Raw genomic sequence first — 70,987 nt, 5'->3', positions numbered from 1 at the left:
GTCTTGAGTTAGCATGCAGAAGGACTGTCCTTTCTGTTTCAGACCACTTTGGAAAAACGGTTCAACAACAGAATAACATTTCTCAACATAAAACTAAATCAAGTACACGTATTACAACAGCATGGATCCACTGTAAAAGACTAATTTTGTGCATTGTTATTATTTACATTTTGAACCATATTCCAGCCTTTTTGGAAGTAGAGCTATATTCAGTGTCATTAATCTCACTGGTGGATGCTATGCAGTGTATTCGTATTCCAGTTTCCTGTCCTGTGTATTGGCTTTTGTTGAGCAAGCCAGATGCTCACAACCTTTTCCTTACTCCGGCCATAATTTGTCATAATGAAAAAGAAACATAGAATTTAAAGCTTAGAGGTGACATTTAAAACCTTTCCCTCAGTGTGAAACAATGTACATTTCATGGCTTCATGGTTTGAGTTCACGGTACTCTCTTCGACTTGTGGGGTGATGCCTACCAAACAACCAAAAGCTGGTGGGGAGCGCTGAGCGAACCACAGCGGAAGAGCTGGCAGAGACACCGGCTTCAGTTTGGTTTGGCACATCAGACCGCTGTTTAAAATCACAACTCACCATATCGTAAGCCACGGAAGAATACATCAAGGTGCCCGAGTCTGTAATGTTCAGTACTTTGAAAATAGAACCGAATTTTTCTCCAAAGCATACAATTATGGATCGCTGGATGCAAATCAGAAAGTACGCTTAATTTTGAGTCTGTCTTGACATCAATCTACATATCCAGAGATGATGATGGGATTCTATCAAATTCAGCAATGAAAAATAGGCAGGAGCTGATTTACAGTTTTAGTGCACAGCTACTTTGGAAGAGCTTAATGTACTGTTGTGTTCTCCTCTCTTACAGAGAGCTCACAGCTGAGATCAAGCCAGGATGCGGTGTATGGGCCCTGTGATGCTGTGCCAGAGGATGAACCATGTGTGCAGTGCAGACCAGTGAGGGGGGTGCCAGAGCCAGGAGCTGACCCCCCGACGCACAGGAAGCTCTTCCTCAGGAATACTGATGATGGCTGGCCAGGAGTCCTTGCGACAGAGGAAGCTCTCTCAAGCCACCAGCTGCGACAGACTAGCCAGAATCTCTTTCATGGCCTGGACGGGCCCCCAGATTTGAAACCACAGCATTATGAGGCTGCACACGGAAAGGCCTTTCTTGCTATCCTCTCTCTCCCCTCCTCTTACCCAGGATGAAATGAAATAGAAAACACATTATGTGCTGTGCGTGATCTCAAGCTGAGGGGAGTGAGCCAAGCCCAGAATGGCAGCAGCATGCCCTGACCCCATCTCTAGAGCAATCAGACTTCTGTAGCATACATGGCTACTATGTAAAGGAAAAATAAATCAAGCATCTAAATGTGCCTCAGCATCCAAGGCAAATTAATGATACACCCCATTACGTGTGAGTGGGAAGGTTGTATTTCCTTGATTTAAGAACAAAGATAAATGAATGATTCACTTCTAAGTCTTTAGAGTACTTTTATGGTACTAAATCAACTTAAGTTGTAGACCTGTGGACATAGAGCATAGTGTCTGTCTATGTCTGTGTCCTTGGAGGGGCAAAAGTACCGTATGGGGCATCCAGCAGATGCATTTATACCATGGCTCTTTCATAAATCCACTATGGAACTGCTAACTCAAACCACATGGAGTTTTTATCTAAATAACAAATGCACCAAAGCAGCAGTATCAGGTTTCCCATGTCAATGGGTAAAGAGCGCTATTTAGCTCTTCTCATTGCTCCTGTCCCAGGAAAATCACCCAAAAAGCATGTTCATGAATTTCCCTAAAAACTGGCACACTGACATCCAGACAAACATTGTCAAACTTTGTTAGCACTCAACGGTGGGTCTGCAGTTCCCCCTCACCCTCCACATGGCTGCCATGCGTACACTTCTAGGCCAGAAAAATTCCCACTAGAAAAAGATTCCCCCCCCCCCCCCCCCCCCCCCCCCCCCCACCTGCCTGGGTCCAGTATGTTTAAACTTAACCAGACAGTTCTACTGACATGCTGTTTACTTTTAATCACTGCTATAATCTAATAAAACAACTTTAGGTGTGGCTGGAAACAATACAGCTGCTCAGGAGATCAAAGACCAGATGATATGTAACCCAAATTAAGGTTGATTGACGACACTGATTTGTAATAGTAAGCTAAAGACCTCAAACAACAGCATAAAGATGCTCATTATAACTTAAAAAAACCTAGATTGAATTGGATGGCAGCAACACATCTCAGAAAACCTGGTAAACGGAGCAATGTTTACCGCTGTGTAGCATCCTCTCTTTTTTTTTCTTACGGGGGGGCACCCATTACTGACCTTTTCCCATGTCCCATTCTTGTACAATACAGCAGCTCAACAGCCCTGGGTCTTCTTTGTGACACTAATGCACCAAATATTTTCAGTTCGTGAAAGCTCTGGAGAGCCCTGGAGAAGCTATGCTATTGTAATAGGTGCATCACGCAGTGGCTACAGCTGTATATTCTATAAGAAACATGTCCTGTTTAAAAACTATTATGTATTCCTATTCTGTGCATGGTTCTATCTAAACATATATGAACAACATTCAAAACCATGTAGTGGATTGTGTGCCTCTGGAGCTAGTAGCATGTTAAGGGAAGATTTTCAGCTGGGAAATCAGAAGCCATGCCACAGGATATTACTCAGTCTTTCTCCCCGCCTGCTTCCTAATTCACCAATCCCTTTGTGCCAAGGAAGCTTCTCTGCTTCATATTAGTCCAAGGTTCATGTAAGCCTCTTCTGACACAGCTCTGCCCCTGCTAACCTCCCAGCAGCAGCAGGTTGAAGGAAGGGCTTAAGAGACAAGCTTGATGATATAAGATGGCTTCTGTTTTGTGAGAAGGATAACCCTTCTGAAATGACACGAACACTGCAGAACTCTTTGATTTACAGGATAAATATGTGCTGGTGATGTGCCTCACTTCGCAGGAACAGGACAGAGGCAGAAGGCCAATTAACTTTAAGTCACGGATAACTATAAGAAATATGCACTTCACTGTATTTCTGCATTCTCAACGCACAAAGAGCCCAAGCAGCACTAGACTGAACATCTGCACTGGGTTTTTTTTAGCAGCGACCACACCAGACGGATTCCATCAAGCTGGTCAATGATTCTGAAGAAAGAGAAAGACATGAAAGTGTTGTGATGTGAGAGGGAATGAAAGAAAAGAATGAACAAGCAAATATAGAAAATCTTAAAAAGTGTTACATTGTGATTTCATTTAGATCTTTCACTAAAGCTAATTCTCTGCTTGAAAGATATATGATAATATCTTTTTAATCATGTTTATTTCTCAGAGCCCCTGCTGTATCAGCCCAGCCAGCACCAGGCTCAATCCAAATACAACCAAACAGGATCAAAGCGTCAATCGATTTCAGCAGTGGCTTTTCATCGCAACTTGCCTTCAGTTTATCTAGGTTTCTTTCCAGGGTCTGAAACCCTTCTACTGTGTGCTCACTCAAATCATTCTCCATGGAAAAAGATCAGTGATGCTAGGGCCAGAGGTTAACTCACATACATCTATGTGTAGTGTTTCATACATGGATTTATAAATAGAACCCGAGACAAATTTACACTTTACATTGGTGGCTTGTTTTTAAACCAGAACCAAAAAGAGGAGCACTTTCCAAATCAAACAGAGCCAGAGACAGGTCGTTCTATATTTCATTCAGTCTGAGTGAAGTTTACTTAAGCGTGAGCTGTATTTCATGTAGTATACATGCCTGTTTTCAAAACTGCAGTCAAGGTCTGAGAACTCAAAGAATTACGCCACAGTGCACCCGTTGTCTGGTATAAATAACATGTAACGTGTTCCCCATGTGTGCTTCCACCAACAAGGCCGACATTGAATGTTGTCATAATTACTTAAACACTCCCTAATCACAGTATCTCCGTGACTGGCAACGAGTGAACACTCATCAGGGACGTCCCTTGCGCCATCTGTCTTCCGTTTGCACATAAATCAGTCTAGAGGGATCATAACATCAGATTCGAGTCTGCTGGGCCTCTTAAATCCGGCCCCAAAACAAAAGTGAAGCGTCATATCGACCGCCAAAACTGCTCCGTCTTCCCATGAAGCAGGTATGAAATAGATTAGCAATGAAGTTGCAGCCGACAGTGATGGATTAGAGGAGAAGACCACAAACCTTGGAGGCATTAAAACAACGTGTGTTCGCTCTTGTAGCTACACAAGATTCAGGAAGTGTTATGTCATTAACCACACATTGCCTACTGGTTGAGAATGAAAACAAACATGTGAGTATTTCATGGAAAACTTGAAAGTAATCAATGTTTGTTCTGGGTCTTCTGTAGTTATGGATGACCTAAACGACAATGATGATGAGAAAATGATTGTGATGATCAACCAAAGGGGGGTTTAGAGAAAAAGTTTCTTTAGTTATAATGAATTCATGTTAACTGACAGGATTGTTGTAGCTAACTGTGTGGTATCATTCATATATCATCGTAAGTGTTAGCTAGCCAAACACTGTTTATCATTGGTAATCTGAAAAACAGTGCTAGCTGTGTTGGGTTGAAGCAAGAAATGGCCAAATGTGAGTTATGTTAATTGCTCAGCAAACTGCCGTACACATTCACACATGTCTCAAAATAAACTATAGCTGCAGAACATAAAAAGGTGGCTGCTGAAATAAAGAAATGTCTGTTTACAGCTAAGTGTGAAGGCAGAAAGGTTCCACACTTTGGCCTAAATATGATCATCGTGAGAAAACATGGAGAGCGTGATGAACAAATGTAACACATTTTTCCCCATTGTGTGAGACTTACCACAGTAACTGGCTATATTTTATCGTGCTGACAATTTTTTTATTGAGCTCCTTGGTTTTTGACTCCAAACAAATGTAATAGGTTCACACAACAGCATTAACAGCCAACTAACAATGGGAATTCTGACATTAGGCTGCATTTGTGTCCACTGCTAATTAAGACGGGTATTGTAGTCCTTAACAGCCTCGTAAAAGCAATGAGGCACAGATGGAAGCTCCGCAAAGCTCGGCGGTATTGAGGGTGAGGTTAAATGAGCAGAGAATAAAGAGTGCTCTGGCCTCTGCTTCACTGTGTTTTCTCACTCATGTAGTCTTGGACAGGGCAGGGTTTAGGTATGTTAGTCTGACCAGCTCAGCTCCTAACAGTGACCGCAGGCCTATAGTAAAACACTAGGAATTAAACCGCAACCATATTTAACACAGCAGGTACAATAAACAAAGCTTTTAAAATCTGTCATTAAGCCGGGGATAAAAGGGTAACCTACCTGCATAATTACAAATTTTAAAAACAGGAGATTTCTTGAAGCATCAATGCATGACCAGTTAATGATACCGTGTTTAGATCCTTGACTTGATGTCATTCTTTTGTAAAACCGTATGACATCAATGCAAGGTTGGGAATATGTATGTTTGGACCTAATTTAGTAATAACAGTGAGTCAGACATATCACATTTTAAGAGACACCTCATATGAGGCTGTTTGTCTTGTCTGTAAATTATACTGCAAACTTTAAAGATCATGTTAGCTAATTGGATGTACAGAGAGAGACATAGCCTTACAACATATTATCCTAACCAATCACAGTGGCTGGTGAGATTGCCTAAAGTGGATGCATAAATCAGTATGTCATGTTTAAAACATGGCATCACCCTTAAGATAAAAAGGAAGACCAGTTCATGTGATGTTATCGAAGTCACGTATTGGGGACCTTGTTTTCTCTGCCAAGAGCCATGTCTTTTTCTCTTTTTCTCCTTTGTGGTTGACAAGCAGCAGCTGTGGTGAAACAGGTCTGAGTTGGAGCAGCAATGAGCAGATGGTCAGCTGCAGTGACAAAGAGAAACTGTGGTTCTGCAGTGACAGAGCAGCGCTTGACTGTAGGAGGACGTAAATCAGAGTTGCAGTATTGGGTAATGCCAGCAGCCAAGATTTGATGAAATGTAATCATGCAAAAAAGCAAACTTAAATATCTTTTAATAAGGGTTGCAGGCTTCCTTCGGACCCAATGAGTATTTCTAAAGCTGGGTACTCCTTCCTCAGACATCTCAAGAGTAAAATTTTAATCTGTGCTGGTGCATGATCCAATTGTGCTTAAGCTTCGGGAATGAAATCATGGCCAGACATTCTCCTTAACGATTTTCTGATAGGGAGCAGAATTCATGGTTTCACTGAGTATAGCAAGTCGCCCAGGTGCTGACGGAGCAAAGCAGGCCCTGACATTACACTATCATCTTCTCTGTTCTGTTGGTTGTTATGAGTTTCTTTGGATGGTGGCATGATGTGTTGTTGTTGGGTTTTTTTTAGATTTTTTAGACTACTTCACTTTATTTGACAGGCTTGATTCTTCAATCACCTTCTAATACGTTTAATAGTTGCTGAGAAATTTCTAGACCACAGTGTGAAGTGGTTTAACCAACGGGGTGGCTGTAGCTCAGGTGGCAGAGCAGCTCAGCCACTAATCAGAAGATCGGTAGTTCGATCCCACGCTGCCTCCTGGCTGCATGCCAAATATCCTTGGGCAAGATACTAACCCCATGTTTGCCTACTGGTGGTGGTCAGAGGGCCTGGTGGCGCCAGTGCCCGGCAGCCTCGCCTCTGTCAGTGCGCCCCAGGGCAGCTGTGGCTACAACGTAGCTTGCCATTGCCAGTGCGTGAATGGGTGAATGACTGAATATAGTGTAAAGTGCTTTGGGGTCCTTAAGGACTGAGTAAAGTGTTACCCCACACAAGGCATGCATGCCTAGGCTTAATTGCATCTGCAAACCACATTGCAACCCACCTCATCTTTGCTCCTTTGTAACTGCTGTTTTTGACTAAATCAACATAAAGAGCTCTCAGCCACACTACGTCCTATATCTTACTGTAACTCAGCAGTACAGACAGCTTTCCCATGGTTCCTCACAGTTGTCCCTTGTACATTATTTGCATAACCAAAGCTTTGCTGCGGCTTGGAAACACTTCCTCCCTCTTTTGCTGTGATTTTTCCTGTTTGCCACTGCTATAGAGTGGTAAACTATAGTAAACATTTAAAAGGGATATAATGCGGTTGCAAAAACCTCAACAAACCTCTGATGTACAGTTAAGTTCTACGACTGTTTTTATTCACAGTTACGGTTGCTGGCATCGTGGCCTGTAAGCTATTGTAGATGGCCAAGGTCATTTGGTTTTGGTCAGGGTCCACTGACAGACAGCCTATTCCTGCAAGTGAAAACACAGCTAATGAACAGAAGAGCTGCCAAAGATAACTTCAGTGAAATTCACCATAACAAAAAACAATGGTTTTCCTGTGCCATTGCTGAAGTGTCTTCTGCACTTGACTACAGTAGAATTGTCTTGTAATCACAGACATAGCTTTTGATAAATGAACAGTAGGCTGTGTCTGTTTCTGTTAACCCAATCCCAGCTGAAGTAATCACGTGATGGCAAGAGCAACATTACACAAAACTGCCCGAAGCGGCTTTTACTGCAAGGACTGGAAGTTTATCTGAAGACGCAGGAATCACAGTGGAGCTTCTGTGGAGCAGATTTTCTTTTTTTTATGATTGATTGTTTGCCTTTTCCTGTTTTCATTCATTTGTTCTAGTCATAACCAAGTGACCAAGTCTAACCAAGTGGAGAAAGATGAAATTGTGCTTTATAGATGTTTTATAGAGTTTTTAGGCAGGCTGAAGTGAAAGTAAGATATTACAGGAATGATGAACTTAGAAAGAGAAAGTTATCTGCTGAGATTGAAATTAACAGATAAATCAATCTATTTTAAAAAAAAAATGTTGTAGAGCATTGAATGACTTAGGTGAGCATAGAGTGTCTGTGAGGTAAGGAGAAGAATCATTTAGCCAGGCAATTATGGTCTGCTCATCACAGGGCTGGAACAGAGGTAAGATGGAGGGGTAGTCAGTAATTGGAAGCGAACCCCACAATCTTGACCCCGAGCATTACTGCTCTGGCAAACACAGTCCGCAACTTGGCAGTTGTGACTTTCCATTGCAAAGTTATTCCCTCACCCTTTTGTTGAGGCTTTTTACAGGATTTTTGTGTGTCCATAACACCTCAGCATACAGACTCAAGGAGCCACATCTGGATGCATCCATAAATCTGCACAAAATAATGTGGCAGTGTTTCCAAGCAGGCTTTCTACTAAGGTTTTCCTCATACATATAGCTTTGACCCAGGCATCGTGGTACTCCTATGAATAACATGAGGTTATGGCAATGTGGCTTTTTTCCAAACGCACTTACATTATGAATTTAATTATATTTCAGGACATCAATCATCTTTCATTTTGATCCATCATTAATCAAGAAAATGGCTAATAAGTGCTGCTCCTTGTCTTGATTGCAAGTCCTCCCTGCCTCATTCTCTACTGTCCAGAGCATGCAAAGCATCAGTCACAGTGTTGTATCCAGGTGTGTGGCAGACGGCGTGAGAACCCCATCTCAAGACTCTGGAGACAGACGTGCACTGGAGTGTAGCTTTATTGCTGAGTTACATATGCTTAGAATCCTACACAAACTGGGGCATTACTACGAACAGAACACAGAGAGTGACAGGAAGACCAACAACAATGTGACAAAGAACTAAGTAAACTGAGGGCTTAAATAAACACAATGGGCAATCAGGGAGACACAAGGTAACACAGGTGAACCAAATCAGACTAACGAGAAAGGGAAATAGAACTGAACATAATGCACACAGTACAAGAGACTGTCACAATAAAACAGGAAGCTTATGGCTCAGGCACAGGAAGATGGGGAAAGAAACACTGAGACGAGACTGACTAAATATCGAGAGCAAGGGACGCAGAGAGCAGAGAGAGAGACAGAGGGTGACATAACACAGACGAGACCAAGACAACCAGGAGGCAAAAGGGAGCTGACTTAATGAAAAAGTAGCTAAGAGTGCTGTTGTTTGCAGTGGGCCACAGGCTCTGTTTCCTCTGACTATGAACTTAATGAAAGAAAAGAGAAGAAAACAGACTCTGCCTCTCATTATTGCTGTAACAAAACATATTCCAAAATGATTTTCATTTCAGTACGCCACTCAGCCTCTGATTGATTCTGAAATGAGCAAATGCCCCTAAAACCCTGTTACCATTAACAGCCTTTCCTTTTTGACAGTAATGGCTCTGTCGCTTCATTCCAAGCTTTTGCCTGACCTAGACATTTTAAGTGATTCAAATAAGCCTGAGAGAGTACGAAAAAACAGATCCACTTACAGATTCAAGTGGGCATTAAAAACATTTGCTGTGCATCACGCTGGTTTCCTCCCGAAGAGGTGGCCAATTTCACCTTCATTCATATCCAACTGTGCATGTCATCCAAAAAACAAAATATAACACAACACACACGGGAACCAAACCACAAAATGAGAGAACTCTATTCATATTACGGCCTGTTGATACTCTTACTAAGATACCTTTGTGACATGTTAAATTTAGAGTGAGGGCAACCAAAGTGTTTTTTAGTGTTTGTAAATGAAGTGTCACTAAATGTGCTTTACATAAGATTAATGGCATCATTATAATTACTTCTATTATTGTTATTATCAGTAGCGGGATAACTGTTTTACATAGTAACAGTGTGACAAGTCATTAAGTATGGCAGAGAGCCTGTACTGGCAGCAAGTGTATTAAGCTGCCACATTACTCATGGCAGTTAGGATGTTTTATCACCATGCCAAGCTGCAGTTAGCTTGGTTCCCAATTTTAGTTGTTTTTTTAAAGCCTTATTTGTTTAGAAATGACTAAGACGTCCGCTGAAAGCCTTATTTTGTTCCATGAAGAGGGAACTTCTCTCTTTAGCAGTTATGCTTCTATCATTAAGTATAAAGTGTGTGTTAAGGAGATACTGATTTGTCCATCTTGTTCTAAAAGGATAATATTCTCGTAGTTTTGCTTCAAGTGAAGGTATTCATGCTAACTCAGTGTGGCAGCAGACACTCCAGTTTCAGTTGGGAGGACTTAACCTAGACTTTAAATGCAGGATATCATTGTGTCAGTTATGATATATGAAGTGCAGAAAGCCTTGTGAGTGCTACTGAACCCTTTTTCTTGTTATTTTTAGAATTCCACTGAAATCGGAACTACACATAAGAAAAAAGGGATTTTCACATAATCTTACCTCTGGAAAAAGACTTCAACTTCGTATAGTACTTTTTTTTTTATCATAGCAATTATTAAAACAGACTAGTTTATCAGCTCCTTTGCTAAACTGAAAGGACTTGATTCTGAATTGATTAATGTGGTAGCAAGGTGTTAAGTCACTGCTTGCTGTATATTATAGTCCCACACTCACAGTGACTAAGAGAATAAATAAAACTAAATTGTTCTTTTAAGAGAGTACTAGTGGAAATGTGTTGAGCTGCCAGGGCATGCTCTGAGGACATTGTTTATTTAAGAGGGAAAATTACTGATTTAAAAATCATCTGACACTAAAGTGCAAGTCCAAAACCATCGCACAAATGTCATTACTATAGGAACCAGGCTAGATGACAATTAAACAAACCCCTGCCTATCAAGACAAATGATTAAAGGCCCTGTCAGCCTGCATCTACTGACATTAGAAAATCAGAGAAAGTCAGTCTGCAGCTGATTCTTTCAGTATGCCCATTTTTGGTTCATTTCTAAAAGGCCCTAACCAACACATCACTTATGTCTATAAAATCAGCACGCACGCTTGATCCTTTGTTAGCAGCGGAAAAGACTGAAATCTAAACGCAAAGACTTACATAAAAGATCAGAGCGGATAGAATCCATACAAAAACTTTACATTTTATACAAATAATGACTTCAAGGAGAGACAATAGTAAAGGAGAGATATGACAACAGCATGCGAGTGGAAAAAGTGACACAGCTAGTCGTGAATGAGTGAAAGCCCCCATAAAAATAACATGTGGTGATGGTATAACATCCTTGATGCACGCAAGTTGGTGCTCTATATCCATCGCTGCTATTGATGTATTCACAGACTGCTGTTAATAACATCTTCCTGGCAAACATATGATCCAAAAGTAATGGGCACATGTGGATAATGCAATGGTTTACTGCTATCAACCAGCTTTTCCACTGAGGGTCATCAAGTGATTTGTCAAAGTCATACTAATTGTTGTCACTGCTTAGGTTTCCTTGATCATGCCTAAAGTCTGAATGTCAGTCCTGTAGCTCTCCTGTAGTTAGACAAAAATAAACAGATCACATAACCATGAATGATACCACCGGTCTTAAGTTTTGAACTTAATCTTGACTTTTATTATCATTATCGCAACTCAGCTTATATATATTTGTTAATCTTATATCACTGGTTGTTTTAGTTTCACTGTCTAGACTGTTAGATGTGTAGCATTTAATAGAAGAAAAGTGTACAAGCATAATGAAATCACAATAGTTTAAACTTTTAAGGTGCCAAAAGGCACCTTATCTGATTGTAATGTGAAAACTTGAAACATCCACCACACACTGGGAGCACTTTTCAATTAACTTTACATATAAGCAGAATTAATGAAATAAAAAACAAAACGGGGATTTCTTGTGAAATAACCTGTCAGACAGGAGTTATTATTTAAAGCCGAGTATTTTAATATGTCTCAAAAATGTGTTTAGATGGGGATCAATAAAACTTCATGGAAAGACCGTATCCAACAATCATGGAATCATCGTCTCTTAATACTGCCTGCACTTACTAATTCAAGCAAAGACAGAAATGGAAGATTCCAGATCTGTGCTCTCCTTCCGGGAGTCAGAGCTATTATACACAAGCTGCTGACTCATGCTTCTGATGTACTTGATGTCAGAAGCATGTCCGTCTGACAGACAATTTCACCACTTAATACATACTTAATCTGAACATTGAGTGTGTTTGTATCTTTATCTTTTTCTTTTCTTTCTTATAAAGTGTCTTATTGTGTGCTCTGTTCAATCATCTCAAAGAAAGTCAATGAACAAAACAGCAAACGCAATGTCAGATGAAATTCTGTCAAACTACCACTGGAGAACAGAATTTACAGGAGATGCACCAAGTTTTGTTTTCAGAGTCGCGCTTGTTGCTGCACCTGCTGCACTACCCCCAAATCAGCTAATACCAGAGTGATGGCCTAGTCTCTACAGCAAGCCAGGACTATGAAGATTCTCAGCATGTCATCATCCAAGTTAGCTGACTGATGCTATAGTAGTGTTTGCTGATGGTAGGTTCAAACAATGCCATGCTCCATACAAGTTAATGATAGGCAGGCAAAGAAGCAAAAGTATTGCTTTTGATGTGGAACTGCTACTGACTGCAAGAGAAAAACAACCTCTTCTAGAGTAGGTCATGATTACACCTGCACTTTGGTCCAAAGTGAAATTCAGACAGATTTACTTGGGGCACATTGGTTCACATCTAAATTATTGAGCACTTGAGTCGTACAGAGATTCTGTTAAATGTTAAAGTCACACATGCAGCTTAGGTCTTTACATTATTTTTTGATGACACTGCAACTCCGGAGTATAAAGGGATTAGGAACATTAAGTTCTGGGCATAGAATCCATGTCAGTAGGATCAGCTCATTGTTGGTTCTGGACTTTCAATAAATGTATGTGCAATAAAAAAATCAAGGGAAATGGTTAGCCTTCTCATTTCCTTTGCAGTATATGTTTTAACACTTTTAATAGATGGTTAATTCAATATAGAATCACACTATTGTGCAGAGTATGACTTGACAAATTGTTATCAATCATAGGCCCCTCTCACCTCTGATGCATATTCCTGTAGGTTGCCAGTCACTGGAATAAGCATTTTCTGAAGTGGAGACTTGAGCTGGGGTCCCAGCAGAGGGATACCCCCAGCCTTACAAATGGTTCATAATGCTAAAGCCCCACAACAGGCCACCTCTATATCGTCCTCCTGGTTGGGAATCAGGCTGGCTAAATTAGGAAGGCAGTCCACCTGATTGGAGATATAGACGCCCCTAAACTTACATGTAGATAGACAGTTAAAGCCGAGTAAAATCTCTACATGGAAACTCAGTGAGACTGATATAAATTCAGGAACTAAACTGAAAAGTTTGTCTGCAAGATTTGGGTAATAATTGATGGTTCCAGATGGAAATAGCAAGTTTTTGGCCCTGATTACAGGTGTAATTAAAGTTCTATTACCACTGGGTCTGAGAGGATGAAAACACCAGAGATGCTAGGAGTGGAAAACTGTCAGGATAGATGTTGATGTTAGGTCTGAAAAGCCCAGTGTGACCATTTATGGCCATCATTCTGTGTTCTAATCCATAGTTCCTGGCCAGCAAGACAGACCAGGCAAAGCTATTACGGACTGCACAGTTCAAAGGTGGTCTTGTAGCATAGCGTGAAATTAATCTGCCTCCGTGAGCAACTTGCACATGAGAACATCCGATTTGGGGCTGAGGAAAATATACAAGGCATGGTGGCTTTAATCAAAGGTCCCTCCATCAACAAACATAAATGCAGGTTAGAGGATGTAGGAGACATTCTATCTGGTACCCAGCACCCACTTTCTAATTTAAAAAAACTGGATGACCACTATCGGGCATTTACTGTGTGAAAAGGGAACATAATTCTTTGATTCAAGGAAGCTAAAACAACAACAAAATTTTTTTACCCTTTGAACTATGTTAATATATAGATTTCATCAGAATAAAACACATATTTTCACAAAAGTGTCCAAGTTTTCTGAAGTTAGTACAAAAAAGTACTACATCATAAATAAGCTGACCTGTGTTTTCAAGGAAAATCTGCCACTGTTGGACATTTTTCGTTATTACCAGTACAGAAAGATCAGGCTCAAATCTGCAGTGTTTTTTCCTGCTGCATTGTAGAGCTTGAGCCATGTCACACTCTGAACTTACATTTTACTCTGCTTACACTCACCAGTTTATTGATACCACCATATAACCTGACATTTCTTCTTGCTCTGCGGAACTTGGCCACGTTAGCGATGGTCTCGGCAGCTAAGGCCTTCAGTTCCTTGACTGGTGAGTCCAGGATCTTCACTATGCTCTGCACGCCTCTCATGTCAACAATAACCCGATGGATTAGAGATCCAATCTAATCACAAGAACACACATTAATATTAAATATGACTAGTTAAAAGTTAGGCAGCACGGTGGCACAGTGGTTAGCACTGTTGCCGCACAGCAAGAAGGTCCTGAGTTCAATTCCACCATCAGGCCGGGGTCTTTCTGTGTGGAGTTTGCATGTTCTCCCCGTGTTTGCGTGGGTTCCCTCCGGGTACTCCGGCTTCTTCCCACCGTCCAAAGACATGCAGTTTGTGGGGATAGGTTAATTGGATAATCCAAATTGTCACTAGGTGTGAATGGTTGTCTGTCCCTGTGTGTTGGCCCTGCGACAGACTGGCGACCTGTCCAGGGTGTACCCCGCCTCTCGCCCTATGACAGCTGGGATAGGCTCCAGCGAAAAGGATAAGCGAATGGATGGATAGTTAAAAATTAAATTTGTTTTATGACAGAGAAACTTTTTAAGCAGCCAAATATTCATTTCCACTAAAAGTAGATAAAATGTTGCAGTACAACCCAGTTGAAAAGCACCAACCCACACATCTCATTAGGAATGCTATAGAATAATTGCTACCCCATTTTTTAAACAGCATGCTTTCTACCTTGCACTCATGTTTCTGAAACTAAAACACAGGCTGTCACACATGGCCAGCTCTGTTCATGCCAGCAGGCCATGCAGGTCCAACTTTGCCATGGCAACTCACTTTGCATTTGTGTTCATCTGTATCCAGCAAGTTAAGGAGGACTTTAAGGCCACCTGTGTCCTGGATAGCCATTTGGCATGACTCCTGCATCAAATTAGTCCATCATGGCACAAAGAGTGTCAACAGTCTGGTCCCCATCCTGAAACAATAATTTCAAACACAAATGAATTAAAAAGTAGGAGAGGAGGAAATAACTGAACATTAAGAAAAGCCTCCCTCCATTCCTTCGGACTTCTCCTTCCTCTTACACTCATTGTGTTGTTTCTCTTTATAATGCTACTCCTGCTGTTTTGTTTATGCCATGGTCTTGTTCTGTATGTGTTTAGCGTTGTCGTGGTTAACACTGATGGAATGAAATAATTTGCTAACAAAGAGCACGGTGCTCTGGTTTCATGCAAAAAAGGACAGTATTAACACTGAAACCCTGACACTAATTTTAAGTTAGAATTCAAAAGTTGTGTGTTTTGTCAGTTGCTATATACACACAAATCAATTTAGACCAGTGATTAGCAACTTAGTAACTACAACACTACTCAGTCAACAAGTGGTTTGAGGGAGGAAAGTCTGGTCTTTGATTTAAATTCAAGCCCCTCGACAAATATGGGAGAGGAAATGGAACTGATTAGATTTTATTGCCACTTAACTTCAATGTGTTCACAAAAAACAGAAAAAAAGAAAAAAGAAGAAAGAAACAATACGGACTTAAAATAGTGCATGTGTGGTCAAATGCTGTCATGCGCCGCAGTTGCAGAACCTTAATTTTATTTTATTGTTTTTTCCTTAAATTTAGAGTCCAAATACTAGTTTTTGTTGGTTTTTTCATATACTCTTTACATAAATCCACATAATGTCCTAGCTGTGGATGGATGATGACAGCATTACAGCACTTGAAATACCAGCGTTACAGTTCTTGCTTTGTGATGGTTAAATGCAGGCAGTGGTGGTGTTTTTGCTTGTTTATGACTGTGTTTAGTCTGAATCACATGCAGTTATGTAACAAACTTGGTTCACATACAATGTTTTCCATCATGACATTGAGTGTTCACAGCAAAAAATGCAAAAGTTTTATTCAGCTTTGACATTCATTTCAATTCAGCTTTATTTATATATCATCAAATCACATCAACAGTTGCCTCAAGGCGCTTTATATTGTAAGGTAAAGACCCTACAACAATGCAGAGAAAACCCCAGCAGCCAGATGAGCCCGAGTGGGAATAAACAATCCCTTTTAACCAAAAGAAACCTCTGACAGAACCAGGCTCAGGGAGGCTTAGGGTTGGGGGTCAGGCATGTCACTGAAACGTCCAGTCTAAAATATTCTGGCAAGTGAACCATCAAATATTGCTCCCTTTATTGCACTGATTAAAACATGGCACTGATAGATTCTCCTATAGTAACTTCAAGGCTGCCTCTATGATTCCAAGGCAAACTTTGCACAAACAACTGTGAGACTTCACGAGTTATTTCACGCAAAAACAGGACATGAATCTATCATGTTCTGCTAACAGCTACCCATATATGTAGAAAACAGCCAGCGAGTTTTAAGCAGCTGTTGGAGGGGCTGGCTGATCTGGTCAGGCCTATAGCATGGTCTCAAGTAGTGTTTGATCATATCTCGCTCACAAAGCAGTACTCAGCAGGATAACAGGCACATGTGTTCCCCATATCATGACGCGAGCCTAAATGTGAACCATTTGTCCATTAACAGCAGTGGATCTACTGCTTCCTTTGTCTCCTTCACTCTCACTCTTCAAAGGGTTCGGCGGGTGAGTTTCGTACCTTGTAAAAACAACAAAAAAAGCTGTGTTTAGGAGTGATAGCTGGGAGAAAAACAGATCATGTGCTTTCAGTTTTGGTAGCTTTGGTCTTGAAGTTTTGTCGACATTCTTTAAAATACCGACAACATCTGACAATCTTTTATGGTGAAAGATCTTTGACTTTCTCCAAGCGTGATACAGGCAGATGCTCAAGATGGAACAAATTCAACCACCATTCGACCTCAGAACAAGAAATTCAAAGTAGTTCCAGCAAGTTTAATATCTGTTTCATGAGGCCTGGTGAGTGTTTGCATGTTTGGAGGGGGCAAAGACAAGTGAGTCAACAATGTGTAACAACAGCCGTCACGCAAATTCTGCTACATGATTCACCAGTAGGCTGCAAAGGTCTTTAATATCAAAGACTAGAAGCCATAGGCGATTTAAGACCCTTTTTTTTTTTTTTTTATCAGAGCACCCCTAAAGATAACTATTAAGAGTATTAACAATAGTTTATTTTAGTATTATTTTCTGTAATTATCTTCAAATGTTAGACTTTCCTAATTTTCCTATTAACGACAGTACAGGATAGATTGATATCATGTTAAAGTCTCTCACACAAAAGGTGTTGGTGTTTTAGCAGCATCTTTTATCATTACCCTAATAACTTTCATTGTTGCTGCAGAAAGAAGATGCTGAGGTAATTTCATGACACACATCAGTGGTGCTTATTTAAAATTATAAAGCTGTAGCTTCCATTTTACCCACATTCATTGATGATGAGGATTTCACAAATGTAAGAAGTGTGTTGTCCTGTGGTCAACTTTCTCTTATAAAAATTATTATAACATTATATTTTTACTTATACTTCTTCTAAATATAGCATATTGATATGGATGCTATCATTTTATAGGATTCCTACCACTCTGAACATGGCTCAAAGAGGCTGGCTGCCACTACATTGATGTGTCCGACTACAAATCTGTTTACATGATGCTCTGTGCTGAGTCTGCATAATAATGGGAGAGGTTGTATGAATTCCAAAACAGTTTGTGTTGTGGAAGGGTGATTTTTCAGTGTCTATACTGAATAATGTTACTTTAAGTGCTTAATGATTTGGTGGACTGCCTCTATGTGATTACCAGACTGAAATAACATTGTGCATGTTTCTCAGCTGCTTTGCTACAAATAGTTATTTAACTTCTTTAAGGACTGAGCCTTTGAGTAAACACAAAATTGCAGTTTTTAAATGATGATTTCATTTATAAAGAGAAAAAAGCTATCCAAACCTACCTGGCATTATGTAAGTAATCAACATCTAATACTAACAAGAGGTTGTGCCACCCTTGGCAGTAAGAACTGCAATCAAACATTTGTGATAAATGGCAAACCGGCAAGTCTTTCACATCGCTGTGGAGGAATTTTGGTCCACTCTTCTTTGCAGACTAGATTTAATTCAGTCATGTAGAGTTTTCAGGCATGAACGACCTGTTTACGGCTATGCCAAAGCATTTCAATTGGATTCAAGTCTGGATTGGACCACTCCAAAACCTTCAATTTGTGTTTTGAGCCATTCAGAGATGGACTTGCGGGTGTATTGTTGGGTCATTGTTCGGCTGCATAACCCAAATTCTCTTGAGCTTTGAGACACAAACCGATGATCCAACGTTTTCCTTCATAATTTTCTGGTAGAGAGGAGAATTCATGGTTCCATCAATAGCGTAAAATTGTACAGGTCCTGAAGCAGCAAAGCAGCCCCAGACTATCATGCTACCACTTCCATGTTTGAATGTTGGTATGATGCAGTTTTTATGAAGTGCTGTTAGTTTTATGCCACATGTCACGGGACATAAACCATTCAAAAAGTTCTGTCTGATCAGACCACAGAATATTTTCCCAGAAGTCTCAAGATGTTTTTGTTAAATGTGAGATGAGCCTTTCAGCTGTTTTGGCTTGGAACATTTTGCCCAGTGTCTTTGTCTTTGCTGAATCATGAATGCTGATCTTGACTGAAACCAGTGAGGCCTGAAGTTTTTCACATGCTGTTCTGTTTTTTTTTTTGTTTTTTTTGTATTAGTCATCAATGCACTCTTACAGCAATGTTGTGTGAAATACTTTGTCAGATAGGCCTGGGTCCCTTTAAACTTTTTTTTCCCTTAATAAATTAAATCTTTATTTAAAAACTGTATTTTGTATTTAGACAGGTTACGTGTTTGTAATATGCAAATATGCAAAGAATAAAATAAAATCCCCCCCCCCCCCCCCCAAAAAAAAAAAAACCCAAAAAAAACTCAGAGAGCGGCAAACACTTTATCAAAGCACGATATCATGTGAATTACTTCTGATAGTATCATTACTGTGAATCCTTTTAGCTGCATTAATTATGGAAAAGAAAGAAAAAAGTGCCTTTTTTAGTTTGCACAGCTCTTTGGTCAACCTGGCAATGAACTTGCCTTGACATTGAGTTGTTTAAAGCCATACAGTGAGGCTAGGGAAAAATCATTAAAAAAAAACCATAATACAAATAAATTCATACTACATATACTGTACAGCTTAGTTAATGTATTAAAATACCAGGGACAGATACATCCCAACCACTTTCCTATTAAGAACACTTTGGATTTGTCACCATGTAATTAATAAGCTTCATTAATAATCATATAGCAATAATTGTAATAATAATAATAATGTCTGATGAATTGCAGTAGAAAATGGGTTAAGAAGGGATTAAGCAGTAGAGGATCCAATTGCATTCACAAGCTCCAATGGTGAACTTGATATCAGCCACATAAAGATGCTTTACACATTTTTTCTCTTCCTTTACTGCAGGTGTCTCGGCCTTGAGCTACTAAATAGCTGCAGCCTCCACAGTACTGAATGGAGGTCTTATTCTAGTCTGGTTTCCTCTGGAGCAGCAGACTAGATACTGCAGACACAGACTGCCCTGGCTGAGCCTCTCTCGGTCTATAAATCACAGCACTGAGTATGTGGGAGCTGGGATGGGGTTAACAGTGCTGTCAATGATAGCCTGTTGACCTCAGGCATTTAGACATTTTGTGTATGTGTGTATGTTTGTGCTCAAATACATAGGAATGTTTCAGCAATGCCTGATTGGAGACAGGGGGACTTGGGCCACTCAGAGTGTTTCATACCAATTATTGTAACACAAAATGATTCAGACTTAGCAGTTTTCATACCTCTGTGCAGTCTACAGCAGACATAGAGAGAACAAACCCATCCCTTTCATGGGAAGAGTACTAAAAGGACAGAATGACTGATTACACGTTGTTTCTTGACTCATATTTGATCTCCTGTAATATTAAACCTGATCACTTAATAGGGTTGGCAGTCATAAAATGAGCACAGTACATGTTGGGCAAAGACTCGAGTCTTTGCAACCCAAAGACTCGAGTCTTTGGGTTGCAAAGACTCGGGTCTTTGCCCAGTTGAGCTGAACAGTTGCTTGACTCAGGAACCAATGCAATGTTTTTTGTAAAAATAAATCTCCACATTAGGCATGCTATAAATGCATTACAGGCACTAAAAGCACAATTGTTTTAACTGAGTGCTGCAGTTATTAAAAGCAGCATCAGGAACAGATAATTATTCACAGTACAACATAATTAACTCCAAATTCACTGCTGTTGAGAAAATGACATGACATTGGGATTTTGCACACTGGAGATGAATTTCAGTGCAGCCATTAGCAGGACGGCCGTCATTAGAGGAGCACAGGGCAGTAGTGCTGGTAGTACTGGGACTGCCCAGCAGAGGGGGAGAAACCATAATGAGGGCTGAGCACAATGTTGTGTGTGTGTGTGTGTGTGCGTGTGTGTGTGTGTGTGTGATGTGATGTATTTTAAAGCTAAGGAGAAAGTCTGCTCTAACAGTGACACCTTAGAAACTTTAAAAATCTGATGACAAAAAACATTTAGTTAAGAAAAAACGAAAAAGCAAATTTTCTTGTTTTAAAATGACAATTATTAAAATCTTTACAGCACAAAGTTTATGTGTGAACTGGTAACATATTTTACATGAGACAAAATATTTTGTGAGAGTGTGTTTGTTTTGTTGTTGTTTTGTGTTTAGAAAGCCACATGTCTAACATCACTGATAGCAGCTAGTGTATTTGTATTTGTTTAACATTGCTTAGTCCCGATAAGTAAAGCAGCTCTTCTTTTGACTCCTCTGCATTTTTTCCATAGCCTGTGCGTTTATAATAATTCGCAGAATTCTTGTCCTAGCATGCACAGCCTTTATAAGCATAAACACATTATGATACAGGTAGTTTACAACTAATGAATAAGGAGCGTAAATTAAAGTTTTCATCTATACACACTTACAATCATGTTACCATAGCATAGCCACAGGTCACCGTTATGCGGGTACAAAAACAAACACGTCGGCAAATATTCTTACATAAATATCATTAAAACACAAAACAGAACATCCATGTGTCACTTTATGAACGTGTTAAACATCCTAGAGTACAAATGGCTGTCTATAGTGCGAAGGAGAAGGAGAAAAAAGATCTCCTCCTAAAATAAAACAGATATTTAACTTGGCTCATGGTAGCTTTCAGTGTCTGATGGTAATGATATTATAAAATGACGACTAGACAAACCCCATAAATAACTGTGCTGTGTGGCGTCCAGACAGATAGAAAGCTGGGACATGTTGGTTACGGCATTGTTGCATTGTATTGAAGCAGGATTGCACACACAACCCTAAAGCTCGTGCCACAATCCCACTGAAAAGCACAAAATCTAAAAACCAGAGAGTTTTTTGTTTTTCTTTTTTTAAATCTGAATTTCGTATCGTTTACATCTTTTTTTTTCTTTTTTCTGGAACGGAGCAACAGCCTGCTTTTAGAGTGGGAATTTCCTTCCATTATATTCTGTTTAGCTAAGCTAAAAATATTCACCAGGGCTTGTACTTTATGGCAGTGTTTTCTATAAAAGTTTTACTTGCACTGTGAATGATCTTATTTAGCACCAAGCTATGGGCTTCGGAAGCCAAATCAGCAACATCAGGAAATCCCACACTGTGTAAAAATATGAAATCTAGACTAATGTTACACACTGAAATAACACTCATTTTCTTTCAACTGAAACAGCATTTGAGGTATTGTTACGGCTAAATACCAAAGGACAGGCATGCAGCAAAATACGTTCCTTGAATATCATCTGTCTGAATGATGCTGTGCACATAAACAGATAACTGGGCCCACTGAGTGAGGCAGGGTAATTGCTCAAGTCAAGCGGTCGGAGGTATTCACAGCCAGTCTGGGCCATTGTCATTCTGTCCTCTTTTTCTTTTCCTTCCATGTTTTGACACATTAATATTCACCATATGCCCCGTCAGACCTATCACGAGTGCATTTCATTTTTATGCTTCTGCGGTGTGGGCAAACGATGCATGCAGCTGCTGCCGTCAGACAGCTCTTTCCCCCTGTGCACTTGGCTCGCATGTGCAACCAAACAGGCCTGTGTCAGAAACCAGGAATCCACGAGCCGAGTCTACCACTTCAATAAACATCTCCCTGCAAAGCACCATTTTAAATGGGAGCGACCTACACTTCATTTCATCTGACATCCCTTTTGTCGCTGAGTGTGCCTTGATGTGATTGAACAAAACAGACAGGTGGAATTATGTGAAAGGAAAATATCCCATTATAAGTTCTGGTGCACATCCATGGCTAAATATTATTTTCCTTGAAATGCAATTGTGGAGAGTTTGTGGAAATTTGTATGCTGATTCAGGTCAACATCAAGATTCTTGTACAGACAGCAGGAAAAGATCTAGTATGTCTGTGGCTCAGTTCAATTCACTGTTTTTGGATGAAATCCATGAGAGGAAGGAAACACTGTTGTGCAGAGTGAACTTCTCATACCTTGAGATACTTGACCAGTTGAATACTGGACTTGCCAGTATTCATAGGGCAGGTCTGTGTTAGTCTCTGGATGGCGATATGCCTGCTCTTCTTCCTCTTCACTCTCAGTGGAGCTCTCACTGGAAAGTTCCAGCTTTGGACTAAAGATTACAACACCAAACGTTTGGGACAGACAATAGAGATAAATAGAGGGATGGAATATAAGATCATAAAATCTCTTGTCTGGTGTTTTAAGCAGGAAATAAAGCTGGTTATCCCACACAAGAAGATCCATTAAAGACCGAAATTCAAGTCTTCACAGAATTTAAGTAGCAGGAAAATAAAATTGGAGTCAATATCATGAGGGGAATGGAGCCGTTATCATACAGAGTCAAAGTTCTTGCTGTATACTGATGCAAACAGAAATGCAGATGGTGTTTTAAAGCTGCATGGGCCACTTGGATGAATGTATCATGAAAATACGGCACTGTAGAGCAATGAAATCTGGTACACATTCAAATGGGCCCACTGAGAGGCAGTTCCCAGGTACATGCAAATAGCATTTCCAGGGGAGCGTATTATCAGACGGGGCTGGCTGATAGATGGGGTTTTTTCCACTACACAGTATGATAAACACTGAACAAGACCTTCCTGTGGCTGTCAGGATGTGAGGTGATGAGTGTGACTGAGTGAACGCACCCCGGAGTCTTTATTGCATGTATAGAAAATGATGATCAGCAAAGATTGATGTCAGTGACTTAATGATTTATTACACTTGCAGTTTGTATACAGACAACATTCAAGTATGGAGATGGCTTATGTGCTGTACCTGCCAAAAGCCAAACAAGGAAAAACCTTTTACTTAGCTTCTTGTTCAGAACAATTTTAGCAGCTGACAGTTTTTAAAGCAGAAGTCACAAATGGTGAAAAACATCCAGTTAATTCAGTTTTCACTGGGGGGGGGGGGAGGGGGGATATGACTATATAACAAACTGTGTCAATATTGAAATAGCAAACGGATGGTTAATAAGTCAAAATTCTTTAACTTAGACCACATGTAATATTAATGCATTTAAGTGTAGAATGAAGTCACAATAAAAATTCAGCCAAGATTTTAGATTTTTAAAAGAATCTCATCTTTACCAATTTGGGCCAAGCTTTAGTGTTTTCAACTTAGAGAGAAATGCCCTTCTCTTGCAGCCTGTTATCTAAGAAATGTTATCTAAGACCTGCAGAGTCAGAGATGTAACTCTTGGGTAGTCACCTGCCGTTGTTGTTGCATCAAGGATGGCAGTCTGGTTTCTTACTTGGTAAGTCACGTTGCATTAGACAATTATAAGAGAGCTGTGCTGTTCATGGGTCACTTTATAACTCCATTCGTAATTGTAATTACCCTCAATCAGAAATTACATGTGTTATTCCTTTTTGTTACCATGGCAACAGGTGTACTTACATTTGTTTCATTTTGTTGCCTGTACTTCTGACCTATTTGGTTTTAATTAGACGTACAATCAGAACTTCTACGGTTCTAACCTTTACTGAGTTTAATTTGCCCCAGCTGCAGAGCAAAAACGAATCCTTATAGTTTCAGAAAAAAGGAAGTTTCTGGTGTCCAGGTAAAGAAGATGCAGAAAACTCTGCTTTCATTTTGGTCATGGCTTTTCTGTCTCAGAATGTTCTTCTCCTCTCCAGAACTCTTATGGCATTTACTTTCCTGTGTTTTACTGTAATGCTGTGAAATAAGAGACATTATGGCTGCTTCTATTTTAGCAATGGTTAGTTTTCAACATAATCTTTATTTAACAATTCAAAAAAGACCTCAGCAGATTTTTTTTTTTTAGCCAGTGAGACACGTTTATCTTGGTTGTATTTTCAAACTAATCTCTAAGCTCTTTGTTTTTAATTAGACATACAATCAGATTCCTTGCACTTCTAACCTCTACTGAGTTTAATTTACCACAGCTGCAGTGCAAGAAGGAACCTCTATAGGTTCTGACAAAACAGAACTATCTTACCATGTCTGGGAGGACATGTGTGCAGGTGAAGAAGACACAGAGAATTTTGTTTTCATCTTGTTCTTGGCCCCTTGTCCTAGACTCTTTTATCCTCTTCAGAGCTCTTACGGCCTTTATTTTCCTCTGTTTTACTGTAATGATGTAAAATAAGAGTCATTATGCCTGCTTCTATTTTGAAAATGGTTATTTTTCTAACATAATCATTATTTAACAATTCGAGACAGGGCTCAGCAGACTTTTTTTTTCTTTTTCTTTTTTTTTTTTAGCAATTGAGATACTTTTATCTTGAGCCAGTTTCTCCTCAAATGGGTACAGTTATCACAAGGTACAGCTGCAACAGCTCAGCCCTTGCTAGATCTATTTATCAATCAAAGACCATATGTGATAGATCTTTTGGGGATATTTTTTCTCATACTTTTTCCCAAGTTTTGCATCTGTAATTGAGCAGAAAGGGTTTCTATTATATGGAGAATTTATTAACTCTGACTATTGTGTAATGAGGAATATTTGCACTTGCCCTTAAATTTATAAACCATATAACCATCTCTTTATAATGTGTGACTGCTGGCAGATGCACTAAGCACATGTGTTGAAGGCCTGGCATCACAGTCATCTAAAGTTCATCTGCTATTCAAGAAGAATCTCTGCAATGCAACAAAAATTCAGGACACTTCTTACGTGAGGAATTATCACATACCCACATGTAGAAAAGACACTAAGTCCACTCCATCGTGGACATGGTTCATATATCTTCTCGCGGTCTACCCTGTAGAGTGTACGCTGTAGTTTCTCATGCACATTCTTTTCCTGTTGCTCGTAAGACCTCTGGGGTTGGCCTTGTTCCTCTCCATCAACCGATTCCACATGCTGAATCTTTTGTGTTGATAGTTCTTGAACTGCAGAATCCTGCTGGTAAGGGGGAAAGCCAGAAGCTGAAGACTGAGTGTAAATACCTCTTCCAATTTGCAACAGAATGAGCAAAATCTGATTGTGAAGTGCTTTGTAATCTGGCTGTAAATTTGTCAAGTTTATGCTTATTAAAACAAAAATAGATATTCTGATTAATCTGTTTCGCATTTATTTCACTTTTTATCAGTCAATGTGGTGTATTTTCCACTTACGCTTTGCAATGATTTGTCTCATTATCGGAAAGTCATCGCATATCTATGTCAGACAAAGAATTGCTCATGCTACTCAGAAGGCGAATACTGGAAAACCCTACATGTGGCAAATAAAAACATGAAATTCACATAAAAGCCCCTTCTCAATCCTATGCAGACTTGAAAAAATCTTTATTTTCTCAATATTATTCTTTATTGAGGTATTGAAATAAAATAACAAACTCTCATTGCTTTGCACAGAAGAGGTCTCTCTTGGTTAAATGGCTGAACAATGTCAAGAAGTTCATTGTTTCTCGACATTCACCTAAAACCTTACAGCTTGGCTCAGGCTAAGTAACGCCTTTGTGTCACTGTTATTCAGGTAAAGTTTTCAAGGTCTTTATACCAAACTTTACAACCTACACACAAACGCCAGTAAGACACATATGAAAGGTTTGCAGGCATGAGAGTTTTTAATCACAGACACCTGCTTTTGCAGAAGTAGCTCAGTCTGTCATTGGCTGTTAGGAGCTTGAGATTTTTAAGGGCAGGGGAAAAGAATTAAAACGTATTTCTTTGGGTTGTGTTCATGCACAAACTGGAGCCAAGTTGCCTGATCACTTTTCCAAAGACTTGTTTTTCATAAAACACAAAGTGACCTTCTATTGGAAACATAAGTCAATACACCCAACCACAGACCCACATCCTGACTTTATTAGACTAACCAACTTTCTTTAATTCCATTATATGTGAAATGGACAAAGTCCATTTGCTTACACAGAAGGGAACACTCGACATTTCTTAACATGCTGCAGTAAAAAAAAAACCTTAAACCAGTACAGGTCCAGAGACAAATGCTAAGCAGGGCTGACGCCTGAAATCTGAAGTTAAAAAAATATTTTTATAGCATGTAACATTACACCATTAGGACTTTTCAAGTTTCTTCATTTGTCGTTTTCATAAAGCAATCGACTACTAAAACCTAAACCCCAAATGTTTACATGTGTTTGGGGCAGATTTGTATCTAATTACTTTATCCATACTGATGGAAAATCAGCAGGGCAACAAATTGTGAAGCCAGTGGCCATAAAACATCTGTCAGTGTGAGAATTCCAGCAGCTGCTGGTGAATGGTTATGGCAGTGAGGCAGTCTGTATTAATTTCAGGATGTGAATAACAAAAACAATTGACAACCCAGGGATTTTGTGTTTTTCAGTAAGCATCTTGTGCATGCATACACACAGCATGTTCCATTTCCAATCACGCTGTGATGTCAAAATGAATCCGCAACACTGAACAGAGAAGGCTAGTCTGCTTCCTCCCTGCGTTGCAGCCACCATCTCCGTTGGCTGCTGCAGCTCATTTGATTGAGGCTGTCCAATCTAATAGAACTGTTAAAAAAGACCTGCTTCCTCAGACTGAAAATGAGCAGATATGTTTGGAGATTAGGTGTTGTTATCTTTGGCTATCGTCTTTTGGGTTTGGGCTCCATTCTGCAATCAGGGAACTGAGGCGGAGCAGTGGAAGACTGTGTTCCTGACTGTTGCTTTCTCAAATTAAAACTGCAATGGGCCAGACTGACAAGAAGGACTACAATTATTCACTATCTTGTATGGATGATATAGATTTGATTGATGTTGTCAGCAATAAGTCAAATGGATTTCAATGTGATGCATTCTAGCCGCATCACATGAAAAGGTTTAGCTGAAGTAGTTACAGGACACTGCATGCTGCACATATCAAAGGAGTTAAAGAATCCAAGAGAAAAAAGACCTTGACAGTGATTTGTGCCTCCACACACTTATTCACAGCTATTTATACGGCTGTTGTCCATCATTTTTAGATCGTTCAGACTAAAGGCATCATTCTTCACAGAGCACTCATGAAACATAAAAGCCTGAATATGTGTATATAACTTTCTTTGTTATAGATTTTTTTTCTTTCACACAGGTCAGCCCCATACTTCTTATTGGTTTATTGTAGTCATCATAAACCCTATGATGGGTTTCATAGAACACTTTAGATCTTTACATTGCCTACTGTATGAAAACATACAGACATCACCACTATGCCACAAATATGAAGAAACTACTTTTAAAGGGAAAGCTATGAAGACTAAAACTATCTAAATGATTGATATTTTGAGTCTTACCTAATACGTGTAGAATTTAACTTATATTTTCATTTCAACACAAAAGAAAGTATGACTGTTCAGAAAAGTGACTGGTACACTGAATATATAGTTCTTCTCTTAAAGGCAAAAATGCACTTTAGCCCCCCAAAATATCACACTTTGACAATCAGCTAAAATAGCTGAGAGAACACCACGCTGGTATAAACTGAGAGTAAGTGCAGATCCTAGACTGATTAGCAAAGTCTGGTTTTGAGACCTCAGAGAGGAGTCAAGCATTGTCACATCACTGTCTTTGTGACTTCAAAAAACTGAATGTGGCAAACCCTGGTGGGATGTGACAAACTAAGGGACACGGCAGGCTCATGCCATAACCACCCAAACACACTGTAGTCATATCCAAAAGCAGACCCTGCTTTGTCGTTTATTTGGACTCTAACAATAATTGTAATTTACAAAATGAACATCATATTTTATTCAGTAAGAGGTGAAACTACCAGTTAAGACCATAAATACATCAGGAAAGTGTTCGGTGAGGTCATAAATTGAGAAAGCAAAAGAATGTTTTCCCATAGATTTCCTGGCTTGTAGAAGAGCTGCCTCCTGCTGGCTGCTAGAAACAATGCAGATCTAAGACACTTCCACATTAGATCACTTTTCAAACTTGTGTTTAAAACTGTGTCCATTTTTTGCGATACTGCGCCGATGTAGCCTAGAAATCTACAAACATGAACAGCTGTTTAATGGTAATGGCAATGCAGTGTATCAGAGTAACCATCTGCTTCCAGTGCTAATATTTACGATAAGAGCAACAGAGTCTGTTGGAAATTTAAAGAATTTGGCAGGTATTTGTTCTTGAAACAAAGTACTGAAAAAGAGAAGAATTTTGACGTGAATGTGATGCAAGATGAAAACCAAAGAGAATGAGAAAGTGAGCTTAGCCTGATGGGACTTTGTTCCAGTCCAACAAATACATCTTTTCACTGGATAAATAAAAGGCTGAAGGTTCTGATACGCGTTGCCTTCTTTCACCATAGTTTGTGTTTTTCTTCATCTCCTTGTTCACCTTATTTCCCCTCACAGTTTCACAGTAGATTGTTGCCCTGGGTGTGGTTTTGTCTCTTCCTGTTAAACGGTAGTTCTTTCTCCCCACTATCACCGACTTCTTGTTTATGGGGGATTTTTTGATTGTTGGACTTTCCTCTCTAGTATTGTAGGCTTTTTGTCATAAATATAATGTACCTTGAAAAGCCTGTTGTTAGTTTTATATAAATAATATTGAACAGAATTGTGCTAAAGTCAGTGCAGATATTTGGATTATCCATATGAATACCATTAATGTCTGTAAAGTGTTTTGAGGGAATCCGTCCAACAGTCGTTGGGAAATTTAGAAAGAGGTGGCGGACAACAAACATCCACCACATCCGCAGAGCCATGCTGCCAGTGTGTAGTATTTCTATGAAGCAATACTAATATTAGTATTAATACCTGGTAATGACAGTTCGAAGCATGAGATGTAAAGCAAACATCCAAATAAATCCCGACATTAAAAATTAAAAATTATTCAAAGAAACATTTTGTTTTGTTAAAATGACTTCAGCTTTCATCTCAAATGTAGTTTATATGTATCACAGTGCTGCAAAACCACACTGTAAATACATTTACATGTCAATTCTGTTTGATCTTTTGTAAATGCTATTACTCATACTGATCTACTTTTGATTCTTGCTTTGAAAAGCTGTGCAAATACTATTGTTCTTAATTACACTCATACTTTATTTGGATAAGAATGACAGCCAACAAACAAAAAACTAGACAGTGATGAAATACCTCAAACAGACCTGATATCCATGCAAAGCAGACAGTAAGCAGTAAGTGCTTTTCAAAGGACCTGATGAGCTTGTGATGATGCCACATTTTCCAACAAACATCAGCTCAAGCAAGAAAAAAATATGTTTTTAAATGATTAACAGATTTTCGAGAGCAGATGGAGTCCATTATTGAGGCGATTTGTTATGTCGTCAAATTTCTAAAGCAGGAAATAGCACTACTGAATAAATCACACAGATTTCAATGTCTGGAAATGAGCAAGTGTGTGTGCGTGTGTGTGTGTGTGTGCGTGTGTGTGTGTGTGTGTGTGTGTGTGTGTGTGTGTGTGTGTGTGTGTGTGTGTGTGTGTGTGTGTGTGTGAGTGTGTGAGTGTGAAGGGGGTAGGTGGTGGGAGGGATGTGGCTCTGCTGTTTTGATGTTGGAACAGGGAGGAGGTCAATTCAGAAATTTTTCAACACAGTGACAACCAGACACTAGCTCACTAGCGTGGAAGAGCACAGACGCTGATTACACAATCTGTTTACGAATATGAGTCACACAGCATCAGAAATCAAATCGAAGTATTAGAGAGAAGGAGCTTGTTCATAAGACAAAGAGGCGTTTCAGCACCCACACATTTTTGCTTTGAGAGTTATTATTCACAGCTAAAATAAAAAGACAAGCCTTAATGTGTTGATGTTAATTGCTTATATTCCACTCCACCTGGTTGTTTGTGTTCTCAGCAAAGTGTGGAGATCTGCTCTTCAGAAGTGTTACCAGGTCTTTGTAAGTATCACTTGTTCACTCATACATGCTCCTGCCCCTGCTGTTTTATGCCCTGTGAAAACAAAGTGAAAAACAGCTTCATTAATTCTAAAAACCACAATTTTAATGTGGCCCACATGTCAGCTGGAATAGCTAAGGCTAGAAGCTCCAAGTATCTGAAAGCAGAGGAAGTGTAAAATCATACAAGTTGCTGAATTCGGTTATGACAAAGCTCCTCTTTGAGGTTTCATTTGCATCAATGTCACCTTTTCAGTTTCAGAGTGGACTTTTTTCAACTTGTGTGAACCATTTTCAGTTGAAGAAACAGTAATAGGAGTCTTAAAGTTTGTCAGCTAAGTCACTGGTGGAGTGAAAGGTGTTGCGGCATGTAAAATCCTCAAATAGAAAAGAGTGCAAAGCATGAAAGAAGCTCTCTTTACAATAACGGGATAAGAGGGAGTTGCATTGTGGGAGGCCAATAAGTCAATATTTTCACCAGACAGGGTACTGTGCAAGACTCCTGTGTGCGAGAGTCTCCAGTTTCTTCATATTTTGCTAGGACATAGGAAATCTATGTAACTTGTGCAAACATACATGGAAGTACATTATTTAAGATGTCTATACACTCACTTTTATACCTCTCTGCCTCCATAATGACATCTCTCACCTTCCTAACTTTTCTGAATGTGGTGTGTCGAGCTGCCTACCAATACACAAAACAAAACACAATTACTCAAAAATGGCCAGGGATAAGAACTAGACTAAAATGACCAAAGAAGCAGCCAATGTCCAAAGAAAAACTTTAAAAGGGCTGGAGAAGTACTCCTCAAGGCCACTCTAAACAAACACAAGTCTGACTTCTTGGTAATAATAATGAAAATTTTAAAAAGTCAGGGATGGAGCAAGACTTTGCACATTGATGTGTTTATAACAGATATAGTTCCAGCATCCAAATACAGTGGTAAGTTTTTTTGTTGTCTTGAGCAATTCAATATATTTTAAAATGTCTTAATTCTGTCTTAATCAGTTCTTACAGAATAGCCTTGTCTGAAGATGCAGCATAGCACAGTGCTTCATATCTGATTATACGTTTGCACTGTGCTTTATTGCAATATGCTGCCTCTTCCAGCTGGAACAATGTACAGAGGGACTTAAAAATGTCAGAAGAGATTACTGGTGGTGTCAGTTTTTAATGGTGTGGAAAATAGCACTTGTGTTGAATGCATCTGCTTCTTTATTGTCTTTGCTTTGTTCTGGTAGTTTTAGAAACTGCTTATACATCCCAACTTAATATTGTCTAAGCTCTTTTGCTATGTGTCACACACATTGTTTGTTTGTTGCTATAATAATGTACTTTCTGCAGTCTTGTCTTAAACTCACTAAAATATTTCTGCTTAGATCAAAGGAAAGTCTAATAATAATAGAGCATTAAAGTTTGTGGACAATTTCTGTTTAAATGCAACCCAATCACAGAATTTTTACTTGACTTCTAAAATGAGTTAAATAGAAGACAACTAAAGAACTGAGACAAAGATTTTATAAATTACAGTTTTTTTAAATCCAGAAAAAAAATCCAGTGTTTGCAGAAGGAAAATTAGCAAATTTAAAGATAAAATTTGAATTATCAATTGCAATAAATGGGATGACAAACAGGTGTCAGTGATCACCCTGTTTTGATGATGACAGTCTGTGTATGAATGGAAGAAACTGAAGCCCATCTTCTATTGCACAGAAGTGGTTAACAGACCAAGGTTATTTAAACAGTGGGGGTTTTGGTAGACTGGGAGGTAAAAATGGAAGCCAGAGTAACTTCTAAATGGCTAAAGATCTCTTTAACTCTGGCCAGTGTCCATGTGTCCATAATCAGGAGAACACTAAACAACAATGGTTTGTATTTCATGACCACAAGAAGAAAGCGACTTCACCCCAATGAGAAACTGTAGTTTCTGAAAGGTCACATGGACAAGCCAGAAGACATCTGGAACAATGCAAAGCCAAAATAGATCCTGCTGGTTTAAATGAAAATCATTCTGTTCCATGAAAGGAAAACACTGCACTGCAATGAATGACTTTCACTGTAACTGTGAAATATGGTGGAAGTATCAAAGTTTGGATCTTCTGAATTGCATCAGTGATTTCTAATGGAAAATTTTAAGACAGTTCTCCTTGAATTACACATAAAGAGAAAGTGGGTCAAGCATCTAGGCACTAATCCCATCTTGCCAGAGAATAGTCAAAGAAGGATGAAGAAAATGTTTTGTATTTTGTCAAAGTATTGATCTTTAACCAACAGAAATGATGTGGAAACACTTCAAGAAGTTGATTTTTTTTTCTTTAGGTCACGAGCAGTTGTCTAAGCATTTCACTGCATATCGTACTGTGTATGACTGTGTACGTGACAAATAAAATTTGAATTTGATATAACACCCCCCACCCCGCACCACCCCCCAATCAACATCCTGGAGTTACAGCTGCACTTTCATTCCTCCAAGCTGATGTGAAAGACTGACCAACAGTCACTGAAGGCAAATAATTTAAAGGTTTTGTGTTATTTGTGTAATTGGTTTCCTTGCTTTCTGGCTTTGTGTGAAAATGTGACTATGTTGTAGGTTTGGATAGAAATATAAAAGATCAAAATGTGGATCACAATGCCTTTAAACATAGTTTTAGCACATTGTGCCAGCTGTGCTGCACTGTCACAGGGCTCAATCACAAGGTAGCAAATCTCACCCTGCACCTGTCAAGATGGTGCACCACAGCCCCACCCCCACCAAAAATAAATAAATAAATAAATAAATAGATGAATAAAAATAAACAGGAAAATAACTCCTACTACTCCTACTAAATTGTTTAAGTTATGAAGGGCAGCATGATATCATTTCACAACAGATTTGTCCCCAAGGAAGGAAGGAAAGGGGAAAGGTGAAATCATCACGTGTTTGGTCTGCTAAAGAGGAGAAGGAGAACAGCATGAGCCCAAGGCTGAGCCATGGTTTTACTTGTAATATAAATCATTCACTAAAAAACTAAGCCACGTAGTGACAACATCATCTTTCAACGCTGATTTGGAGAGTACTTTTTTTTGGAAGTAGAGGGTGTCACTTTAACCAGAGAACACAGGACATAGACTGCATTTATCACTTGGTGTGTGATAAATGCTGCTGAATGCTTTTATGAGCATGATAAATCCGCTGCAATGAAGCAAATAGCGTGACTGAAAAATGACTTGCAAAACTGGAATCTAACAGATACACCTATATTGCCCATATTCACTTGTTTGCCTTCACATGCATATGAAGTTGAGTGACCCCCTATTCTTAATCCATATGGTTTAATATATCTGTCCACTCTTTGGAACAACAACAGATTCAGTTCTTCTGAGAAGGCCTTCCACAAAGCTTAGGAGTTTTTATGAGAATTTTTGGCCATTCTTCCAGAAGTGTATTTGTGAGATCAGACATTGATGGCCTGACTGAGAGTTTATGCTCTAATTTCTTCCAAAGGTGTTCTGTCAGATTGAGGTCAGCACTCTGTGCAGGCCAGTCAAGTTCTTCCACACCAAACTCACTCATCCATGTGTTTATGGAGCTTGCTTTGTGCACAGGTAGCCATGTTGGAACAGGAATGGGCCAACCCCAAACTGTACCCACAAAATTGGGAGCATGAAATTGTCCAAAATGTTTTGGTATACTGAAGCATAAGAGTTCCTTTTATGAATCCTCCCTTCCCCCAAACTGTACACTTGGCACAATTCAGTAAGACAAGTACTGATCTCCCAGTGACCGCTGAACCCAGACTTATCTATCAAATCGCCAGTCACTTGATTTGTGCCAGATATTGCATTTTCACTGTTCTAGAGTCCAGTGGGGAAATTCTTTACACCACTGCATCAACATGTGCTTGGATGCATCTGTTCAGCCATAGAAACCCATTCCATGTCGCTCTCTACGCACTGTTCTTGAAGTAAATGGAAGACCACATATGGTTTTGGAGGTCTTTAGTGATTGACTCTGCAGAAAGTTGGTGACTTTTGCGCATTATGTGCCTCAGCATTCTCTGACCATACTCTGGGATTTTACATGCCCTGCAACTTCATGGGTGAGTTGTTGTCATTCCCAATCGCTTCCAGTTTGTTATAATACCAATCACAGTTGACTATCCACATATAGCATCCAGTAGCATGCTGGAAAAGACTGAGCAACACATTCTTTCACAGACTGCTTTGCAGAAAGCAGTCTGCATGCCTAGGTGCTTTATTCTTACCCTTTGTAAAACGCAGATGGGAAAAAAAATCTGAGGTATTGTCATCACCCCATCAGACCAGTGGTTGGGCTAAGCAGACACCCAATTTTGTGGATGTGATAACTCAAGAACGAAGCCATGTAGGTGTTTGAAATTGATACCACAAATGTATCTATTAAAAATCTTGGATGAGTTTGAATCTCAATGATGAATTAATATAATGAAAAACTGAATGAATTAGAGGAAGTGGCTGACATCCAGAAATCCTACCAGTGGCTGGACAAAGCTGGACTGAAAGACAGCACAGAGGCAAAGCTTGGGGAGTGGCTCCAGCAGATCCCAGGAACAACATCTGAGATCTCTCTCCAGAAGAGCACAGTCCTAGGAACAGCAAAGATACTGCATGGGAACTTCAAGCTCCCAGGCTGCCAGCAGAAGACCCAAGCTTGAAGCATAAAAGACTGCACGCAGGGGTGAGAGGGTAATTTATATATTTAAAAATGTTTTTACATAGTCTGTGTAATAACTGATTACTGAATACAAATAAATATCAAATATTTCTTTAAGAAGGTTTTCAAGGATCTGTTTGTCCACGTTTTGGAACAACAGAAACAGTTTGACCTTGACCCCCAAGTCGTTGGCTAGGCCTTCCTCCTTTCTGTCTACCACACTTACTGCATCAGCACGGGCTTCTTTCTCCAGGCCAAAGGCAAAGCTCCTACCAAGAATCCTAACCACGAGCTCTCTGTTTTCTGACAACACAAGAGGTGAGTTGGATTCATTTTAATCTATCAAAACAGCTGGTCTTGAATGTACTCTGTTTTTTCTTACAAGCTAAGCTAATATTATCTCTCCATAACAAATCCACTGGCAGTATGAAATAAGTATTACTATATTCATCATGTATCCATCTGTCAAAGAAATATATATTACTTTATCTCTTCTTGGCAGTGGCCCTAAAGTAAATGCATATCTGTAAAGAATTACCAATGGCGGCATAATTGGATGGCTGTACAGAGTAACAAGGAGGACAAACAAATTAAGTCTGTGGGTTATGGAGGAATGCTGGTGGTTGGACTGCTTAGGATGCAAATTGGACTAAAATTTACCTTCTAGACATGCCCGAACCTCCGCCAACTTCTTATCATCTGCCAGATGAAGCAGTTTAGAGAGCTGGCTGAAGCTGCGTACATAAACAGTCGGTGGAGAGAGCTGCAGGAGTGGATGGCCCTCACTATCTCTTTCGTGGGACTGAACATCTGAGTCACAAAGTAGGAAATAAAACAAAAAAGAAACTTTAATTGCCTGAAATGCTTAATGGAGATCTGAGTCTTTGTTTTTGTACTTTTCCAGGTTCATACTATGAGACACAAAGGAAACCACACACTTAAAGTAGAGCAGACATTCTGATGAAATACAGTGGAACGTTCTCAATCTTACTGAAGCTGAAAAACAATTAATTACAGTCCACATGCAGCTTTGAGTATGTCTAAGGTAAAAACATTTGGACACCATGGTGACAGAAAATCCTGCACAGACACATAATACTGAGAGCCAGCCAGCTGCCCGCTTCATGATTAGACCAACCTGATGTCGTAGTCTGTTTTGAAATCAGACGCCACTAAAGTGGTACTCCACTGGAGTGGCTCCTCAAACACATGTTCAGCTTCCTGTGGGTGTTGGGAACTAAAGCGCTCCACAAAGTGCAGGATTTCTTTCAACAAGGACTCATTCATTGGTGTGGATGCCAGTTTGCCAGTACTAAAGCTGGCCATGGTCCACTGGGCAGCCCTGGTCAATGATATCCCCATCGCTGTGTCTGGGATACTCTAAAACTTAACATTAACAGCATGTGGTTCTTAAAGATTCAGCATGGCTCTTCGTTTCCAAGTTTGGAGCCCCATGTGGACCTTCATTAAAAAAAACATAAAGGTCAGCTGTTTCATATTCAAACCTTTACTGTCAATCGGTGTTCTTGGACTTTTAATACACACTTTAATTTTCTCCTGCCTCACTTTTCATGAGCATCTCAAAGTCCTCCATAGCTTGTTAGTTCAGGACAAAGCAGCAAGGCTGCTAACGGAAATATCCGGTGGTCACATATTAAACCTTGCTTCCCTTCACTGTGAAATTCAGAATCTACTTTAAAATTCTACTATTAGCATAAAAACATAGAGCTCTACATGGACAGGCTTATATAGCAGAGCTTTTAAGACCTCGTGGATGCAGGCAGCCTCGCCAACCAGGGTCTTCTCGCTCTAAACAATTAATCTGATTAGAAATATATCATGTGAACTATATCACTGTCATATTGGGGGCGATTGTGGCTCAAGAGTTGGGCGTTCGCCTTGTAATTGGAAGGTTGCCGGTTCGAACCCCAGCTCGGACAGTCTCGGTCGCTGTGTCCTTGGGCAAGACACTTCACCCGTTGCCTACTGGTGGTGGTCAGAGGGCCCGGTGGCGCCAGTGCCCAGCAGCCTCGCCTCTGTCAGTGCGCCCCAGGGTGGCTGTGGCTACAATGTAGCTTGCCATCACCAGTGTGTGAATGTGTGTGTGAATGGGTGGATGACTGAATGTAGTGTGAAGCGCTTTGGGGTCTTTAGGGACTAGTAAGACGCTATACAAATACAGGCCATTTACCATATTTAAAAGGGAACTGAAGTCTTTACATGTTCAGACTGTGTGGATTTTGGTTCCTTTCAAGCCATCTTTCTCCTGATTGACGTTCCCCTATAAAGGTTTGATCTTTATGTGCATAGTCAACTGTGCTTGGTATCATAACAGCTTCATTTAGATGTCCATATTAGGAATGTGGCCTTTGATATTTAGAAAGCCAAGAGTAGAAAAATGTCCTAACCTGGGTATTTAGTGCAGTTTGAAGTCTGAGTTTTTGCCTTACATACATTGACGTCGTTATTTGAAACTTTGCTGGTGATAATAGACTGGCCATGAGGACTCATTCAAAACAAATAAAGGCATGTTTTTGTTTTGACACAGTTTACTCTGCCTCTTTTTTTTTTTTTTTTTTTTGCACTATACTGGTAAACATGATGGCAAACGAGCTAAGTCAAAACTTACCAAATCCAAACTAAGGACAGCTTTGCATATCTGTGTGTGTGTGTGTGTGTGTGTGTGTGTGTGTGTGTGTGTGTGTGTGTGTGTGTGTGTGTGTGTGTGTGTGTGTGTGTGTGTACACTATCAGCAGTGGTACTTTACCTGTGTCAAGTCTAACTTTACAGTTAGACTTGCAATTGTGAGAGACTCTAAAATGTCAAGTCAAATGTTGTCACAATAATAAAAAAAACCCTGTATGCTTTCCTTTTTAGAGTGTCCACATGACCACATATTTGAGAGCCTATTTCCTCTCTCAGTACTGGTTTGGCACTGTACTGCAGGCAAACACTGGGTAGTGAAAACATTCTATTTGAGAGGATATGCTGTATTTAGGCACAGCAAATAAGTTCACGCAATTCACTCAAAGTTATTAATATGCCTGTCAATGCAGGTATGTGAACTCTGATAAAATACTACCTTTGTATGTGTAGACTGACAGTACCTCTGCTGTTCTTGTCAAATTTTAAAGCACCCCAGGCATTTTTTTCCATTGCCTGGGGTGCTTTATTTGTGATTCATAGGTGGGCAATTATCTGTCTTTGGGAACAAATTGTGTCTTCATTGTCAGACAGGTAGCCAACCAGCATGTCTACAGCCTTGGTGCAATGCCTACCTAAATAAAGTGGAATTATTTTTACACCATTGGGGTGAGTTGAATTGAACAAATCACTCTGAGTCTCTCAGGAGAAGAGAGCCTCAGAGTGCATCAAGAGAGAGGATTCTCACTGTTGTTGTTGTTGTGGATTTATGATTTGCTGCCCTCCAGGTATCACATTTGGAAGTGTTTTTAATTTAGACAGCTTGTACATTAAAAACACTTCCAATGTTGCTTGAGTTAGAGAGTTGGTTCAGGCAATGAAGCTCAGACACCAACTCTGACATTAACCACATGCAACTGTGTGTAAGGCAGTAAGAAGAAAAAAATCTAGTGAAGACGGATGGAAGACTAAAAGAAAACAGTGAAGGAAAAAGAAGGATAAATGAGGGTCTTAATACTCAGGGTCTCATTAACTTGCCTAATTGCTGTTCCTTAAAGGGGATTAAATGAAATGTTCCCCACAGCCTGGGTCTTTTACAAAGTAAAACAAATATACACTGTGCTCAGAAGCACCTGCTCACTCTTAGATCTTCTCAGACTAAAACCTAATACAGCATAATAAACACAACTGCTCTCTGTGCTTTTTCTTTGCAGAGTGAGTTGAGTTACTGATTGGACTGCATGGAAACACACTGACGACACACTAAGAAAGTCAAAGTTGTGTCTGTACACACTGACATCGTGATTGCATCCGCTCACTGTTCGTCCAGCCGCCACAACACTCCATTAACACCCAGATTAAACATACACTAAGGTTGTGCATGCGTAACAAGAGTGATGATGTGGAGGTGCGCAGACTCCTTCCTGCTCCTGCTCCTGGTTTGAAAAGAGCTGGAAAAGCGTGTCTCCTGTATTTCTTTCTTTCTTTGTTTTTCAGGCAAGAGCTCTGATGTTTTTACAGGCATCTTGTCAAATCCAGTTGAGCGCAGCTTATAGCTGTGCGGTTAAAGCAGGAAAGGAAAAGGGTGACACTGGTCATTGTAATGAGCACCTGCGAGATGTGTCTCACTAATTCATGTGAGTTTCTGAAATAGAAAACAGTTTAAGGGACTCTAAGAAGAGGCTGTGACCACATCCCCAACTTGTAAAAAGCTCCAGAAGCCTGTCTGTTTTTTCCCATAATCCTCTGTGTTTTTAGGCATGGAGAACAGCGGGCAAGTGCTTTTAAATTGGATTCAGCATGGGTGACTTATGATTGATAGGAAGCTTGAAGACATGTCATATAATTTTTTTCCCCAAGGAACAGTTCATGGCACATATGTACTACTCTATTGAGCAGCCTTGCTCTGGTTATCTTGTTTGAATATGACAGACAATGGTGAGGTCATTTGGTGGCTATAAGAACTGCCTGACTTATTGACTGTTTAAATAGGCACTAGTGCAAGAGGCCAATGGAAAGATGCATTAGTCCCCCATTACATTGTAAAGAACAGTGATAGAAGCAAACAGAGCACTGCCAAAGAAAATTGAACATAATTATGCCTCAGCACACACAGAGATTTTACCCGCATTAAACAATCATATTGTGATGTTACAATAGACTGAAATAAAGGTAATTCAGGCAAAACCAACCAACACAGGCCTACGATGGGAAGGACTTTAGTTGCCTTCCCATAAATATGCACAGACAGTGCATATTTATCTTGTGCTATTTATAGATGAGAAACAATGCATTTTAGAAGTTTTGAAAAACCAACTCCTGTTATATTTTTCACAGTGGTTGTCTCAACTGCCTATAGTATAGTAATAGTATAGTTATAATCTGCTTTTTTCCCTTTATTTTCCAAGCTCCATTACTTCCATGTTAATTTTGTTTTTTATTGTGGCAGTGCAGCCATATTGCCCAATGAATAAATGGAACCAGTATATTTGCTGAAACATCAAATAATTGTATCTCACCAAATATTCAAATAAATTTAATAGGCCCCCTTTGACTGCCCCCTATCCCTGTGAATTCCCATTTTCAGAAATCCTGGAAACGCCCCTGAACCATGTGAGGTAAGCGTTGGAGTCATAACAATCACTACATGAAAATGATCAAAAATCTGTTCCAAACGAATCTCAGCAAACATAATCCGATACTGCTGAGAAATTGTATTTTTTTGAAACTATGTCATTGCTTGAGCTTCTTATGGACATAAACCTGCAATTGTGGCTTCCAAATACTGTGTACAGTATGTATTTCAAGTGGCTATCGCTTAGTGCCAGTGCTTTCTTTGGAATGAACAGACTCTTGTCAAATATAGAAGTAATACAAGATTTATGACCATAGGCTTTATGGGGAAAACCAATGACAAAGTCTACATCTACATGACTTAAAGCATATATTGTATATTTAGGTTGCAATTCTGCAAGGCGACACTTGGCTCCTCTAGGAATTCATTGAGGGACTTTACTCGAACTTTTATGTATTTCCAAAGAGGCTGAATGAGCGTATGCAACCACAAAACATATCTTTGAGAAAATCATATCACCCTGAACTAGAATATTCTCAGACCCACTGACTGGCTGATGGGTATGTAGTGTTTGCTTTAAATGTGCACGTTGTCATTTAATGTAAAAATAGTAGGACAAATATGAGGCCATGTTAACATCATGGATGTCATGAGCATAGTTTTGTGCTGTGCAAAACAGATCACGAGTACTGTTTGGATTTCAATTTTATAATTATAGAATTTCAATCATTTTCTTATATATGTGACCTATATTAAACACTACTGGACATACTTAACATTTAGTCTTGCACGTTGTAAGCTTGTAAGCATGTTGTAAAATACATATCCATGGTATTTTCTGTGAACTATCCATATATGAAGTGTTTCATGCCAAGTAGCTAGGTGAAGCTCCAAGCAAACTCCCTGCAGCAGATTTTGGGTATCCTGGGCGAATACTGCAACCTTATCTGCTCTCACATTTCTCTCATGTTCCTGAAAAGTGAGTCAATTTACAATGCATCTGAAAAATATTTACATTTTCCACATTTTGTCATGTTACAGCCTCATTCGAAACGGGATTAAATTCATTTTCACATCAAAATTCTGCACACAACACCCCATAATAATAATTAAAAATAATAATGTTTTCCAGAAATAAACTGTATTTTAACTGCAGTTAGTACAATCCACATAACCGGCCAACGCAAAACACTTTCACCTTCTAGCTGGAAAACTGGCTGTGTTTCTCAAAGATCCAGCGTTGCCCGTAGCTCAGCTACTCTGTTAAGTAGCACACTATTGGTTGATCAGCAACAGGTGAGTGTGATTGCTCTACAGGTGTATGGCTCCAAGATGGGAAACACTCTCTGGCTTGATGTTGCAGAGAAACGCGAATGCCACCACAGACACATACAAACATGTACAGTAGGAAACGAGATGCCAAGAGAGAAGGACATCAAACACAACATAGACATGGCAGGTCGACCGCCGAGGACTAGCGGACTTGGTCTTCTGCTACTGTAGTTCATCTGCTTTAAGTTCCAGTGTTTCTGAGCAACTGGACATATAGCCATTCTCTTCTGACATCAGACAACAGCATTTTTTCAACTGATATTAAGTTAAGTTATATTAAATTATAATCCCAAAACCCTATTCCAGTAAACTAAAACAATTAACATTGAATTATGAGCCTCTCTGCCAGAGTACCACTAATTAGTTTATGTTATAATTAAGTTGTATAAATTCACAGAAAAAAATGCAGTTAATCAAATGTCCAGATCAGTGGGCTAATTGCAGCTATCTGATTCAGCCAGTTATTAATCTGGTCTCGGCAGTGGTGGCTATGTGTGCTATATACTAATCACTTGGAGATTAAGCTGTCCCAGTCCAAGTTTGTCTGGTTATCTTTGTTGCATGCCTTTTTTCCTCTACCTTGTTTCTGTCTGTCTGCTAAGGTAATAGCCAAAATGCTCCAAAAAAGGCCTTTTTTAAATTAAGTTAAAAAAAAACAAAACAAAAAACAAACAAACTGAAAAACGAACAAAAAAACTAATATAATGGTTTTCTTTTGTGTAGTTCATGTGAGGTTATGTTGCCCCCACCTTGACCTGTTCATAAAGTCCTATGAGTAACCTTGAGCTGCCAAAATCCATTTTGTTGGACTGATTGCCTCTTTTTGCCTGCAGATAGCAGCTGCTTCTACTCTTTTAAAATGTTCAGAACACTTAAATAGAAACACAGATCTTCACTCTTCCTTTCCTACTCCCTTTGCCTCCTTGCTCCTCTGTTCCCCTCACTTCATCTTTTATACTATAATTATCATTTTGAGACAGCAGTCTAAGAGACCATCATTGTTTGGCATTGCCACACTTGTTAATGCTTGGGGATCTAATCATTATACAATTTGACTTTTGCATTATAGACATCAGAGGACATTTGTTCTGTCCCTCTGCTGTGTTTGAAAGATGGGAAGTTTGAGGTGTTGAAAAAGAGAAAATAGGCTAGGCAAGAGGTAATAAAATGACCGAAGGGTAGAGTGAAGGAGTGGTCGGCTTGTTTTTGGGAAGAAGGACACGTTGAGGAAAACTTAGACGTGAACTGAGATGAAGATAGATGTTGAATGGAAAATGTAAACGGAAAAGGTGAGGAGAGGAATAAAAGGAGCGACAACAGACAAAGAGGGCAACTTATTTAACATTGGTCTCCTGTCCTCCCATCATTAGAGGAGGTGCTGCTTGAGACCTTTATGTTGGTGCGCTTCCAGTGTTGGCGCCGCCAGGCCACGAAAAGAAAAATATGAACTTCTTGTGAACAGATAGAATTTAAAGAAGACTTTGCCTGGAGACAACTCTGTTGTTCATCACATCATTTATTCTGAGCCCAGAATAAATGTTGGCCTTTGTAATTTTCCTTCTAGCTTTTATTTAATTTTTCTGAAACTATCCATCTGATCTAACTTAAAACTTTCAATTCTGACCCCTTAGTACAAATCAGCATTGACTTCCATACAGTCTGATCAAAGGGTAGTCTATGGGTTTTTTTTGTTTGAATACAATTATTTTTAGATGGTGAGCCACTTCTGGATTGTGTGGACTGCTTTGGTTACATTAAAAAGTGAACCAGTGCACTAATTTCGGGTGTGTGCACTTTGATTTAGGTTTTCTTCAATGAAATTGCTGTTTTTGTCCATCTAGATCAGTAGTGACTAGTAAGCATGACTAGTCGGATCATAAGCATCGACTGTCGTTCCACAGAGATAGTGCTTAGATTTCTGCCCTAATTGTTACGGTTTCAACTTCTCAGATCAAAGAATCCACTTTCATGGCTGCAGCTGCAATGTTAAGCCAGAAAAACCACACTCAGGGAGGGGCAGGCATTCGCCATGACCAGTTGAGGGAGAGGGGAAAGAGAAAAGAGCAGAGAGCGAGAGAGAGAATAAAAGACACACTATGGGAGGAAAAGCCTGAATTTGATAATTACTATTGATAAAATACAGTGATCTACAGTGCACTAACGTTGTGAAGAAGAACAGCTCAGTGCATCACGGGAGGCCCAAGGCAGTCCAAGCCTATTCCAAAATGACAAAGGTGTCCCTTTGCTGTAGTAACATGGACATAGCAGCAGGTCAGCCTGGGAATGGGGAGAGTCTCAGTGAGCTGACTCTTATCTCTGTGGACGGTGGAGGGAAAGCCGAGGCGGTGGATATGAAGTCCCTTACCAGGGGGTGTACCGACTCCATCAACCAGGGAAAACCTAAGATACATCCATGCAACTGGCAATTCACTTTCTTCTGGTCGTGAAGGGTAGCTCCAACCACTCACTGCATAGTGATTCCACAGTCTGGATTATTTCCTCTAGGAGCTCATCGGAGGGATTGAGTGTCACTGGGTCACTCAACCCCATGGTCAGACTGACACACTGAAGACACAACACTAACCTACATAGTAGGGAAGACACCGACATGGGAGGAACATAAATAGGGAAACATAGACTTAAACAGAACTAACTGAAGTCTTTCAACATAATAATAACCCAAAACATACGTCACTCCTGGCAAAGAACTATCTCCAGACTGAGATGCACAAAGCCCTGAGTTAAATTTCATTGAAAATCTGTGGGGTGAACTGAAGACCAAGGTCCATCAAATCAGAAGGAGCTTGACATTTTGTCAAAGAAGAATGGATTGGGAATGCTCAGGAGGCATGTGTGACTCTTGTTGAAAACTGCAACAAATGACTGCAGGCTATCATTTAGCAAAAGGGATACACAGTTATTTCCATCAGGGTGATTGAGTCTGGTTGTTTTTATCTTTTATGATTTTTCTAATACTCTATTGCTATTATACTACAGGGTGGGCCATTTATATGGATACACCGTAATAACATGGGAACGGTTGGTGATATTTAAGTCCTGTTTGTGGCACATTAGTATATGTGAGGGAGCAAACTCCCCAAGATGGGTGGTGACCATGGTGGCCATTTAGAAGTCGGCCATCTGGATACAACTTTTGTTTTTTTCAATAGGAAGAGGGCCATGTGACACATTAAACTTATTGGTAATGTCACAAGAAAAACAATGGTGTGCTTGGTTTCAATGTAACTTTATTCTTTCATGAGTTATTTACAAGTTTTTCTTTGTTCACAGCCATTGACATGTCGAAGAGGTTAACACGTGAGGAGCGGATCGAAATTGTGTTGATATCTGGTGAACGCAGTAACCGGGTCATTGCAGCAGATTTCAATGCAAGACACCCTACGAGACCACCCATCTCCCATGCTACAGTTAGCAAACTGCTTGCTAAGTTTCGTGAAACTGGTTCAGTGTTGGATTTGCCAAAATGTGGACGCAAGAAAACTGTCACTAATGAAGAAACATCAGTGGCTGTCCTAGCTTCATTCAGCAAGAGCCCACAGCGCCACTCGCATGTCACTGGAGAGCAGTGTTGGGAAGGTTACTTTTAAAATGTATTCCATTACAGAATACAGAATACATGCCCCAAAATGTATTCTGTAACGTATTCCGTTACGTTACTCAATGACAGTAACGTATTCTGAATACTTTGGATTACTTAATATATTATCATGCTTTTTACAACAACGTGAATGTACTATTGCTGTGTGATTTATTACTATTACTGAAGGTCCGCGACTCCGAACTGTAGTAAAGGGACCTCTGACTAATACGGCGGGGTCCCTGTCGGCTCGTAGCCGAAAAATAGCTTTACTTTGTTGTGTGGGTCAACTTTTCTTGACAGAGAGAGGTGTTGAAAGGCTGCTCCAACGGAACTTATTGTTTTCGGAGGAAAACACGAACACGGTGTACAGTCGAGTCTTAATAGCTTACTTACAACTGGGCTCGTCAGGCACTCTTCTTGGCTGAAGTGGTTATTATTATATTTACATGCTTCCAGCTCCCGTTTTTCCTCGATGACAACTCGTACCTTTCCACTCCCCTTTTTCTCCCTCCTCGCGCTCACAGACCCATAACGTGTATGGCAGTCCATTCTCCCTGCAACACGGACTACACTGCCCATGATGCTACATTCTTTAGAGCTATGCTTGTAGCATTCTGCCTGTTAGCTTAGCACAACAACAACAACAACGAAAAGGCGCTCTCTCACCCAGGAAACACACAGTCGCAGAGAGAGAGAGAGAGAGAGCGTCGCCCTGTAACCATGGCAACCATAAGGCTGCCGCCTGGAACAACAGAACATAGCTGTCAAACAAAACCCAAACAGTCCTGACCCGCGACAAAATGAAACAGGAAAGTACCGCAGTGTAATCCATTTATTTCAACAAAGTAACTGTATTCTGAATACCACCTTTTTAAACGGTAACTGTAACGGAATACAGTTACTCATATTTTGTATTTTAAATACGTAACGGCGGTACATGTATTCCGTTACTCCCCAACACTGCTGGAGAGTGGCATTAGTCGAACATCCCTTCGGCGGATATTAGCTACTCACAAATGGCACCCTTACAAACTCCAGCTACTGCAGCATCTCAACGAGGATGACCCAGATCGGCGCACAGAATTTGCAGAATGGGCAAAACAAAAATTGGAACAGGACTCTCAGTTCACGCAGAAGATTTTGTTCAGTGATGAGGCAAACTTTTATGTGAATGGTGAAGTTAACAAACAAAACCACCGCTATTGGTCTGATGCTAACCCACATTGGATGGATCCCTCCAAGACTGTTGGAACAACAAAAGTGAGGGTTTGGTGTGGTATATGGGGTACAACGATAATGGGTCCATTCTTCATCAATGGAAACCTCAAGGCCACTGAATCTTTGAAATTGCTACATGATGATGTGTTTCCCTCTTTATGCACTGAAGCTGGCACGTTCCCTGAGTTTTTCCAGCAAGATGGTGCACCACCACATTATGGGTTCCAGGTCCAAGCATTCCTAGATGAACAGTTTCCTGGAAAGTGGATTGGTCGTCGTGGGCCAGTTGAATGGCCCCCAAGGTCTCCCGACCTGACCCCCTTAGACTTTTATCTTTGGGGTCATCTGAAGGCAATTGTCTATGGTGTGAAGATACGAGATGTGCAGCACCTGAAACTACGGATACTGGATGCCTGTGCTGGCATTTCTCCTGCGTTGCTATCAGTGTGTGAAGAGTGGGAGAAGAGGGTTGCATTGACAATCCAACACAATGGGCAGCACACTGAACACATTTTATAAGTGGTCAGAAACTTGTAAATAACTCATGAAAGAATAAAGTTATGTTGAAACCAAGAACATCATTGTTTTTCTTGTGACATTACCAATAAGTTTGATGTGTCACATGGGTCTCTTCCTATTGAAAAAACAAAAGTTGTATCCAAGATACAACTTCTAAATGGCCACCATGGTCACCACTCATCTTGAGGAGTTTGCCCCCTCACATATACTAATGTGCCACAAACAGGACTTAAATATCACCAACCGTTCCCATGTTATTACGGTGTATCCATATAAATGGCCCACCCTGTACTTATAAGATTGTTAATAGGTATATCTTATTGTAGCATTCTGTATTTCTACTGCTAAAGTGCTCAAAGAAAAGGACCACTGTATTTAGGAAGTATTCCACTAGCTACTGAGGTTGAAGAATTCTGAAAATAAATATTGCTCTTTACAAGTTGTCAACAAGCCAAGAAAGGGTAGTCAAAGCCAGTGCTGTTCCAGTGCTAACAATGTAGGCTGATCACAAACCTCTGAGGACTAATCAGTCTGTCTGTGGCCTGCGTGTGAGCCCTTCTACACAGACTGGAGAGGGGGTTGAGTTCAGCCTCGAAGGCAGGATACTCTCCCGTGGGAGATCTCTTAGCAGAGTCGTCTGAGTGCCAGGCAGCCAGACTTTGGACCGTGGGCATTTCCTCCTTTCAGATGGATTCAGTTAAAAGGGTGCTTCATTCTCTCAACTTCTGGCTGCTGTAAAACAGCCTCTCTGAAGAATCACTCATTACGGTATGTTGTCCACAGCCAAACCTCAATCACTCCCCAAGCCACTGCAGCACCACTCCCCGCCATCAACACCTGCTAACACATGACACATATGCTCCAGCTGACTGCTGCAAGGAACTCCCTTCTGATCTCCCGCCTTTGCCTAACAAGACCCAAAGCATCTTTTTCTGTTCCTGGCGCCTCTACACGTCATTAGATCCACTTTTGATTTTTTGACCCCATGCTATATTTCCATAGACTCGCCTTAGAGTTCCGAAAGTCATCACACTGGAGTGTAAAACTAACTATTATTAGTTGCCAAAGGTGAACTGCTTTAGGCTTTGTTTGTCCTAAGACCCCGCCACATGGTTTCTTTCATATGAGTCATGACTGCTTTGACAGTTTAACATGTCATGCGGAACAGACGTTTTTACATTTTTGTCATCTGTCCACTAGATCTAGCCTGCACAAGAATTGGTAGCCCAGTCTCCTGTCTGCTCAACACATAATATACTGGCATCCTCACTGGACCAATGGCTCTTTATTGGAAATTACATCACGTCGTAAAGGGACATGACCCATTACAAAATCACACAACTTGTCGTTATTTTTCCTTTACAAAAAAGAAAGTCTCTCATCCTATTTTCATTTGGTCCCCTTTTAATTGTTTGTTTGTTTGTTTTTTATAAATATTTTTATTGAGAGACAAATGTGCATTAGTTTACAATGACAATACAATCTGTTCCCCTCACATATTTGTTAGTTTTTCTTACATGAACAGATACAATAACAGACACACACACACACAGGCACACCCACACACACGCTTATATAAAATTGAGAAAAAACAAAATAAAAATAAAACAAAAACAAAAACTAAGAAGAAACCCAAAACCAAAACAAACAACAAACCCCAAAACACACACAAAAAAAGGGGGGGGGGGGGGGGGGGGAGATGATATTAATCAGCTGGTAGAACATTTAATGACTTGCAATAGTCTACGAAGGGGCCCCAGATACGATAAAATTCTCTGTATTTGCCCTTCGCCACAAGGCCTATCTTTTGCAATTTAAGAAATGACATCACATCTCTAAACCAAAAAGAAACTGAAGGTGGCTTTGAAGATTTCCAAAGGAGTAAGATGCAACGTCTAGCCAAAAATGATGTAAAGGCTAATATTTTGAAGTGTGTAGGGTCGGTTAGACCAAGAGCCTTGGAAAGAATAACTGAATACTGACTCCAGAAGCCATGGAGTCTTGGGCACAGAAAGAACATATGGCCTAGGTCACATGGGGTGGCATGGCATCTCTCACACTGATCCATCACTTGTGGGTAAACCTCAGAAAGACAAGACATTTTGAATAGTAAACCCTGTACAATACCTTGAACTGGATAAGTTGCAACCTGGCACAGGACGTACTATAACGGACATTGGATACTGCTTTCTCCCATTGCTGATCCGAAAAAATTACTCCTAACTCCCGCTCCAAAGCCCTGCTAATTTTAACAACTGAATGGACATTTAAATCCATAAGTTGTTCATATATTAAAGATATAATTGACTTCTTATTCAGTTTAAGGGATAAGAATTCCTCCCACGGTTGGACATTTGGAAGAAGAGGGTAGGAGGGGAAGAGAGCAGAAGTGCAATGCCGTGCCTGAAAATAACAGAATAGATTGGTAGCCAGAAGATTTGTTTCTGAACACAGGTCTAAAAAAGTTAAGAAAGTGCCATCTTTATAGAGATCCTTAAAGGTATTAATACCATGATGCTTCCACTGTACATAGGTACCATCAATGACACCAGGAGTAAACAGATGATTCCGTGTGATGGGCATCTGTACTGATGCAGAGATGTACTTAAAATGACTCCTGAATTGTGACCAGATCCTTAGACTACACTGTACCACGGGGTTTTTCGTGAAATGAGAAGGCTTAAGTGGTAGTGGAGAGAACAATAAAGCTTCTAAGGATGAGGAAGTGCACAACAGGCGCTCCAGTTTACACTAGAGATGGACCGATCCGATATTACGTATCGGTATCGGTCCGATACTGACCTAAATTACTGGATCGGATATCGGAGAAAAATAAAAAATGTAATCCGATCCATTAAATATCACGAAAGCACCTCACAAAACTTGCAACACGCCGTAACTCACCTCAGAACGTTAGCACGTCGGAGAAGTATGCATCACGTGATAGAGCGGCTGTGGCATGCGGGACCTGTCAGTGGTCTGGATAGCATGTGGAGCTTCGCTAGCAACCCGGCATTTCATCTCCGACAAAGTTATCCCCGAGAGAAGTAAAGCAAGTGTGTAAGTCCATCTCTGAATGTTTGTAAAGCATTCCTGCGTTAAGCTTAACAAACGACTGCCTCTTCTTGCTGCTACTTCAATCATGAAACTGCTTAAAGATCAGCTGATCAGCTTTTCTGTCGGGAGTCCGTGTCTCTTGTTTGCTTTTGGCCCACTTTGCACCAGAAAGAGGAAACCAGCGGCTGAACAACAGCAGCACGTTTAAGCTTGATCAGCTGTTGTTAGAATGTATTTAATATTACTTTCTACTCGAGGATCTTTTTCTACGTAGCTGACGGCTGGTAACTGTGCAGGGGCGGATCTAGCAAAGTTTAGCCAGGGGGGCCGATAGGGCATTAACAGGGAAAAGGGGGCACAAAGACATACTTTTCTTTCTTATTCTCATTTAAAATGTCGAGCTTTTAATAAATAATTATCTGACAGCCAAAGTTTTAATTTGATGCAAAATGAATAGAAGTCCATTACTGTATATAGTAACTATTAAGTCTAATATATATATATATATATATATATATACCCTAGTAAGCTATAGTACTTTTTCCTTTGTGAAGGTACCATCTGTGCAGTCTGCAATTTTGTTGAAGAAAGATGTTGAATCTATTTAATATTTCTTGAAAAATAATTGATTTCTGTGCATTTTTTTTCACACTGCATCAAATTAAGGTTGATTACGTCGATTAAGCATCATGAGGTGGAGCGTGAGGGGTGGTTCCCTATTTTTTATTTATTTATTTTTGTTGTTGCTGGGAGTTGGAACCCTATTAGTTAGTTTGCTTAATATTTACACTAAGTACTCTTTAAAATACCAGAATAGGGAGGATGGTGTAGGTTTAAGTTTATTAGATTGATCAGTATTGCTGAACTATGAAATATTTTTTTTGGATACAGGTATAACAGAATAGCTTTAGTGTAGTTGTTGTTTTAAACTTGAGTATGAACTTATACAAAATGCAGCAAGATATTTAAAAAACAGTTTTGTTGATTAAAAAACACTATATCGGATTCATATCGGTATCGGCAGATATCCAAATTTATGATATCGGTATCGGTATCGGACATAAAAAAGTGGTATCGTGCCATCTCTAGTTTACACCACAGCAGTTCTTGAGATTGAAGCTAATGGGTCAATTTGTGAATATGAGAGGACCAATAGTAAAATAAAAAGTTAGGCAAGGCAAGACCACCATCAAACGTCAGTCTCTGTAATAATGATTTCCTCACCCTGGGATGTTTCCCTCCCCACAAACGATACAACTAGCTGGTCCAACGAAAAAAGCTTTAGGTAAAAATATAGGAATACTCTGAAACAGCAATAACAATCGAGGCAAAATGTTCATCTTTACAGCATTGATCTGACCAATTAGTGACAAAGGTAGTGAATTCCATCTCTGAAAATCTGATTGAATTTGAGTCATTAAAGGGGAGAAATTGGAAGAGTATAAAGAAGACAAAGTACGAGTCACGTTAACTCCCAAATATTTAAAGCCGGCAGGGCTAAGTCTAAAAGGAATGTCAGATTGTTTAAGTGTAAGACTTAAAGAATTTATGGGGAAACATTCACTTTTAAGAAGATTTATTTTGTAACTTGACAGAGAGCCGAACTTGTTTAATAGAGACACAATCGATGGTATGCTAGATAAGGGATCAGAAACATATAGAAGCAGGTCATCTGCATACAAAGACAATTTTAAGACAAGGCCTGACCGGGAAATACCACGAAAATGAGGAAGGGCCTTCAAAGCTATAGATAGGGGTTCAATTACAATAGCAAAAAGTAGGTGGGACAGGGGGCAACCCTGTCTCGTGCCGCGTGACAATGAGAAGTAGCCAGAGGAAACACCATTTGTCTATACACTGGCTTGGGGTGCCTTGTACAACAGTCAGCCTTGAAACCAAATCTTTGTAAGATCGCAAAGAGAAAGCTCCACTCTACACGATCGAAAGCTTTCTCAGCGTCAAGTTAGATATCTGCTTCTGGATTAGTGGTCGAGTGTTGGGAAAGAATGACATTCAAAAGCGTGCGAACATTAAAGAACAGCTGGCGGCCTTTAATAAAGCCATTCTGTTCATCTGAAATAATAGTAGGAAGAACCTTTTCAAGGCGAATTGCTAAAATTTTAGCCAAGACTTTAACATCCACATTCAGCAGGAAATAGGCCTATATGAGGTGCAAGACGTAGGATCCTTACCCTTCTTTAAGAGAACAGTAATTAGTGCTTGAGACAATGTAGGGGGCAATAGACCACGTTCAAAAGATTCATTATACACTGAAAGAAGTAGTGGGGCTAACTTGTCTATAAATGTTTTAAAAAATTCAACTGAAAACCCGTCATGTCCTGGTGCCTTACTATTGTGCATGGTCTTGATGGCATGCACTATTTCATCCAACCTAAAAGGGGCATCTAATTATTCAGACATAACAGGATCAACATTATAAGACCGTTAAAAAAAGAATCCACCTCAGAGGCGTCAGCAGCAGATTCAGATTCATATAGGGAGGAATAATACTTCTTAAACACCTCATTTACTTCCTTTGAATCAGAGACCAAGTTGCCTGCCGCATCTTTAATTTGAGAAATTAATCGAGAAGAGGCCTTCGGGGCTTATCACCATGTTCATAATATGCGCACGAAGTAAAAGGCTTTCAGCATCTGCCGTAGAAAGTACCTGATGTACCTGAGAAAAGAAAGAGTACGCTCTGGTAGTATGGTTAGAAAACCTCCAGGGATCTTCAAAATCATCCTGGAACATAAACTCTGAAATAGACTTGGACATAGAGGATTGGGTCAGGGTCCGAGGATTCGAGCGATCTAAGGCAGGATCAATAACACAGTTCAAGTCACCACCCAATATTAAAAGATGAGTATCAAGGGAAGGGAGACTACTCAAAAGTGCATCTGTAAAACCTGGATTATCAAAATTCGGCGCATACACATTGACTAAGAGGACGGGTACATTGTACATGGTGCCTACAACAACCAAATATCTCCCGTTTTTGTCAGCTTTAATCTCAGAGGCTGTAAACTGTACTCTTCTGCCGACTACAAAACGACCGTGTCAAACTAAAGCTCCAACAGAGTCATTTCTCAATGGATTAAAAGGCACAAATAAAATAAAAATAACACAATTATATTTTACTATTAGACAGGTAAAACAAAACAAGTGTTTGGCAGAGTAACAAACTTAACTTACCACAATGACGTTTGGATTTGGATCATTCGCTATTTCAAACAAACAAACAAAATAAACATTGTCCCGCTATGTCTTTATCGCGTGGTTATTGCCTTAATATATTCCTTGGCCTCTTCTGGCGAGACGAAGTCGCGCTGCATTCCTTGATAAGTGATTCGTAGCCTTGCGTAGAGGATCCCAAATCGGACTTCCTGGATGCCACGAAGCTGGCGACGGACCTCATTGAAAGCCGCACGGGCCCGCGCTGTCTTAGCGGTGTCGTCGGGGACGTTCACCGGTGTTAGGTTTGGGGGCCAAAGTTCGGTGGGCTCTGTCTACAAGCGGCTCCTTCCCAAGCTGAAATGTCTCCATCAACAGCACGGACACATCTGTAGCAGACAGGATGTTCTCTTCTGGCAAACCAACAATGCGTATGTTATTGCGGCGAGACCTGGACTCCAAATGCTTGCATTTATTCTCCAATTTGGCCAACTCCTTTGACATCGCATTCACTTTGGCTTGGAGGTGGACAATATCATCCGTGCATGTAGAGAGAGACTGCTCCATCTCCGTAACTGTGCTTCTGAGGCCAGCGAATTCCTGCCGCATGGACGTTATGCCTGATAGACCTGAGATTCTCCTCAAACGCTGCCGTCAGTTCCTTTTTAAACAGTGCTGAAATTTCTTCACGAAGTTCAGAGAAGAGTTCAGCCTTCGTGAACTTCTCCGTATCGACGAGCAGCGTGTCGGGCGACCCAGGCAGTGGCGAAGTTTTACCACGAGGCGGGGATGCAGTGTTAGCAGCAGGCCGCAAGTTCGGCTGAGAGGTGTTTGCGCTCTTATTAACCTTACGCGACATTGTAAACACAAAAAGCAAAAACTGTTTTGTCTCAGAACTATACAAAACAGTTGATATATTTTAAAAAAACGTCAAAATGTGCCTGGAAACACTCGATAATAACTAGACACTGTAGGAGCTGCATTCGGTGCGACCTACGCCATGTTCACATAAACCGGAAGTCCCTTTGTTTGTTTTTTTATCATTTGCGTTCGCACCAAATGATATAAAATAGAATAAATTAAAACAGAATTCAACTTTATTGTCATTGCACATGTCACAGGTACGGGGCAACGAAATGCAGTTTGCAAAAAAAAAAGACCATCAAGCCAGGGCAGTTACTTGATTAGAAACACACAAAGTAAGCACAAAGGAAGTGTGTGCAGCCATCACGTGCTCTTCTTCATGCCTAACTATCCATAAACAAGGACGACAATATGTCAAAACATGATGTGTAGAGTGCATGGCCTCGAGGTCAAAGGCTTTGAGAACATGATGAAGGATACATGTGTGATTGTCATGAGTCCATGTTGGGCCTGCACCATGTTGATATAAAGATGCCAAAAGCTTCTGACATGTCCCCATGTTTCCCAGAACAATGTAATAACAACTTGACGTCTGACTGACTGTTACAAGGTCTTTGAGTGCAGCAAGAATTCACACTGGTGAAAAGAAATACGTTTTTTCAATCTCTAGGGGTTCACAAGAAGGCTTGTTACATCTGTGGATATGTTTCAGTACGTGTACCTCTCTTTTCGTAAAGGCACGTGGGGTTTTAAAACAAGCAGTATATTAAAAACAAACATGTCTACAAAATTCTATGGGAAATCCTAAACTGTCATACTATTAGCTCAAATATTTCCTCTAACACTAACACTATATTGCTAACACTATCATGTTAGCAATAAATAAATATTCTGAGAAGGTCAAGTGGACTATTTAAGAGAATGATTACACCCGAATTGGTAGTCATTACATTAGCCATCATCAACTGCTAACAGCTACTGGTTAACATGTTAGCAACTAGCAAGACAAGTCATGCCCTGTGAGCCAAACATTTACTGCATTATTTTTTAATTTAGTAATCAAAAAGGTCATGATGCTTAAGGTAAACTGAAAATTGATAAACATGTACCAAATAATATTTGTCTTTAGTGACTTTTGCAAGTAAATAAAAATCTCCTATCAGTTACAAAAGGTTCACGATTCAGCCTGAGGAAGGTTGTTGTTGTTAACAAATTAGATAACTATAAAAATGACTGTAGGAGAGTATACATGTGTGTGTGGTGCATGAATTATTGTGCCACATAGCACATGCACACAACTCTCACAACTGAGGAAAAACTCAATTGGATGTGAAAAACATAAATCCAGTTTTACTTAATGTTTGTCAAACCCAAATCAAGCTACATTCATTGATAAGTCTTCTTCACAAACTACGACTCAGTTTGACTTCTAATCATTTCATTTTCTATCTCCTAGTGGAGTCAGACTGCAGTACCTCATCTAGGCTTCATGCTACATTTTCTCTTGCTTGACAGCGAGAGATGAGGAAGAGAACGGCGGTGAAATCTTTAGTGGTTCATACATCAGCGTCACCACATGTATCTTCCACTGCATGCAGGAAAGTCAAGTGTGAATAGGTTTTGCAGTCTTATGTCTTCCATTGCCATGGTGTAAAATTTCTTCTTTTGGATCCAGAGAAAGAAAATACAGCAGCAGAGAGCTGCAGACTGTGGGTGGTGAGTGACCCAGTCGCAAACCAGAGGAACCAGATTGAGTCCAACATTGTTGCAAATAACAAGAAACCTGAAATGCTCTGAATTCACCTTGAGAGACCAGGTTTGTAAAGTATGTATATAGATTTAATAATATTTGTCCATGTTGTATGGATCAATTTGAGCATGGGGTTGAACAGGAACAAATAATAACATTTCCACCATGTTGGATATAAATATCCCATACAAAACACCACAGGCTTGCAAAATTCATCAGTAAAATTACATCCTGTTCGTATACCAGCAGTTTCCATTTCCATTACCATCTATAAACATATAAACAAACTTGGAATTTTACCTATAATTGTTTGCCTTTGGAGAACTGTATTTGTGGCCTTCATGTAGTTTACAGGCAGTGACCTGTCAGGATATAAGTATTTGTGCCTGTGAAAATTGCTGTGACGCAATGGGCAAATAAGCACTTAGCTCTAAGAATTGTGTTTTGCTCAAAGGATTCAGTGCACAATCTCCACCCTAAGATCTAATCACTAAAATGTTTCTATATTGTAACTACATTAATAGGTCACTAGTGATACCATGCATCATGGCCCTTATGGACTGGACAATTTGACAATATTAATTGTAAAATGTCAGATGAAGACATCGTTGGCCTTTTTCACATGTGACATACAGCTTGTCTGCTTCAGATGTGGGCTCACTAATGAAAATTCTCTTTTAGACTGAATGTTGAGTTCTTTAGCAGCCTTTGTTAAAGGTTTTGACTGTCAGGTTCTGATTTTTGTTAAAATTTTAAAATAAAAAGCTGTTTGAATCATTATTCCATCACTGTAAACTGAAACATGAAAATCTAAAATATTCCACACAGCTTTCTGTGAACCTGTAACCTCATCTGAGGCGCCTACATGGAACAACACATCTTGGAGGTCCTGAGCTCCATCCCTGTGATATAGCTGCTGCCACATGGATGTAACTCTAGAAGACTTAGTATTAATGACCAGTGTCCGTGGCCTTCTTGTAATCCACTTAACATCGTCACACAGGGTCGGCATGGCTACTGCTGCAGGGCTCTCATACCCTAGCTGGACACGGTGCTACATTCCATTTGAGTGATGTATTGCTGGAAGATGGAAAACCAGTTTTGCTACTTAAATTTATATTTGGTTCTACAAACTTGTTCAAAAGAGGACGCTGCTAGAAACCCAACAGAATAACACAGACTACTAAAAGAATGCTTCATTGTGACACTGTGACCAATTTGTAGCAAACACAAGATAGTTCCTGACCCAAAGAGCACTCTAACCTTAAAGATTACGTTTCCAAATCAGTGCAATTAAAACTGCTTTAACAGAGGCCAGTAAAAGACTTGGGGGAGGGCCACAGCAAAAGTTTAAGAAAATACAAGTGGACAGCTCTAACATAGACAGTGCCTTGGTCCCTTGACCCTTCTATCGCACCGCATGTGTAGCAGGAATTCTTCATCTGCAAGAACCCTCATGATGAACTTTTACCCCTTATTCTAATTTTCAAACATGCGCAGAGTTAATTTAACCTGCTCAGCTCCATCATCAGTGTATACATACACTGCCCTGTGTTAATGAATGGCCGACTGCACAATGACTGAGACATGTTGTTATGATTTCCACACATTCTCACATTTTCATGCCAAAAGAGAATGAAGAGCATCCCCTGTTCACGTCTTACTCTCCACCCTCAGGTTCCTAAAGCACTGCGACTGAGAAATACGTCTAACGGTAGCATGCCCCAAAGACCCTTTGCCCACAGACATGAGGTAATGGTGAGGCTAATTAGGCTGAGGAGACAGTGTTGGCGGAAGCTCCTGGCCTGAAGCACCATTAGTCTAGAGTACAGTCTCCCAATGGTCAAGGGCATTTACTTTGGGATGAGGAAAACAGAGCAGCGTCCCAGGCTGGCTGCTATGGTAAAGCTGCGGTGATGGACTGAGTCACCACATGAAAGACTGGGCACAGGGACGATAGTGGAACGAAAGAGAAAAAGGAGACCCAGAGAGAAAGGCTCATTCAGGAAAAGGATGGAGACTCTCAGCGGGACTCCTCTTCCTTCTTACGCACACGGCATTCTTCTGATGCTCATGATGTACAGTTTGTTATGTTACAGAGGCAGGACGTATCTCATTGAGCCGCTTTTAGGATATTGGCCTCAACACAGTCATTTTAAGGCAGTAAATCAAAATGATTGCAGCACATATCGTAAAGCGAGGCAGAAAAATTTTGCTTTAACAGTTTCAGAATCAGGGACGTTCAAGGAACCTCTGTGACACATCGCTGGGCTCAGGATGGGATGGGCTTTCTGACTTTTACAATGTTACTCCTCCTTGCGCTGGCCATAATCTGCTAAACAGTGGGTTCAGTTAATGCATGGATTTATGGACATGAAAATAAATACATCAAGTACATCAAAAGATTTGTGAGATATTACTGCACTGCAACAGAGCAACATTAATCTTACGGATTTAAGGTAAAAGCAGAACTTTGCTTCCTATAAATCCTCAGATTCATTACAAGTTCTGTTTAAATGGGGAATAGAGAGGAAGCAAGTTCATGTGAGAGCTGGAGAAGGCACTGCTTGGCTTTTTACTCACATGGCAGCTCACTTCTCAAGGAATATCAAAGAAAGATGATTAAAGAGGAAGAAGAAGATTTGTTACCATAAATCAGTCAGGGACTACAGGCAGACTTTTATAATTTTTATATGAAGATTTATGAGCTCAAATCATTCTTTGCTACTACTTACAGAACTGCACTGCCACTTACCTTCATCATATATGCAGACCCGTATGTATATACATAGTATTGTTCAGTATTACATCATCGCTCTTCTAAAGTACCTTGGCATATGTGGCTGTTTCTCCTCCCTTTGTTATCCACTTTCATGGGAAACCTAATCTGTGAACACATGTTTCTGGCCTCCAGAGCTGGAAGTGAATAAAGCACAGCATCTGGGCAGATGTAACCCCTCATCACTCTGAAAATGGTGTGGGCTCCTTTAGGTTCATGCTAACTGCATCAAGGAACCAGGAAACAAAACAGTATGTCAGTCACTACCTCTCATGACACAGCATCAAGGAGCTCATCGTTTGTTACTGACAAATGTCTCGGGGGTGTGGGGAGCAACTTTCCTTTCTAGGAGAACTGTAGTGCTATCAAAACATAGCTTGTCAGCCTTAAGTCAGGCAGAGTCAAATAAACATTTGGAAAAACCTGCAGCAGATGAGATAGTAGGTGAATAAAGACATGAACTGGAGTATGCCGAGCAAAACCATGACGTGCAACAAGACCTTAGATAAAAGCTAGGTAGCAGCTAGGCTGCTTCAAGTCTGTGACAGTCTCTAGCCTAGAGATGGTTGCTAAAATGATGTAGAGCACTGGAGCGCTTTTCATATTACTTCCTTAACACCTCCAGAATATCAAAAGCTATCACAGTTAAGTATTTGTACCCTGGACAACTTGATAGCTTTTGGAGAGAAAAACTTTGCTTATTTGCCCATTCATTCACTGAGACTGGGTTTAGCCTGGGGAGCATGGAGGGTTAGTGTCATATTACTGTATATAAAAGCAGCCTTAGAGTAGATATGTTTCTCTGTTATCCTAATTAGGAAGAAAAAGTAAGTGGAAGTCATTTAAAAGAAGCAATGTATGGACTAACTACTTCCTCCCTTTGGCCTGAGTAAGTACCATTACCTTCTCCTGACCTTCCCACTACCTCCTCCTCCTCCCTCACCTTGCTGTGTCCTTATCCGCCATGACCGTAACAGCCCCCTCCTCTCCTTCTGCTCTGTTCTTTTCTCAAAGTGAGCACTGTGGAAAAGAGGAAACATTAAGGCTAGTGGAACCTGATTTGGATCTGTGAGGGATTTCTTTGGAACATCATCAAGCGGAGGCCTGCTGAATCCTCCAGTGAATTGCTAGCTGAACTTCTCAAGAGCTCCCCTTTACCACCCCCACCGACTCCACCTTTTCACAACCTTGGTTCTCAAAGGTCCAGTCACATCTGAGTTAGTAATTTGGCACACATCTATAGCTGGACGCTGGGGTGTAAATAGATTACACTTGCCTGGAGTTTTCCTGAATGAAATATGAGTGGATTTTTTCCTGAGACTTATATTCTAGAAAACAAAGAATATAGCTGAAATTTAGCTAAATGAGTCCACTTGATTTTAAAGACATAAAGGGCAATCAGCTCATACCAGAATTGAGAAGAAAGAAAAATCTGAAGCTACAAGAGTTGTAGCAATGTTGATAATAGAGTCAGACTAAGTGGCTAGCTATGTTGGAAATCAATATCCCAGATGTTAAAGTTATGTTAATCTATGAATCTTACAAAGTAAAGTGCTAGTTTAAAAATGAGGAAGGGAGGCCTAGAGAGAGTGACTCAAATTAACAATAAACTCCTAATAGTCATAAAATCAGATCCAGCTACTTAAGTTGAAGTCCTGGAAGAGTACTTGGAGTCAGTATTAGCAGCTTTGATCAAGCTTTTTTATGTAAGTAAAACTAAGGACTCCACCCTAATAAAACATAGTTGTGAATATTTTCTTCCACCTGACATCCAAGAGTGTCCAGTTTTGGAACTTCAAATGATAAAGATGCAATGCTGTTGAATGGACATTACAACACCAAATAACACAACTGTGTGTGCTCTGTAAGAAAAAGAAAAAAAAACTAGACTGGAGTGATCAAAACACTAGATTGAAAAAAGAGATTCTTCTAGTGAAAGAACAGAATAATGTTAAAATCACAATAATTGTATATGAAATGTATTTTTTTAAAAAACTACTAGCAGATATTAGAAAATATATTAATTTATTTTAAATAAAATTACACTTATTGCCCTTTCTCAAGAGTGTACCTGACAGTGTTTTGCTTGAAATAACAGTCATGGAAGATTTTAGATGTACAAAAGTCTAGTAAGACAGAAGGCAAGTATGTTTTCCTTTCTCCTCTTTCCCTGGTGCTGTGCTCTTTTACAGACAAACACATGTAAGTTGTCCACGAAGAAGAAATACATCAGTCATTGGGTTTCTAATGGTCTAATGTTATAAAACCACTAAAGAAGGAGTCCTGGTTGGCCGGATTACTGATGTGCTGGCAGGACAGCTGGTGCTACAATGGTCCAAACTTGTTCCACATTCCGGTTTGGACCAAGGCGCTCCAAGTTGTGGCCATGGATGTGTGACCCAGACTGAGACCCTGATCAATGTCAAAGTCTTAGATTCTGGAAAGAAGCCTGCAGCCACAACCCGATCACATCTGGTCAGACCTGGAGCTTCCAGACCACAGCTGAGGTCTAAATCCAACCTGATCCCAGGCAGAAGCTTATTTTTAGCTCGATGCAGTTCAGGTATGGCGACACAGCAGCCAGGCACTGTTTTATTCCTGATTTACTTCCCAACACCGTCCCTGGCAAATATTTTTTTAAAAAGATAGAAAACCTGCATATTTTTGTCAAAGCGCTTCCCTTTTCTCCTTTTACAGTCAGTATGTCTCTCAGGAGTGAGTCCAGCTGACTGGAATCCAGTGTGTCTCTGTCTCCACTTTCTTTAGTGCCAACTGCAGCTCGCTGAAGGCAACATCGAGGTTGTCGTTGACTATAACCATCTCAAAGAGATGGCTGTACTGAGTCTCCATTGTCTGGGCCGTGTTCACCATCTCCTGAAAGTCTTCCTCCTGGGAAAAGAGGGAAGAGACAAAAGAGATGGAAGTTAAAAACACAAAACAGATAAAAGCAGAGACCCTGAAATGAGAATCCCATACAGTCTATCTGCTGCAAAAACAAAACACTTGCCATAGTAAACAAGATGGGGGATAAGTTCACATGCTGTAAACACAAATTGCACAACCTTGAACGCACAATAAACACAAAGCACCAGATATAAACTCCCAAAGACATGGCACCCACACATGAACCCTGGCACAGACCACGCACTAAAACCTCTCCATACAACTTGACCTCAAGGAATTTTCATTATTTCCTGCACCAAATACACATGGTCATCCAATTCACAAAGAAAAGAAAATATCTTAAAAATAAGCTAAGGACAAAACATAACCATCATTTTACAAAATGCAGACATGTAAAACATACATCATTGCCAGTCTGGATTTTATATGCACGATGGGGAAATGACAGCTTGTGGACAGCACTGAGTCTGGGCTGTATGAACTTCCTGCACAGCTCACCAACTCTACTGGAGTTCACACTGAAGTAAAAGCTGACAAAAATGGACATGGTACAGATTTGGTTTTCAGTCTGCAATTTTTTATTTTTGAAGGCATATGCCTGGAAGCGATAATGATATGGTTCAGAGCTGTGGGTTCAGTACTGGATCTGACTTGATTTGATGTGAACATCAGATTTGACCTTGATGTTAACACCAGCGACTCTTGAATTCATGACCCCAAGTGAAAAATGAAAAATATGAAAAAATACACACTGGATCAAGTCTTTTATACATATATAATTGTTATGCTGTGTTGTGGTTTTATTCAGAATTCACTGACCTGTTACTCGAAAATGTCTAAAACAACATGTTAGCAACAACACAGCTCTGAACATTAGCCTCAGACAGAGCAGAATTCAACTTTAGCACCGGCTACAGCTATAGCTGTCGGACAGCGGATTGTCACCTTGAGGCATCAGGATCAGTCACTGTGTCTCAGTTCAGATCCTTTTGTAAGTTCAGCTTCATTACTTGGGAAATGTGTGGATTTTGTAGGGGTATCAGAAATTATGTTAGCAACTTTTGGCCATTAGCTTGAGTATTTTGCAAATAAAACTTGTTAGGACTCCGACCTCAAATCGAATACTAAATTCTTTTACAAGACGACAATTCAAACCACACAGACACTAGACTCTTTGGTGTTTATGAATTATCTTCGATTTTCAGCATAAAAGATGGATGAATGGAAACGATGGAAAATGATGCAGTAGCCTTACATCCCTCACATTCAATATATTTATCTTACAAGAGCTGCTTGGTCATCAAATCCATGCCATGAAGCTCCCAGTGCACCAATTTCTGCTGATGTTAGTGCCAGAGGAGGTCTGGAACTCTGCAGTCACATACTCAGCAGAGCGTGGTGAACTTTATGCACTATGCATTTCAACACCCAGAAACCCTGCTCTGAAACTTTTTACAGAGTTGCTGTGGTTCCTAAAGGTTTCCACTTTGCAATAATACCACTTACAGTTGATTGGTGGAGGGAAGAAATTTAAAAAAACTGTTATAGCAGCACCCTCTAATTCAGTGGTCTTGGTGGAACCACCTATTCTTTCACAAATCTTCGGAAAGGCAAATTACATGTCTATGTGCATGATTTTACAAACATGTGGAACTGAAAACACTTGGACTGAAAGATTTAGAGGTATAGCCCTATACTTCTGTCCGTGTAGTGTAGTAAAAACGTTATGCCAGTGTGACCTGCTTTAAACCCATGTTCTTCATATTCATACGATACTCCAACATCTTTATGAGAAACACCATCCAGGTACTCCTAGCGGTAACCAAGTAGTAGACCATTTGAAACACACCTAATAACTTTGTTCTAACTCAGGTACTCAGGCACTTTCCTGTTATTTTTTTAATCTTTAAAGAAAACGAATTTATGATCAGTTGGCAACGGCCTGTTTTTTGCTTGTTTTTTTTTGTTTGTTTTTTTGTTTTTTTTATCCCACATTAAAAAACTCTTATTTTGGTTGCTAAGAGTAGATACAAAGACTGTTAAGAGTCAACACTGCAACAAAAACTACATTAAATGACTTTATTGTAAGGTTGAGGGCACGTGACAACTTTAAAAAGCAAACAAAACACTGTAGGTATCGGTATTAAACTCTTTGCTTCCTAACATGGAGTCTTCCACAGAGGTCTTTAAGGGCATGTAGAGTTTTCCAAGTCAATATGCAAATCAGCTATGCAGTGTAAAGAATAAAACCACGTGCTAACTGTGTGGAACAGCAAAATAACATATTTTTATCTGGCTGGGAGTAAATATGGCCTACCAGGGGCTCCTGTATTCATAGATAGAGGGTTCTGAAAGAGCTCAGGTATCTCTCTGCGGTAGTCACTTGGAGACGTTTTGGTTTCAGCTGTGTGGGTCCTGGCTGATTCTGCTCTCAGTCTAAAGTGGCTGCACTGATTTAGCTTTATGTTTTTACTGGGAACACTCAACCTTAGATTTCAGGACAGATATGGGTTTTATAGTGAACCCCTTTGCCAAACAGACAATTATAAATACACAGATGCACATTCATGCTCAAAACCTCTCTCACACACACAAACGCGCGCTTGCAGGATCAAGCTGAGTGTGCACATGTGATGTGTACACACATAAACACGGGCTCGTAAAAGTTTCAAAATCCTAAATGGCTCAGTTTTTGGAGATGCTTCTTCCAGCCAGCAGTTCCTTCAGAATGTTTCTGGTGGTTTTCCGCTTCATAATGGATTAGCTGCACAGCTAAATATAAACCCTCAGTCGCTGTGACATTCAGCAAAGCCTTGTCTGTTTTTTCTGCCCAGATGTCTACCATGTATCTACCTTACAAACACAAACCCACACACTATCCTACACTCTGTTGTCCTTGGTGAGAAAGATGTGATGGTTTTATCATCCCGCGTAGAAGATTTGTGGGCCTGTGTAGCAATGTGTTCCACAGTGCAGCTACGGTAATCTGTACTGAAGCATCCACAGGACTTTCACTGTTGAAGGGAGTCTTACAGATGACCACTGTGTCCAGTGCCAGAAATACAACCCCCTTGACCTGTCCTAAACAAACCTGGGAAACGGTGTGCAGGTTATATGCATTCCTGTCCCTGCCTCCAGGTAAAAAGAACATTAATCACAGCAGGAAGCTGTTTTAGGGACAGCAAGCTGAGTTTGAGAGATGGAAAGAAAATAGAGACCTTAACAAGAAAAGACTAGTTTGGGAAGAAAGGGGTGAAGAGATAAATAAAATGAGAGTGAACAGAAACTTCAGCGAGGTTATTGTCTGGCACTGAATTCCAGGTCACTCCTCAAAGAGGAGATTGAACTGATGCCTCTTCTGGGGGACCAAACTTGAGAAAAAGCACACGCGGGACTCGTTTATTTCCATTAGGTGGCCTAATTTCCACAAGAAGTTATGCAGCATCTTGTGCCTGTTTAAGTACTTTGTAACAGCATAGATAAATTTCATTGCACAGCAACTAAATACTGAGTCACAGTTTAGGTGAACGTTCCCTCTGTTTTTATTGTAATTCTTTTATTTGTAGCCTTTATACATTTGTTGCTTTTACCTTACAGGACTATAAATCTTTACGCATTTCAGTGGCATGAAGCAGCACGTGTCAGCCTCAGTATCCTCTTTTACAAGCAACCACGTTCTCTGCTGGACACCTGCTTTGTTGTGCCAATAAAACCCACCTGTCTTTGCGTTTTAAAAAAGTGTCAGAAACCAAAGAGATTTCCTCAAATCACTTTGAAATGCCTGTGGTTCTTTCAGATTGGGTGCCAGTTTCTATGCTAACCACATTACAGCTGGGATTTTGCATTACATCAGATTGTTTTGCTTGTATTCACATCACGCTTCCAGCCAGCTCGACTGAAACAATGAGACGACTGTTCCTCAGCCTTTATCATTAAAGCAGACCTGTCTCTTGCAAAGAAAAATACAGCTAGCGTTGGATTGAAAATGTCTGGGACGACTTGCCCAACAACAGCTTCCCTTCATTTAATAGTAAATATAAGATGGGTTTGGTTCTGTCAGTGTACATGAACATTTACACAGAGACTTTGTTTGTTAGCTGGTTGAAATACAGCCCGCTGTCACACAGCTTTATAGAAGTATATTTGTATTACATGAGAGAATAACAGAAGCTAATAAAGGGACGTTAAAACTGCAACAGACTGTTCACAACCAGATTGCTTCTGACAACTAAAGCTTATTGTTCTCAAGACCCAGCTGGGAAATAAGGAGCGGACTGAGACAGAATTATGTTTACCTGTGTGAATAATATAAGCTGATGCTGTGTCTGTATCAAGGTTTAACAAGCTGACCTTCAACCATAAATTCACTGCATGTTCTAGGTGAAAGTGTATTGTACTCTAGCATTTTCCTCAACACTTATTACCCATAAATGCACTAAATTATGCCTCAATAAGTCGGATCCTATTATATTTTGTGTTGATGTGACTTGACTAACTATCAGTACGTCAGTTTTAGCTTTTTATTAGCTTTCAAATTATTTCTACATTCCTAAACAATGACCCCTTTAGCTCAGATGTCTGCTGGTATATTTCGATTGTGCGTCCATCTTATCCTTTTCAGGGTCGCGGGGGGCGCTGGAGCCTATCCCAGCTGTCATAGAGCGAGAGGCGGGGTAGACCCTGGACAGGTTGCCAGTCGCAGGGCTAACACACAGAGACAGACAACCATTCGCGCTCACATTCACACCTATGGGCAATTTTGGATTAATCAATTAACCTTTCCCCACAAACTGCATGTCTTTGGACCGTGGGAGGAAGCCGGAGTACCCGGAGGGAACCCACGCAAACACGGGGAGAACATGCAAATTTCACACAGAAAGACCCCGGCCTGATGGTGGAACTGAACTGAGGACCTTCTTGCTGTGCGGCAACAGTGCTAACCACCGTGCCACTGTGCTGCCCTGCTTTATATATAGTCTAAAAAAAAAAAAACCCAAAAGTTTGATGCTACAGCTGCATAAAGTGTCATACTTCTGCAAGCTCTGGTTCACACCCCCAGTGTTGCCATCAGTCAGTCTCCATCTCTTTGCTGACCCTTTCTCTGCTCTCCTTGCTCCTTATGTTTCTCACCTCCTGTATCCCATCAGGCTGACCCGGGCGTGTTACCCGTGGTGAGTGAGACACGCGAGCAAGAAAACCCCAGGCCAATGCTGCTGGGAAAACCATCATCCACATTCACACCTCCACCCCCCAACCCGTCAACTTCACAGCAGCACCGAACACCAGCTAATTTATTACATGTGTCTTTCTACTGGGCAGGGATAAAGGCATATAAAGAATGACCTCATCTCCCTCTCTCTCTCTCCCTCTCTCTCTCTCACACACACTCACAAGAAGCACACAGACTGCATTCTTCTTATTTTTTTTAAATGATCTTATTGCAAATCCATTTGTTTTATATAGTATAACACCATCTCATTTCAAGCTGGCTCACTATGTACAAATGCCAACATCTTCTGTCATCTTCAGATTCAGCGTTCACACTTTTTTGGCCACAGAAACTACATTTAACCTCCACTGCATTCATGTTTGTATCCCTCTTTTCTAATTTAATTATATTCATCTAATCTGAATACCGATTAGAAACAATCCAGTATGAGATAATCAGCTTGAGTACCCGATGACTGTGGTTTCCTGCGATCGTCAAAATTAAAGCTGAAGCTATTCTGCTCATTTCCAGTTGCACATTTTTATTCTTGACTCTACCTGAGTAGCTTTGTACAAATTACAGTTCAATTAGGAGCGATCATTTGAAGCTAAAGATGATTTATTGAGATACAGAATCAAGTTGAGCAATTTAGTGCTGAATGCCCAGAAGACAGTGGAGATTATTGTGGACTTCAGGAAGCACACAGCCCCACTCCCCCCCATCATCCTGACTGACACCCCCATCACCTCTGTGGACTCATTCCGCTTCCTGGGTACCACCATCACCCAGGACCTGAAGTGGGAGCCCACCATCACCTCCGTCATCAAGAAAGCCCAGCAGAGGATGTACTTCCTGAGGCAGCTGAAGAAATTCAACCTGCCAACACGGACGATGATGCAATTCTACACTGCAATCATCGAGTCCATCCTCACCTCCTCCATCACCGTGTGGTACGCTGGAGCCACTATCAGGGACAAACAGAGACTGCAGCGTGTTGTGTGCTCTGCTGAGAAGGTGATTGGCTGCAGACTCCCATCTCTGCAGGACCTGTACACCTCCAGGACACTGCGGCGTGCAGCCCGGATCTCAGCTGACCCTTCTCACCCTGGACACAGTCTGTTTGACCTGCTCCCCTCAGGCAGGAGGCTCCGGTCCATTCGCACCAGAACCTCTCGCCACAAGAACAGTTTCTTCCCCTCTGCTGTTGGACACATGAACAATAACCACATGACTGTCCCCGCCACTAACACATGACCCTACGCTGTGTCACTGCATCATTTCATGTCTGGCACTGATCACCACCTGCACTCATGTATATATCTTTCTACGTAGCACTCATAATTCTTATTCTCATGTATATATCTCATGTATATCTCATGCACATATCTTTCTTTCTACATAGCACTTTAATTCTTATTGTTTGCACTGAAGCACCGCAGCAATTTCCTAATGTTGTAAACCTCAACATCTGGCAATAAACCCATTCTGATTCTGATTCTGATAACCAATCATGACTGCACAGTGAAAATGAACACAGAGGTTTGGATGCGGTTCTGTGTGACACCACAGCAGCAAAGACTACTGTGCTGCAGATAAAGCACCATGTGGTGACAAAATCCCAAAACCAAAAAGGCAGAATTACAGAAGAGCACTGCGATTTAAATGACACAGAATGGAGGCTGATCGACTTGGAGAAGGAGGACAAGAATAGGATTAGAAAGTGTGCAAAGGTGTAAGTGATTTAAAGATAACAGACTAGTAGCAAAGATCCAGGAAAACGTGCAGATGACTGAGGAGAAATCTTCCATACTGAATTTACACATAAGCTTTATTTCTAACTTTCTTCTGATTGGCTGGGGAGGGAGGGCTCAGGGTCACCTGATCCAGCCGTAACTATAAGCTTTATCAAAAAGGAACATTTTAAGCCTAAACCTAGGAGTAGCGAGGGTGTGTGTCTCCCAAATCCAAATTGGGAGCTGTTTCCCCAGAAGAGGGGCCTGAAAGCATCCCACTACTTTTAAATATCTTAGCAACCACAAGTAAGCCTGCAATTGCATTGCATTTAACTGCAGGGGAATTATGCCCATAGTTATTATTATTTCCAACTGTTATAATTTACATACATTTGTGAATATAGAGTAGCTGGATTCCCAGCAGGAATAAAATGTGTATACAAAATGAATAAGACAGAAACAACCTTGAGTGGAGGTGGGTTGAAAAGCAGCTTGTAAATGTGCAACAATTCTAGGCAGGCTAAAGCAACTTAAATGGTGTGCATTTTATGAGATTTGTAGAGACATTTTTAGAAATGATTAGAAATCAGCAGAGCCATCAACTGATGTGGAATTAAGATCAGCTAATCTGCTGATCTGCTGGCATTGCAGCTGAGTTTGACTCCTGTCTGAAGTAATGTTATGCTTGATTTGACAACTTTAGGAAGGTTTAACTGTTATAACAGCCCAAATAGAACTGTTGAAACTGAAGAGAAATATTTTTATATCACAGTATCACGTGAGCTGTGATTGAATGAAATGTACAGGACTGCATTTGTTGCTTGTTGGTCTTCAGAGCTGTCATTTGACCAAAGGCGGCACTTTGAAAAACATTTGTTTGAATCAACCAAGCAGCATGATCATGCAGCGGCAGAACAAATCACACAACACTGGTCAAATGTTACTTATAAAGTAGTGGCCACATGTTATAAACACATTACTGATTAGCCACACAGTAGTATTTTCCTGTCATTGTCACCATAAGGACTCAAATCACTCTAAACTACACACTTTAATTATAAAAGTCTGACAGGAATTCTGTATGAAAAAACCCTGTTCTCTTTGTTGTCTTTGCCCATTATGACTTAGTTTTGCTTTTTTTTATTGTTAACTGTTAATTGTGCATGTTTTAAAAGCTAGTGGGGATATATATGTTTTCACATCTGCCTGTCTCTTCTTTGTGGTGACAATTTTCTGAAATAACATCACCAATCTGGTCCCCCAGAGGTAGGAGAGAGGCCAGATTTGATTAGCAGTGGCGTCAGGGCTCCTCTGGTTCTGGCACAATGATCCGGGCTTCTCACTGTGCTAATATCAGTGGGTCCAAACCCACAACTGATAACAAGACAGATAAAAACCCAATGGAGAGGCAGCAGAGGAACCACTGGAAGCATAGCTTTCATCAGTCACTCAGTAAGTCAACATGGGAGCAATAACATGCTTTGACACTGCTACTGATCTGATCTATGAGTCATGTTTAAGAAATGGCCTCACTGTGGAGGTTCATGGCACACACAATATCACAAATGAACGGCAAAAGACAAAAAAAAACGGAGCTAAATGTACCCACATGAGCTTTCACAGACTCCTTCCTCCGATTCTGCTCAGGCCTGGGTGGTTTGAGAACGTGCCAAACTAATCTACAGTATGTAATGCCGTATTTGTGCATGTGTGTCATTATCCACTGAGCAAAAACAAACAGAGAAGGTCTGTTGGGGCAGAGACTGGACGATATGGGTCCAAAGCTTTAATTTGACAGGAATCATGCTCAGGGCTTTGTTGGGGCTCCGCATCAGGCTGGCCATTTGTGCAGGCTCTGATTGCCACCATCCAAGTCACATAAGCCAAAGAGGAAATCTTCAAATAGAGGAAATTAGCGGTAATTGCTCCCCTGGAAATGACTTCTTTAGAAGGCCACTTTGGTAACTCAGCAAACAAACCAACCCTTTAGGTTAGCTGAGGAACAGGGAGATCGGCTTCTGAGATAGGTAGGTGCCAAAAAGCCTAAGAGTACAGTACAGGGATGGTGAAAAAGAATGGGATACAGAGGAAGAGTTTGTGTCACTAACACAAGACTGGACATCCAACAAGCACACTTTGTTCTTTGAGAGGATTGAGCATATCAATTCAATTCAATTCAATTCAATTTTATTTATATAGCGCCAAATCACAACAAAAGTCGCCTCAAGGCGCTTCATAGATACAGAGAAAAACCCAACAATCATATGACCCCCTATGAGCAAGCACTTTGGCGACAGTGGGAAGGAAAAACTCCCTTTTAACAGGAAGAAACCTCCGGCAGAACCAGGCTCAGGGAGGGGCGGGGCCATCTGCTGCGACCGGTTGGGGTGAGAGAAGGAAGACAGGATAAAGACATGCTGTGGAAGAGAGACAGAGGTTAATAACAGATATGATTCAAAATATCACGTCCAGACTTCTCCTGCAGTGATTCCCTTTGTACTTGCAAGACTTAATGAAAGTGAGAAACAAAAAGAGGGGAAATGGGAAGATTATCAAGCGGGAAAACACATTTTTTGATCATTATTTTGTGGAGGGATTTGGTTCTAATGCAAAACTAACGTCCCTTGGGAGAAACATTAGAATCTTGCCCTAATCTGCTCGTCTGTGTCAGCACTCTCCAGAGATTCATCTAAGAAATAATGATATATAAAAACCCTA

The 70,987-nt window shown here is 40.3% G+C and overlaps 1 pseudogene; it reads right to left on the bottom strand.

The window, feature by feature from the left end:
- Positions 1-11,149: 11,149 nt before the first annotated feature.
- On the bottom strand, positions 11,150-36,273 carry LOC113029878 (armadillo repeat-containing protein 4-like; annotated as a pseudogene).
- Between the last annotated feature and the right edge of the window lie 34,714 nt (positions 36,274-70,987).

This window comes from Astatotilapia calliptera, chromosome 9 (assembly GCF_900246225.1).
Source record: "Astatotilapia calliptera chromosome 9, fAstCal1.2, whole genome shotgun sequence".
Taxonomy (NCBI): domain Eukaryota; kingdom Metazoa; phylum Chordata; class Actinopteri; order Cichliformes; family Cichlidae; genus Astatotilapia; species Astatotilapia calliptera.
This window is presented reverse-complemented; position numbering and strand designations above follow the sequence as displayed.